The 58,087-nt window shown below is 39.6% G+C and overlaps 4 protein-coding genes across 8 annotated transcripts in view; 1 reads left to right on the top strand and 3 right to left on the bottom strand.

Moving 5' to 3' along the window:
- LOC109988090 (LON peptidase N-terminal domain and RING finger protein 3) overlaps window positions 1-2,975 on the top strand; it is a gene marked incomplete in the record, with an annotated part of 7,933 nt that extends 4,958 nt beyond the window's left edge. The window contains 4 exon segments of the mRNA XM_065958813.1: window positions 1-18; window positions 111-273; window positions 384-533; window positions 814-2,975. Of these exon segments, the coding sequence (XP_065814885.1) occupies window positions 1-18; window positions 111-273; window positions 384-533; window positions 814-972 (490 nt within the window).
- A 3,369-nt stretch (window positions 2,976-6,344) lies between these two features.
- On the bottom strand, window positions 6,345-20,012 carry syvn1 (synovial apoptosis inhibitor 1, synoviolin). Its single transcript, XM_020639472.3, has 16 exons — window positions 19,838-20,012; window positions 16,769-16,920; window positions 16,544-16,636; window positions 15,591-15,743; window positions 14,328-14,376; window positions 13,782-13,885; window positions 12,418-12,544; window positions 12,202-12,301; window positions 11,886-11,951; window positions 11,457-11,573; window positions 10,565-10,722; window positions 10,141-10,287; window positions 8,795-8,932; window positions 7,482-7,665; window positions 7,269-7,384; window positions 6,345-7,169 (listed from the first exon to the last, which is right to left on the bottom strand). The coding sequence occupies exons 2-16, from the start codon at window positions 16,898-16,900 to the stop codon at window positions 6,970-6,972; spliced, it is 1,884 nt and encodes a 627-aa protein (XP_020495128.1). The 5' UTR covers window positions 16,901-16,920; window positions 19,838-20,012; the 3' UTR covers window positions 6,345-6,969.
- A 3,857-nt stretch (window positions 20,013-23,869) lies between these two features.
- On the bottom strand, window positions 23,870-40,668 carry smad5 (SMAD family member 5). 3 transcript variants are annotated; one of them, XM_020639438.3, is made up of 8 exons: window positions 40,406-40,668; window positions 30,363-30,654; window positions 29,759-30,209; window positions 28,918-29,199; window positions 28,044-28,151; window positions 25,368-25,589; window positions 25,015-25,271; window positions 23,870-24,898 (listed from the first exon to the last, which is right to left on the bottom strand). In XM_020639438.3, exons 3-8 carry the CDS (start codon window positions 30,159-30,161, stop codon window positions 24,755-24,757), a joined length of 1,416 nt encoding a protein of 471 aa, XP_020495094.1. In that variant the 5' UTR covers window positions 30,162-30,209; window positions 30,363-30,654; window positions 40,406-40,668; the 3' UTR covers window positions 23,870-24,754. The 3 variants fall into 3 exon arrangements, with proteins under 3 accessions (XP_020495094.1, XP_020495093.1, XP_020495096.1); XM_020639437.3 differs by having other exon boundaries at window positions 29,759-30,654; window positions 40,406-40,667; XM_020639440.3 differs by having other exon boundaries at window positions 29,759-30,654; window positions 40,425-40,667.
- Window positions 40,669-44,771: 4,103 nt separating this feature from the next.
- Window positions 44,772-57,013, bottom strand: ap1ar (adaptor related protein complex 1 associated regulatory protein). Of its 3 annotated transcripts, none has more exons than XM_020639442.3 (10): window positions 56,811-57,013; window positions 52,755-52,803; window positions 52,619-52,645; window positions 52,252-52,277; window positions 52,064-52,160; window positions 51,797-51,895; window positions 50,362-50,426; window positions 48,499-48,584; window positions 48,230-48,352; window positions 44,772-46,883 (listed from the first exon to the last, which is right to left on the bottom strand). In XM_020639442.3, the coding sequence occupies exons 1-10, from the start codon at window positions 56,879-56,881 to the stop codon at window positions 46,612-46,614; spliced, it is 915 nt and encodes a 304-aa protein (XP_020495098.2). In that variant the 5' UTR covers window positions 56,882-57,013; the 3' UTR covers window positions 44,772-46,611. The 3 variants fall into 3 exon arrangements, with proteins under 3 accessions (XP_020495098.2, XP_020495099.2, XP_020495100.2); XM_020639443.3 differs by having other exon boundaries at window positions 50,362-50,423; XM_020639444.3 differs by lacking the exon at window positions 51,797-51,895.
- Between the last annotated feature and the right edge of the window lie 1,074 nt (window positions 57,014-58,087).

Below are 58,087 nucleotides of genomic sequence, written 5' to 3'. Positions count from 1 at the left end.
GGAAGACAACCTCAAAGGGTTAGTGTTGGGAAGTCGTTGGTTATGTGTTCAAGAATATACGTGCATCTGTGTGTATCGAGGAAGTTTAACATTTCCCCTCTTGCTTCTAGATTCGCAGACTTCGGCTGCCTGTTGGAGATTCGCGATGTGAAATTCTTCTCCGATGGCCGTTCAGTTGTGGACACCATTGGCAGACGGAGGTTTAAAGTTATTCAGCACAGCGAGAGGGATGGATACAATACCGCTGATATAGAGTACCTCGAGGATGTTAAGGTAATAAGGGGGACGTAGACTAAGACACAGAACCTTTGTGGAGATAGTTCATTTGATGACTTGATGGAGGGTTAAAGGAAGATGTTATAGCTGTGATTCTCTGTGTGTAGGTGGAGGGTGTGGCAGAGATTGAGCTGCAGTCACTTCACGATACAGTGTACGACCAGGCCCTGGTGTGGGTCAACTCCCTGAAGACGGAGCAGAAGGAACGCATTGAAGGACACTTTGGACCCATACCTGGGAAAGACTTGGTGCTTCAGGTATGCAAGCATATACAAATTTAATTTTCTGCAAATATGTTTTGTTTTCTTAAAAAAAAAAAACTTTTCATGCGAATGAAATATGGGCCAATTTCAGAACACGGCTATGGTTATATGTGGGAAAAAAATAGGAAAGGGAAGCGCTATACAAACTGTAGTCAATTTACCATTTCCATTTTCCCGACCTATCTAATGAAGGGGAAAATGGCCCAAATATTATGTTTAAAAATGCTTCAATTTGTTGTGTTATTCAGACCATCTCCCTCTTTTCCTCCTTTAGGCCAGTCCGAATGGTCCTTCATGGTGTTGGTGGTTATTAGCTGTTCTTCCGTTAGAAGGGCGAGCCCAGCTGCCTTTCCTGGCCCTTACCTCTCTGAAAGATCGCCTAAGCGGCATACGAAAGGTGCTGCTCTTCATGGCACACAGCAGGCATCGATGACGTGCTTTTCAACAAGCACGTATCCACCTGGAATGGGCCGTAAACCACCTCATCCAAAGCTGCAGTTGAACCATTGTTCTTCCTTGGTGCACAAAGAACTGATTGTTATGTTGCACCTTATCTGTTGTAGCACCTTCCTATTCAGGTAGCAGTTCTGAGCTCTATACTGTGTGTATATATATATATATATATATATATATATATATATATATATACATGTGTATATATATATACTGTATACTTCATAAGAAAACTTACATTTATAAAAGACATAAAAATTGTAATAGAGACCTGAAATAACTGACACTATATCATCCATGCTTATTTTCTCTACTCATCATACAGAGAATGCATGCAGACCTGCACACATAAGCTAGACAGGAAGAAACTGTGACTGCTTCAAGGGAGTGTGAATAGGATTTGATGGTACCTCCTCCACAATTTAATATAATGTAGCTTCCTTTTTGTAAGTGTGATTCTGATGCATAGAACAGTTTTCTCAAACCCTTCCAACGTTTCATATAGCTGGGGGCCACACATCTAATGCCCAAAGCGTTTATGATGCCCCGGAAAGGACCTGAACGCGGCACATTAAGCAGAGTGCAGGGTCTCTCTGCATTTACAGAAAACCACCACACCTCAAAGCAAGTCATACCTGATGATGGAGATCATTTTTGTAGTCCATCCATGTTGTGTAAAGAAACACACCGTCTGCCTTTAAGTTAACTGACCATTTACAAAAATATTAGATTTGGGTTAAAACCAAATGATTATCTAGCGGTGAACTTTGAATGTCACAGTAACAGTGCTATTGTGCACATGCCCACTGTAATATTCTGTCTCAATTCTTCATGTATACAGCAAGATTCTATCGGGCCAATACGTTTGATTTGTCCAGGTTAGAATGTTGCCTTTCTTGCTGTCTTCCATTTTTGTAGTTCCATGGTCTTCCTTTTGCTTACATGGAAAAAGACACAAAAAAGAACACAATCTCAGTTTGATGGGAGTGTTATCTTTAAAGCTCATCATAACTGGCTGTCCAAAGATAATTGCTAATTTCTTATCCCAATACTTTTATATATAAATCTACTGCACAGGGCAACTTTTATTAATTCCCCGTATGTCCCTGTAGTCATTCTGCAGTACACCAAATGTTCAATTGAATGCACTCACAAAAGTAAGTGTTATAGTGTAGACATAACATGTTTTTTTATACTTCCTAACTGAAACAATATTTTTTGACAGCCATTCTGTCCTCTTTACATCATTTAAGTGATGTCCCCGTCTTCCTCTGCGTCACATAATTCAATAACAAACTCAACCTGTCCTTTTCTGAGGGTGCTTAAAGACTATTGCTCTTGTGTTTAGTTGATCCTTTTTTTGTGGTGTTTTTTTTTTTTATTCCATTATTTATTTTGTCATTATTTATGCACGCATTGATATATGTTTCACAGAAAGAGATGTTTACTTTCTTAATGCTGCTCTTAACAAAACCCCCAACCCCCAAATCCATCAGCAATAGTAATCATGTTATTATAAAGTATTATTTCTTTTTTTTTTTTTTTTTTATAAATGAAAAGTAAAAGTTGTCGAAAACAGAAGCATGTAGGGAAATTGTGCAACCATGAAGTGAAGATGGCAGCTTTTAAAACCTGTGCACCACAAACTCGAATTGAAAATGTGAATTGATTTGCTCCCTGACCACCTATGTTATAATCTCATCCAACCATAGACTGTATGGCTGCATATGTGTGTTACATGCCTCCACAATGTCTTAGAGGCTTTGATCAATGAAATCAAACTGGGCAGGCAAGGAACAAAAAGCCATTAGCCACAACACCTCCAATGTGGATACATATCAAAAAGATATTACAGACGAAGAGAAAAATGTATTCCTGGATAAATATCAAAGAGACAGAAGGAAAGGAAAAACTTGCCTGAAATTGAATCAAATATGCTTATGTTGTTTTTGCAGAACAGTGAAATAAATGTTTCAACATTGACAGTATATCCCATTTTCTTTTTGACTGCTACACTTGAATGTGTGAATGAGTTTAAGAGTCCCCAATTGAAAAAGTAAATACATAAATAAATGCATTTTAAAGGAAGAATGTGCGACTTTTTGATCCAGTAGTTGTTGCCTTTGAGCACCGGCATGAAACCAAAACAAACTGCTGGTTTGGTGACACCTCCACCACACTCAATCCTCTGCTCTCCTATAGCGACACACTCACACCTCCAATCCCTCTCCCCTCACGTTTGCACAAAGGAGTTATCAAATTGGAACACACCAAAATGAAATACAAAGTGCCAAGAGGCAGACAATATTGTCCTTGTCTCAACCTGCATTTGTTGTGTTAGCAGGCTAATGGTAGCGCTTTTAGTTTGCTTGTAGCTTCTCGTAGCATGAAAATTTACACGGAATGACAATGATCTAAAAACCTTGTTGTCAGGCAAAGCAGGCAACTGCAATGACAGTAGGAAACCTCCCTAATCTCACTCATTGTAGACAGTCATGACTCTTGAGAAATATGTTCAGAGGATATACCTGGTTTCTGCTGTATTCATGTGTAAGATGTTGCACATTCTTCCTTTAATAAGTTAAAGCATGACTTCAAAGTGTATTTATGTTTAAAGCTGATATCTGGGAAGTACTGTTCAGTGACGGTATGGTGCCTCAAGTGTGACTTCTTTCTTTTCACATTTGCATGTAAACAGCAATGGCATCTGTTTTTGGATTTTTGGGTTACTTAAATAACATCTGAACATATGTTGTGTTTTGAACAGTATTTGAAGTTTCAGATACAGCTCATTCAACTATTTTGTCTCAGAAGAATAGTATGAATTGGTGAGAGATAGCTTATTCGCTTTCCTGTTAAGAGGTAGACGAGAACATTAACACAGATCCCCAGGCCACTCTGTTTTCTGAACACAAACACAACAGTCTCGTTCCTTTAAGACATTGTTGGAATGAATTTTCTTTTTTCCCCATAATGATTCCCCGTAATGTGACCAGCTAACAATTCCAGCACAGAGCTTTCCATGACATACTTACCTCTTACATCCTCGTTGAGAACACATAGAGAGGGAAAACGCTTTTTGATTCTGATATTTTCTTCTTGTTGTTTAAGCTTGAAAGTTTACCATGACAGTCTGATCAGTGTTACAAAATCTGCCCTTACAAAGTTTCACAATCTTCATTAATGCTTCACACTTATGATGGATAATGGTGCTGCAAAGCCTTTCAAAGTTACAAAGATCTGGAGTTTTTTGTGTAAAGTATTTGATACTGATCCAATTATTTACATTTTTTTGATTTATCTTACCTGGCACATTGTAAAGCTTTGTGGAAGCGAGTTGACAGAAACACTTCCAAACTTTGCTTTTTGGCATCTCATAAAATGTTTCTAACTTCTCATACTTTCATATACTCTCACTGACTTTAGTTTATACATTAAATTCTTTTTTTTAAAAACTTCCTCGTCTCTATGTTCTATAAATGATGTTTTATTTACATGTCTGTTTTTATTATGGAGCGTTCATCGGGATTCTTAAAGTACAGCCTGAAGCTACAACTTTTGAGTCAATCAAAATGTTTGTGTTCTTAATCATGCCCGGGAGTCTGTTTTGTCCTTTGGTTGCACTCTTCAGAGCTGGTTAAGTTTCTAGTTGATGTAACTGTGTTTGCATTCAACTATTACAAAGATATATCAAACCCTAAGGCAACATTTTCAGCAACATTTTGTTAACGCCATTGTTATCAATGTTCGAATCATTCTGTGATTTATTTGATACATTGAATTGATTTTTAAAGAGTAGTCTCTGAGTATAGTGTCTAATAGTGTATAACTTTTCAAAGAGCCATACAAATATAAACCATATCTTTCTCTTCGTGTCCTCTTGCTTAACAATAAATATTAAGGTTAATTAAATACTGAGTTTCACATGTAGTGGGAAGCAGTGTGACCCAGGATGTGTACTACCACTAATTTATACATAATGAGCTAACGAAGTGTGTTTCCCTTGGATTTTTCAATCTTTTTTTTGTGAGACTTTACTCTTTTTGTGCCTTTAATGATCCGTTTAGTAACACTAAGGCGTACATTTTGAAAGTACATGGTTTACCCTTTGCTGCATTTATGGTTCCAATTCTTTGTTAAGGGGAAAATGGAACTGAAATCTTCCAAGTAATTGGAACAAAAACAGAGAGAACATGCTTAGAAATAACAAAACATGTCATGTCAGAAAAAAACACATTACCATACAAGAATGACATCTATGAAAGTAGAATTAGAGGACGGTTTCCAGCACAACTTCACCAACTACCAAGGTCCATGGAGAGTAAAATGTTTAAAGAGGTCCAAAGCTCCAGCAACACGTGTAGTATGAAGATCAATATTAATACATTTATTAGGCCGACACGTTTAAGCTTTTGAGCTTCAGTCATCGGCTCATGACCCTGATGAAGGTCACAAGCCGAAACATGTCAGACTACAAGTGTTGCTGGAGCTTTTTGACTTCATAAAAGTATTAATACCAAGGACAATCTTTTCTATTTTGTTTTTTTGCCAAATGATTTTGATTATGATTATGTTTCCTGTTTAAGTAGAGCAAACCTAAAACTAGTGTTGTAGTCATGACCACTCTAACCGAGATCAAAACATACCCAAGACCAGAGTGCTCCTAGACCGAGACGAGACCAAGACATTAAGGGATCAGGACCAAGTCCAGACCAAGGCAGGGTGAGACCGAGACGACACCAAGACCATAAATATCAGTGAAAAATCATCAACTGGTGTGCAGCGGGCATGTCACTCACTTAGACCGTAACACTGGGAAGGTTGCTGCCGTAACCTGGGGATAAAAATCTAACTACAATTGAATTGAAATATTGTTGTTGTAGAAAGCTGTATTTTCCTTCTTATCACAGTGATGACGTGGAAAAATAGCCTGTCAGTGGTGGTTTAATTTAAAAGCCAGAGTCCGCCCAGCCTGAGACAGAGACAAGAGGAGAGATTCCTAGACGAGACAGAGACCTTTAAAAAGTGTTCTTGAGACTAAGACCGATTTCAAGTACTACAAAACAACCTAAAACTACCTGACTGAAGTGTTAAAATGGCTTCTCTTCTTTTCCAAATGGGTTCCAAAAGCCAGGACATTAAAAAAACAAAAAACAATTAAGCAAAATAAATTCAAATTAAGTTAGAAAATGCAAAGTGCAAAGACTAAATGAAAAGTCGTAAAAGTTAGCGTAAGTGTAGCCCTGATGTAAATGTGCATTTATTCATTGAGTGAATTCATGATCCTTGGCAAGACTCAGCACTATAGTACCTGTTTGTGAACATGCAAACCAACACACCTGTTGTGCCAGCACCATTTAAGTCTTTCAGTTTATTCAGCATCATGTAGAGATCACCTTTTAAAACTCTTTATACAGTATATACACATCCAGATGGATCAATATGTTACAACATCTGTAGTGGCAACAGGGTAGGGATGGATGAAGAGGAAAGCTGTGGCTGTTGCAGTTGATTCACTTCCCTAGATTTGATTTCTCCAATGCTCTATTACATACTAATGTAAGGATTTGGGCCAATTTTATACTAAAGAACGCTGAAATAAACAAAATTCAAAAGTACAAGCAAGACCTTATCAACAGTAAAACTACCAAACACAAATCCAAATAATGTGTCTCTCAAATTGACCAGATCTTAAATTAAAATGAGAACTTTTTCGATTAAAATTTACAAACACCTGCAGGACTCTCATTGTAGTAATGATCCTACCGAAGAAAAAAGGTGGCCTATTGCTTTCTGAAACAAGCAGTACAGATCATTGCATCCCTCAGTAGCCGCCAAGAGTCCAACTCTACACAATAGAAATCTGTGGAAGGCAAGCGCCTACAGAAATAGAGACGATGAGAAACAAAAGCAACAATAAAGTCAGCTCAGAGTTCCCGTTGGTCCAGGGCATTATGTTTAAGGCAGAGCACATGGATCAGTTGTCAGGGGGGGGTGAGGATGATGGCGAAGACGTCTCTAATTTGCGAAGACGGCGACGCCTGAGCTCAGCGGTGTTGGGTTCTCCATCCTCTACTGCCACTCCTTCCTGAATCTCTTCAGTTCCTTCTATGTCCAAATCAACAGGAGTGGAGTCTGTTGGCTCAAAGGAAACAGTGTCTCTGTCCTCCCCTTCAGCTTAAAAAAGGAATATTCAATTAAAGCCCACATTCTGTGATGTAATCCTCTTGGTTGTCTTCAAAGTATTTTGTACATGTGATTTGTAACAATACTTACATCTTTGGGAGTCTTTTTCCTGTCTAGGGCTGTCCTTGCTACTGTCAGCCGCAGGAGATGAAGCAGCATGATTTGTCCTGCTGGATTCTCCAGTGATACCTTCAGGCTGAGGAGGACTGTGGAGAACACAGGGGCACAAGCAAAATAAAAAAAACTACTATATTTTCAAAATTCAGAAAATATGTGGCTGACACTAAAAGAAGGCTCCATTACGTGAGCGTTGCAACAGTGCTTAGGTAGTGGTGGATGTTGAGCATGGCAGCATCCAGTAGGGTGTGAATATTCTGGAGACACTGGAGCCTGGCCTCAAGGCCCCGTCGGCCTTCTGCCTCCAGCTCCCTCAATTCCTCCTCCGAGAGTCGGGACAGAGACGGGGGAGGCGGCGGCATTGAAGACACTGGTGAGGGAGGAAAGGCAAAACGGAAGCTGGTCAAGTTGAATAAAGGGCAGACGTAGGAGCAGAACATCAAGATAATATGTGGTGTGTGTTTAAAGGATCTCACAGGGTGATTGACGGTTCTCTATATAAAAAGGTAGGAACCTTTGTTACCGGTCAAGGGTTCCACACAGAAGGGAAAACTGTTTTTTGACCGCTAAGCAGTTGCATTACAAGCAGGCATATTTTTGTATGGAAATATGGACATGTGGAGCCAGTGAACATCAAATAAATGAATGGCATGATCAACAAGGCAATTTGATTTGAACTTTCATTGATCCGACAAGGTAACGTTAGCGCGTCAGTGGCTTAAAGCGTTAGCTTAGCCTCTACAGGCAGGTCTAACACAATCTGTAGTAATGAAAGCCCTCATCTCTCTCCTACAAAACAATCATGTGTTTGTCCCTACAGTCTTAATCAGAGTCTGAGATGTAGCTTTTAACTTCCTCTGGGACCTATCCTGAGGGGTTAATATTTCATCAATGTAATTGTATTGTTAACTGTAAAAATAAAAGGATGCACTTTGACATTAAAAAGAGTATTTCTCATGTTGTGGTAAATGTTAGTGACTCTCACAGTGTGGGGTTGTGGTTACGTCCAACACTCAACAAAAATGTTGATATGTAAGTAAATATTTTGTCATACATAATTCACCCACATACATTTCAGTCCGCTTTCACACATGTACTGCATTCCTGAAAAATGGGCTGGGCTGCACGTAGCATTGAAAACGTCAGAATCCACACTTTCCACAGACTCGTTCCTTACAGCCCGCTGGTACAAAGTTTGTGTGATGATCGCACTGATAAATGCATCAAGTTATTGTCCTGGCTGTTCATGGTTAGCGAGTAGGTGCGATTGCGACATTGTTCACATTAAGAAGAGTTTCTCTGCTTTATACTCTTCACCTCCGTCCTCTTATTTTTTGGTATAAAACAGTGAGCAGCCATGGCAGAATCAAGTCACTCCACTTTCAGTCTTTGTTACAATCTGACATTCCTGTCTCTCTTATTTTTCCAGTTTAATCAAAAGACTGCTAAGTCAATGTATTAATTTAAGAGTGAACGACAGAACGAAGTGCAGCACATACCAAAGGGGGGAGGTGGTGGCATGGGTAACCATGGCGCAGTGGGAAATGGAGGAGGCGGGAAGGAAAAGGGGAAGCCCGGCATCGCAGATCCTGGAGCAGCAGTGGTGTCTGCAGACGATGAGGGCGGCTGGCTGGAGCCTAAAAGAAATCAAACAATTACCATTGGTTGTAGACATCAAGGTGTTCTAAAGAAGTCTTTTTCAAACACCCAGTGGGACATTAAAAAGTAACTATAAAAACTACTTGTCACTATAACATTTAAAAGTAGAATTTTCACTGCACATCGAAATCTGTTTTCTTTTACTTTACAAATTCTTTCCATTTTCAAAAATGACACACATCACTCTTTAGCCAATCAAAATCAAGCAGCCTCTATGAGCGAGACTGATCAGAAAGTTGATCTACCTCTGAAAAGTAGCTACTATCTACTCTTAAAATGGACACATATTAAAAGTCAAAGACCACCAGGCAACCAGACTGAACATGACTCAGCTATTTAAAGAGCCACCAAATACCACCTGCACATCTAAATCTCATAGGTATAAACTAGCATACATCAGCGATGTGTGCTCTGCCTCAAGATCCTCGCCAATGAGTCTTTAAAACAATCAAAACTTGAACAACACCTGAAACAAAAGCACCCAGCAGAAGCTGACAAATCCATATGCTATTTTAAACGGAAAGAAGAGCAGCAGCCGAGCAGTCGGCAACATTCAAGCCTGAGGGCCTCATTTCTGGCCTGTTACCACATTGACTGTGCAAAGAAACCACACACAGTAGGTTCATAGGAAGAGAAAATAAAAGTATGTTCACTGTTAACAGGAACAGTAACAAAGACTGTTTATTCCTACAGAGATACATGTTGAGTGTCACTGAAGAGATAAAGATACTAACAAGTGTACTGTTACTATAACTGTTAATATTGTTAAGAACATTACACTGTGATTAAAACAGAAGAGGGACACATTGAATGTAATGAATAAATAACAAGAGAGAAAAATGCTAAACACATTTTGTTCACCATTATTGTTGTATATTAGTAAGACAGCATTTACTGTAATACTGTTTACAACAATACATTAAATGAAGTCAATTAATTACCATATCATTAATTGTTCGTAAAAAAATCTGTATAAGGGATATGTGCTAAAGAGGGCAAAGTTTGGGAACCTCTTTTCTAGAGAAAAAATAATATACAATGTCATGCCAGTTTAGGTGTCCTAATACAGTTTTCAGTGGCATTGGGATAGAAATACACCAACAAAGGAGAACATTTAAATAAATAAAAAAAAGTTAGTGAAAACTCAAAAGTGTGGGGCCTCTTTTTTCACAGAAGGTCTCCTTACCAGCTGCCTGTGTAGCCTCTGTACTGTCTTGTGAAGCATCACCAGTCCCAGGAGCTGCAGCTTCTGCAGCAGGAGGAGGGACTGCAGGGAAGGGACCCCAGAAGGGGAACATGCCAGGTGGAAATCCAGGTAACATGCCTGGGGCGACTGAAAGTGACAAATCAAACAGTTTTGATGGCAGAGTTCATAAAGTGGTGTGATGTCTGTCAAACAGGTAAATGTACCCAGCAATACTACAGCTGTATCTGTAAGTAGGAGTGTTGCTTCAAAGGCATTGTACTGCTTTGGGTAACTACAACACAGAGGGGGTTCTACATTTAAGGGCAATCACATGTCACACATCATACGCTGCTAGTCATTTGGGCATCGGCATGCTTAATTAGTTACAAAGGTATTGATTATGTGTAATGGTTTTTACTCTCACCATTTGCAGGTGGGGCTGCAGGAGCATTAGCAGGTGCTGCAGGAGCAGGGGGCGGGGCCTGGGCCTGGGCTGGAGTTTGGTTGTTATTAGATGCACGGAGGACGTCCATGCGACAGGTGGGGCAGGTCTGTTGCCTCTGGAACCAAGAGCGCAAGCAGCTGCGGGGAGGAAGAAAGGGCAACAGAACATTACTTAAAGGGAGAATGTATGACTTTTTTATCCAGTAGATGTCGCCCATGAGCACCAGCATGAAAACAAAACAGAAAAACAGCTGTTTGGCAACACCTCCCCAATTCTGAAGACTCCGCTCTTTCAGCGACACACCTCCAACACCCCTCCAGTTATCAAATGGAACGCACCATAGTTAAGCACCATAATTAAGCACCATTAAGCGGACGACAAAATGGTCCTTTACTCTAGCTGGAGTAGCCTGTGGCCTTCATTTATGTGTGAGCAGGCTCATGTTAGCACGCTTTAGTTAGCACGTAGCTTCATATTGCACATAAAGTGACACGGAATGACAGCGATCTAAACACACTCACATGACATCCAAATAGGCAGTGAGTAATGTCAAATGAATTGCTGGTTCTTCTTTTCTCTAGTCCTTGACTAAAACCGCTTTATACACAAGGCTGTCACGTCCATGAAAACATGATGTCGACAAAATACGGCTTGTGGAACTCAATCATTGTAGACTCATGACTCTCTGATTTCTGCTACATTTATGTGTAAAATGTTGCACATTCTGCCTTTAAAGCTTGTCCTTGATATAAGAGTAATAAAAAAGCAACATTTAGAAAGAATTCAACACTAACACTAAACTATCTCAACTGTTTAGCTTTGCGGTCTGCAAAGTTTCCTGCTGATTCAGAACGATCACTGCAGGACTTACCTGGAGTGAAAAATGTGATTACAAGGTAGTTTCTTGGCTCCAGTGACCATTTCCTCTCGACAGATGATACAGACGTTGTCAGAGGCCTGCAGGTCTTCAGGAGTAGCATCAGGGTATCTGAATATGGGAGAAGAAAAAAAATTATAAGTATAAAATAATTCAACACTTCTATAATACTGTGCTGAAAGAGGAGCTTTTAGACAAGCAACACTAACTCACCAGTTAAAATGAATGGCTTAACATAAATTACAGAAAAAGTACTGGTACGTCAGACAAATTAAAATAGTTAACTACAACCAAGTCACATCTTATTAAAGCTACTTAGATCAGCTGGTAGGACATAAACATTTGAATGAAAATAAAAACTGAGTTATGTTTATGTCTTACATTTATCTCTAGGAAATAGTGACTAGGCTTGACATTACTTACAATGTATTCATGTTGCGGATGGCTCTTCGAGACATTATAGCATCTGTTACAGCTTTCTTGAACTGCCTGAGAGAGAGTAGAAATAATACCAGAATCAAAACATGCCTTCATACAGAATTCTTGAATTATCCAGTGACTAACAAGAAAAAGTTACTTAAAGAGAGAAGTCATATCACTAATATTGGGAATAGCTGACCTACTACTCCACATTTAAAACATGTTTTTAGTCCTGTGTAAGATAGCTGATTGTTAAAAAGGAGATAAAACAAAACCAACTTTCTGATTTCCACAGAAACAGAGGAATACAAATGCTCACCTCATAGCCAGATACATAGGGCGGATTGCAAACAGGGGGAAGGTGTGGACCTTTATCATGATGGTCATAAAGGCGATGTACAGGAGCACTTTGATGAAACCTAAATAAAAACAATATGAGTATGCTTGCCAACATTTCATCTGCCACTGCACAAAACAGGTAACGAATAAAACAACATGTCAGTATGACATTCAGAGCTCAAGCTGAATAGAGCACCTGTGAAGAGCTCAGTGTACAGCATGTAGACGGCCTTATTGTCCCAAGGGTTTTCACTCTGCAGGTCAACTGTGTGCAGCACGTACTTGATGAAGGTTGTCAACACCATGGTCAGCAGGATGGCATACTGAGGATAGAGACATGTGGCTCAGGGTTAATACTTTCACATTTCAAAAAGGAATCAGTCATACAATATGTACATCGTAAAGTCCGGGGGAGGATGCCATGTTGGTATATCCAGGACTTGTCCACTTTGCTGATCCGAGTCTCCAGCTCCTGATGGAGGTATGAATAGCTGTTGAATCACTGAGGCTGTGGTCAAAAAGATTCTCCAAACTTTTGACCGGCTTTTCTTTGATGAATGGAATCTTGGTACCACTCAGGGAACTTGTCAGAGACTCTGCCTTTCCTCAGCACAAGTGATCTGGATTTGGCAGGATTCAAGTCCATGCATTCACACTCTATGAGCCTCTCCAGTCCTTGGAGTATCTATCTATTCATTAAAAAAAATCCCAGTCGGGCTGGAGCGAGGAGAGTGCAGGCCAGCAGGGGACTGGGGAGGAGAGAGAATCGTGCTTTGGCACAGTTCAGGGCAAAGGGGGTAAGGTGAATGGAAGCAGCTAAGACTGTGGACGCCAATTTGCAATAGCTACCGAATTTGACAGTCGACCCACACCCATGAACTTTAAAGAAACCAGCCATTATCGTTTATTTTTTTTTTTTATTGTCAACCAAACTAAACCTGAACTCACAGAAGACGCCTGGGCTCGTCGCTCACTAAGTGCCTTCCAGTGAGAACAATGCCGGTGGCTTGGCAGACCAGAATGCTAACCCAGTCTTGTGTTTTCCAGTCATGAGAACTAGTCCTTTCTTTTCAATTTGTGAAAATAATGTGCCAATAAAACATATAAAGAATGTGCACAAGCAACACATCTCGGAGTGTCTTTGAGGGACCAGTCCAAGTAAAGTCCTGATCTCTCGTGTCAAATAAGACATAGGACACCTTTCAACTGTTAATAGCTGAAAACCTACATTAAGCAAGAATAGTGGAATATTCCACCTTAAAAATGACATAAATTGGTCTGTCCAGTTCCCAAAATGCTTACAACATAACTCAACTTATAAAATGGCTTATCAATTTCCAAAACCAATGACATTTCTCATGTTCAATGTGGTCTTTGTGCTCATTTCAAAAACTCAATGTTTTTCAAATCCTCACATTCTATTTCATTTTTTTTTTTTTTTTTTTTACATTTTACACAACGTACAAACTTTGTAGTCAATTAGGAGGTATTAAAGATGGATCAAACATGCCTTCAGTTAAAATAGAGCTTAAACTCAGCTTTAATTAAAGTATGACAAACCTCAAATCCAAAAACCAGCTGGACTGAGGCTCCCCGAGTGATGATGCTCTGACATGCATGGGTGACAAACAGGAAATCCATGATCGCCAGCAATCCCATGAGAGCTGTGAGAAATAGAGAAGTTACACATATATATATATAAAAAACACTGCATCATTCATTGAGGAGGAGAGGAAACTTCATTGAACATAGACAAACATGTCTTTATTACAAACAAAAGTAAACATGAACATTAAACTATAACTATATTATTAAAATGACTCTGTAGTCACAGGAGAGCTGGAGGCTGTCCTGGGTTTAAATACAGCAGTCTGTATGAAATAAACAGTCACTTAGATAGCTCCTGAGTTCATCTGCTATGGTGTTTTACTTTGTAAGTGTCAACTTCTCTCATTTCTGTCATGAGGATCCACTGAACTGTGATGCACCTGGCCTCATGTGCAAACAGAAACATTTGCAAAGAGTTTCGAGACGAGAAAAACGAAGCAAGTGGACAGAGAAGGAAATAAAGAATCATTTCTGATGTGGCTGATAACTTGTACTTACATAAAACTCTCATGTGAAAAATCCAGGATATGTTTGGACTCCTTTCCATCTGGTAGAAGAGGAATTAAAAACACATTCAATTATTGACTCCTAAACTGTGGGTAACTGGTCATTGTATACAAGATTACCATATCAGAAGTACAGAAACCTGTGATGGGTTCATCTTGATACCGATGTCTGCTATCTTTAATAGCAGATCAGCAGAAGCCTTTGTCATCTTCCTTTTCTTTCCGTTACAAAACTTTTTATTGTATTTTCCGTTGAGCCATTTTTAAAAAAACTCTGATCTAGATCGTTTCCCGTCGGTAGAATCGCATGTATATAGGAACAATGGTACATTATATTAAAAACACAAACTTCTTTTGATTTGTACTGGTGGCTTTTGATCACAACTGATCTTGGTTTGCCTGGAGCTGTGTGTGTGGGCACAGGTGGGCTCTCTCAACATGCAGTTCTATACTCAAGTACATCTCAGAGGAGTATTACCTCAAAACTTATCATTGAACTATCTTCTTTGTTTTCTGGTACATTATAAACTCATATTCTCTCTCAATGACCTTCCCTTCTGGTCAGCGAGTTTGCATTTTTAAGATGTTTCTCATCATCTGCTGCCCCGTCTACGGTCTCGTCTCCACCTTGTCAATGAAATCCTCTGCTTCTCTGATTCTCTGGTGTATTTTGATAACTTTGTCTTTAATGTCATCCAGCTGTTGACCTTTCTTAAGTCTTTGATTTCTACTAGAACCCTCTCCAAATCTACTTTCCACTTTTTGTTGCATTTCTGCCTTCCGCCATTTTTCCTGTTGTTAGCATACCACCTCATGGTTCTTTGTCCTCCTGGTGAAATCTGGCTTAAAATTCTTACGTCCTTCCCTGGTTTCCATCTTAAACTCAATATTTACGAGGGTTTATTTAGTAATATGCAGGATGATATTTGAAGTACTGTCAGCGGACACAACGTATTAAGTTGCCGTCTGGGGTGGGGGCAGAACCTGATGCCCCATTACTAAACTTGTTAATCAACTGTTTTTTTTTAAAATTAAAACTTACAAGAAGGGCGAAACTAAAATGAAGTCCATAAATGATCACTTTTAAAATATCAATACATTTTCTTTAAACTATTGCAAGAGCCCTCATATACTTTAGTATATCCAGAAGCTTTTCACAAATCTCGGTTCTGCCTTCGTATTCTGTAGACACATCAGGTGGATTCAGTTTACTGTGTTATGTATTAGATTTGGAAGTTTAGCTCTCATCACTCACAAAGTCCACCCGGTCCTCAGCCAGCCAATGAAAGCACTTGAGGAAGAGCAGGAGGGTGAAGAGGGCAACAAAGCGAGGGGAGAAGTCGTCCCTGAATACAGTGAATGCAAGGCACGTCTCGGTCACTGCGTACCAGGAGCGCTCAATGAGATGCTGGATGTAGAGAGGAAGACATGTAAACAAACATAATACAGATCATGCTTTTAAAATATGCAAAATACAAATTTAAATTGTTCTCATTTAAAGAGGTCATATTATGCCCTTTTTGGGGTTTGTATATTTAATCTATGTACCAACTAAAGTATGTTCACAATAGCTAAAGTTATAAAAAAAGTGTCTGTTTTCATGAACTGCCGCTCCATGCACCGGCTCTCTTCTGACTCTCTCTCTAAGGCTCTGAAGTGCCCACGTTCAGAGTCCTCACGTGTGCCAAGTCTGATCTGATTGGTCGGCCTGTTGGCTCTGCCGTAATTGGTCAGTCGTTCAGCGTGGTTCTCGGATATGCCACGCCCCTTTTACCATATTGGGAATGCAGCCACTTTGGCTCCATCTGAGGGGAGCATAAACATTAGCACCTTAGTGGGCGTGCTACAGAAGTTAACGGGCGTGCAACATGAGCTGCTGGGCTTGTCACAACGAGCCAATGGACTTAGATCAGTGATCTCACACTGACAAGACGTCACACTGGCAAATTATTTTCGAGGGGGGCTAGAACCGAGCGTTACATGCAGCTAATGCTACAGCTAACAGGAGGATTGGGAGAAGCCGCGTTTCCGCAGACTTTGAATTTTTGCAAATAGATGTGCCTAAACATGCACAGGACACTTGGAAAACACACTTAAGAGCATATAAAACCAGAAAAAGCATAATATGACCCCTTTAACACCAAGAAACTAATGTGAATGTTATCACAAATGTGTGAAATGATCAAAAGAACATAAACAGAACTCTACCTCCATTTCTGCAGCTCTTAGCTGTCCAAAGAATACTTTCCTCATGAACTTTCCCAACAGAAACACCAGAACAAAGGCCTGAATGTACAACACCTGTTTTCATAAACACAACAAACAACAGAACTGTTTGTTTTCTCCGCCACAATTTCAATTTGATCCTTATAGACACAAATATGGGTTGAAATCCTTGAATAAGCTAAACCTTCCTGCTGGAACTGCTCTTACCGCCATGCTGGGGCTGCTTTTGGTTAGGTAGACCACAGTGGGGTAGAACTGGTGTTTGAGGAGGTAAGCATGTGCCACCACAGCCCCAGTCAAAGCCAGACTGGTGGCTGTCACCAAGGCTGCTCGTACCATTTTGGAGTCAGCTACAGACACTGCAGTGAGGAAACAGAGGAAGAGAAAGAAGAAGAGGCAGAGGGTTGTTGAATGTGAAAGCAGATTGATGGAACAGAGAAACATGCAAATAAATAGGAGAGAATGTTTGCCTGAAAGAAATCTGTTTCTGCTATGTTCATTTTACTGACACAGAACTGAGCAACAGTACAGGATTAAAACATCATCAAACCAAAAACCAAACTTTTCACTCCAAATGTTAAACATATTGATACCCACTGCATATACAACTAATGTTACAATTAGTTCCTTCTAGCTCCTTCCTATTATAATTATTTGTATGGTTATTATTATAAACCTTTTTGTCAGAGACAACATTGTCACTCTTAAGGTAGTTTTGATTTAATGAACAATATATGTTATCCATAGTTAGTTGCGTAGCTGACATTATTGACAGGCTGTTGCGATGTAACTGTTCGTCAAGAGGCTTAAACCTCAGCTCCAGCTCTCAGTCTAACTTTCAGTCAACCTAACGACTGGCTGAGACAGGATGTCCAGCATGGTGGCTGCTGCCGATGAGCCTCCGGAGCCCCCTGCAGCGACAGATGGATGACGTCAGTCAGGCTTCATCCGTTAATGTTTACATTCTATGGTCCTATCGCTGTTCTAACCAGACACACAGAGCTCTGCTCATATCATACAACATGTCATATTTCTTTGTAGCAGACCTTTTCACTTGTCTCTAAGAAAAGTAATAAAAACATGAACATATTATTCACACTGCCTATTTATTTTTTTCAGTTCCACAAAGTAAAACATTTTTTGGGGATTAAATGATCATTTTGTATCCAATAGAACTAAATAGTAGAAACACTAAATTGGGCTGAATCATCCTATGTTTTAATGAATGGTTAAATCTGATTTATTCATCTTGTAAAGGACAGATGCATGCACCACAATTTAGGAATAACTGATGAGACACTGATGGCAGGGTTTTAGCAAAACTTCATATAATTTTGCACACACCAATATGATTTGTCTTTTTAAAATGAATATGGTCAGACCTAAAACACATAGCGCATGTATGTGCACAGGGAAGCACTTGATTCATGCTTTTATCACCTGTAGAATTGATTACTGTAATGCTCTTCTCTCTGGTCTTCTGAAAAAGAATATTTCTCAGTTGCAGCTTCTACAAAATTCAGCCTGAAGAGTGCTGACGAAGACCAGAAAGAGAGCACACATTACACCGATTTTAAAGTCTCTGCATTGGCTACCCGTTTGTTTTATAATTGATTTTAAGATTATCTTATTGGTTTTCAAAGCTGTTAATGGTATTGCTTATTTATCTCATTTGCTTTTAACTTATGAGCCCACCAGAGCCCTCAGATCTTTTGGTTGTTCCAAACGTCCAGACTAAAACCTACGGTGAGGCATCTTTTTATTACAATGGCCCCCCGTCTGTGGAACAATTTACCTGGAGACCTGAGGTCAGAACACAATGTAAACATTTTTAAAAGCAAACTCAAGACCTACCTTTTTAAATCTAGCTTTTAACTGAATCTCATTTTATCTAGTTTTACTACATTTTCAACCTCCTGTGTTTCCTCATTAAGAATTAATGATAGCGTTGGGGCGCTGGTGGCACAGTGGTTAGTGCGTGTGCCCCATGTATGGAGGCTGTAGTCTTCCAAGCGGGCGGCCCAGGTTCGAATCTGGCCTGTGGCTCCTTTCCTGCATGTCATTCCCCACTCTCTCTCTCCCTGATTTCTGACTCTATCCACTGTCCTATCTCTCCATTAAAAGGCACAAAAGCCCAAAAATAAATCTTGAAAAAAAAGAAGAATTAATGAAAGCGTTTCCTCAGTCCTACCTGTTTTTATCTAGTGAGTTTACCTTAGTTTTTGGATCGTGGGGTAGGGAATCATGTTGTTGCTGTTTGATTTATGTTGATGTAAAGCACTTTGTGATACATCGTTGTATGAAAAGTGCTATACAAATAAAGTTTGATTGATTGATACAACACTTGGGGGTATTTTCTCTGAATATGTGGCAATCTCTCTAATACTAAGTATCTTAAAATTGAAATGTAATTGACCTGCTCCAGAGGAGACAATGATATTAAAAACAATGGGATGCGTTTTTCATGTGTTGGTGGGGGGCTTTTTATGAGGAACTAATTATGAACTGTTTTTTTTTTAATCTAGACAGGATTTTCTTTAAAAGGTTTTTACATTTTCCACAGTTATTATTTGCGCTTAATATTACACACCATTAAAACATCTATGCAAAGAAATAAAAGTGTTTAATTTGAGACAGATCAAAAGGACTTACAACAAATACTAAGTCATGTTTATGAGTTCAATAAAGACTAAACACACCTCACATCAACACTGCAGCTGAAATGATTGATGTCGTAAAGACACATTAAATTTAATATTCTAAAATCCCCATGTGGTATCTCAGGAAAACCTGTCAACAACAGAGTTTTATAATTTTAATCAGGTTTTTATATTTATTATTATATTTACTGAGATGGAAAGAGAAACTGAATAGCATGGTGTACACTCCCACTTTCATGCCTGCTGCATCTTTCCCTCCGATGCCTACTTCCACATATTAACAGCATCAACGTCATCTTGGCTTTTAAACGAAACACTTTTAATAAAATAAAAAGCAACATTAATCTACCCAAAGAAGAAGAAGGAGCTACTTAAGCTAACTTAGCTCGCTAACATTGTAGCCAATTTAGTAAAACATCCAAGTCTTTAAGGAAGCTGAGCAAAGTCGGAAAACAATTGTAGACTAATTGTAGACTTGACAACACGTTGGTTATGTGTTTGTTTGTTGAAGTACAGCGACTTTGCTTCAGAGATTAACTGTTAAAGACACTTAGTTATGTTAGATGGAGCTAGCTAACATTAGCTGAGTAGGTGCAGCTGTCAGAGCTCTACTCACCAACTCGATATCTACCAAAGTCTCGCTTCTTGTGTAATTTGACGGATCCCTCCTGCTTGAATGTCGAGCTAGTCCATTTTATCGCTTCACATTTGTCGCTTACAGCAGGTATTCTCCTCGACTGTCGGGCTACGTGTTTATCAAAGGCTCGCTGATAGAAAGCCACCTCACATCCGGCCGACCATGTGACGCAACAACACTTCATCTCTGACACGTTACCTGTTTTCTGTCACTTCAAGCAGGTCCAAAGATACTTTTCACGACTTTTAAAATAAACTAAATATTTGCGTTGAATCGAATATGCTGTGTGTTTGTTTTTTTGCGAGCAAAAAGACACATTTTATTTCCAATTTAAAAAGTGATGCAGCTTTAGGAAGTTTACGGTAAATATAAACGTGGACCAATGGGAAGTTGTTCTGACAGCAGGCCTGTTTTACCTATCGTTTTAACCTATGGGTTTTACTCATTTTGCTTACACAGTCTATATGATGCAACATTTGATAGATTTATTATAAGACAATGACCAACGCAGCCTTTAAATGTATATTTTTTCTGCATACTTGACACTCCAGGTACAGACCTTATTTGTTTTTCCAACTTTGGGCAAAAATACGATCACTAAAAATGTTACTCTATTTTCTTTTAATGTTTAGGATAAACGAGTAACACATTTATAGCTGTTGTTTCTCTTTCTTACCAACGAAACAACATAACCAATATTGTCTTTCATTGGTGGGCGGGGCTTCAACTCCTCTTGTCTTCTGATTGGCTAGCTCCATCAACGATGTTGCCCTTTCAGAATAAAGGTTCTACTCGGTGCAGTCAACACTAATTATGTTGTGAAATATAGATGAACAGGAAGACAGCCGTGCGAAGCTCAGTTACGATCACAGACAGTGTTTTTTTTGGCGGCTATGATACAATTTAAAACAAATTAAAATTGCAAATTAAACAATTTTAATAAGATTTTAAATTTTAACTCTGCACTGTAACTTTTAACTCTTTATATATTTTTAATTTATTTATTTCAATTAATTTCATTTGAGTTATTTTTATTTGAACATATGTTCAGTTTTTTTTTAATGTTCTATTTTAATGTTTCTTTTCTTTCCTCTGTCATGATGCGTTTGATGTCTTGTGTAAAGCATTTTGACTTGCCTTGTTGTTGAAATGTACTATATAAATAAACTTGCCTTGCCTTAATTGATTATCATAATTTAATAATTTACTGTTGAGATCAGAAAAACCACCTGTCTTTTTTAATGCAAGGAAAAGCCAGTCCAATAATAGGTCATTAAGTGGCTTCCCCTCTTGATCTCAATGGCAGATCTGTATAGACATGGTGCACATGTGCATACAGTATAACCATGTTCTACAAGAATCATTGTTTCCAAAGACACTAATGTTTTCCATGTAGCTGAGTATAACTTGTTAGCATCCAAAAAATGGTCATTCATAATTAACGCTTATAAAAGTAATTTGCAAATCATTGCCTTTTAAAAATGGTTGGAATCCCCCTGCTTTAAGCCATTTGAAAATGACGTTTATAAAAACGTTTTTATGAACGTATGACTTTACTCTTATAGGCTTTTTACGTAAATGTATAACTTTAAATGTCATAATGTTACGACTTTAATCTTTTTTTTTAGAAGATTTTTTTCTTCTATGTGGCACAAATATTCTGTCATACATCTGAGTGACCATCACATCATCAACCCCACTGTGGATGTAACCTACTGTGGACAGTAAAGTGCTCTCAAAAGACTCATTGGAACCAAACCATTAGTGACTCTCATTGTGTTTGTACCTACTGTCTCTCTGTCAATGAACTTTATGAAGCTTTGGATGTGGAGTAGCCTAAAACTGTTTGTGATCAACTGAAGATCAACTGTACAAATATTTGATGATTGCTAAAAACATTACACAAAACATAATCATATTTAATGCAACAAAAACATCCACTTGCTGCAATTGTTTATTCACCTGCTGCAAAAATAATTTACCTGATACATTTTTTTCACCTGCTGCAAACATTTTTAACGAGACTCTATTTCTTCCCCTGTTGCAAAATACATGTTCCTGATGCACTGTCTTTATTTTGCTGGAGTTTGAGCTCCTTACTGAACAGCAAACAAGAAGTAGCAACAGTGGAAAAGTGAGCCAACTAGCTAAGTTAAGATAATGTTTTGAATCTACAAGCATTTCATGTTATGTTGTTCCCCTTAGGCTGCCCAAATGCTTTAAATGACCTTCAGTCAGCAGATTGGGCTCCTACCTTGAGCCTTAATGAGAAATGTAAGTCCATATCAGAGGACAATATTCCAGAGAGCAGATACAAAGAAGCACAAGAGGAGCAGGTGCTTTACTGGATGTCCACCAGTTAGCTTAGAGCCCTATGCCATCACTGACATGAACCTGACATCAACACAGTATTAATAAATTGTTTTGGCAGTGTAGCCATATTTGAATAACACAATAGTGATTCTGACAAAAAAAAAAGGGGCAACCTTTGATTTGGGCTTACACAATGTGATGAACTCACCTGGTTCAGTAAATACATCAATAATTCACAAAAATAATAAGATCCTTCTCCCATATGTTCTTTGCTGTTGCAGGATGCCAGGCACGTGTTACATTGGGTGACATTGAAAGGATGGAAGATGTTTTGTGGCACACCACAACAGAGCTGGCGAATTTTGAACTAAAGCTTTGGACACCCATTTTAACCTACAGTCATTCGAGCAGATTGATTCTGCCTGTGTCAAATATACTGAAAAAAAAATGAATGGTTAAAGGCTGCCTTGATCATTGTCATGATAAATATATCAAATGATATAGGCTACTGTAAACAAAAGAGTAAAAACATACCATCAAAACCAGCCTGACAACTTCCTATTGGTCCACGTTTGTATTTCCTGTAAACTTCCTAAAGCTGTATCACCTTTACCAGCTCGTATTCTGAGGATTTGATTCAATGCAAATATTTATTTTTTTGCTAAATTCTGCTGAGACTGAGACTACATCTTCTCTGATGCATTTCTCTGGTTCAAGGTCTGTAGCTCCACGGTTTCTTCGGCACAGGTTCAATCATGTATTTCATAAGGATCTCTGGCTCTCTATCTCAAATTTAAATTCAAATTCAGATTCAGAAGGGCTTTATAAGCATGGACAACATCTCTCAGGCTGTAACAGGATTGGCCTTATTTTGCTGCCTCTCTGAGCTGAGGGCAGCCAGCTGTGTCTGTCTCTATGTTCAGGTTGTGATCACTGAGTCTGCACATGGTTAATGTCTTTCACCACGCTCAGATAATCTACTACGCTCCACCGTCTGTTTAGAGCCAAATAACACTTCAGTTTGCTTTGACTTTTTGGTGTGCATGTCCAATAATTCATATACCTGTCTGTTTCTCTCTCTCTCTCTAATTTGATTGGTCCAGATGTTGTGAGGGCTGTCCTGAGGCCTGCTGCTGTTAGACGGTGTGAGCCTCCTGATCAGCTGGCTGAGGAGACTCACTGTTCTCCTCTTGGTAATGCACAACTTTGTGACGGTAGGAGATGGGGTCACTGCTTTTTAGTGTTCATAAACTTTGATTTCTCTTTTTTGGATTCTAATTAAAAGAGGGAATTGTCACAGCCATTGCTGGGGGTGTTTCTGAGGACTAGGATGCTTGTACAAATCTCTGTTTGCAGAGTCTACTGGGTGTTTGTCCCATTTATCAAAATCTTGTGGCATTGTGGTGAAGAGGCATGTAATCCTAAAGGCAAAGCTTTCGATATACCAGTTGATCTTCATCCAACCCTAACCTATAGTCCTGAGCTTTAGCTAAAAAATAAAACAGGATTGTGGATATAAATCCGTTTCCTAAGGAGGCTGGCTGGGCTCAGCCTTGAAGACAGGGTGAGGAGTTCATATTATGGAGAAAGCTTGTAGTCTGCTCTGTGGTTTGAGTGGTTAGTAGTACCACCAGGTATTCCCTGGGTGTTTGTATCTTGCTTAGTATTACTAGAACAAATTACAAAATAAAACCATAATTGTTACTGAATAACTGTTTTATTTCTTTTAGCTAGTGTCAATATTCTATGAACATATTGCCTTGTACATACACTGAAATTTAAAAATGCCTCAGAAAAAACACAGAGTGCACTGCTTGTAGTTAATAGAATTAGTATCTCTTACTTGCTCAAGAGTACAAATAAGAATCCATAATGCTGTCCATTGTCTGATCATATTCAACCAACTAGTGCTTTTCCAAAAGTTATACAGTTGAAAACGTTGTTAGCTTATGGTATATTAAACTATTACAGTGATTGATCTCCCATGTTAAAAACAGTTCGACATACACAACCATCTCTTAAAGGCAGTAGCTCAGTGTTCTTTTTTATCGTGTAGAAAAAGAAAGAATGTGTTATAACTTAGCCCAATGCGTCACAAATGTTTGTTCCTTTACAATGTGAATGTCTGACACTGAGATGATGTCAGAAATGTTTTCAGAGATTTGTCATTGGTACACAAGGCAGAGTACTGAAATATTGGCTTCGTTATCAACTAAACATACAAACAAAAATATTTGACAAAAGAATAAAAACTTGATGCAAAAAATAATTTTGGACTTGTATTAAAGTGTGACAAATGTGCCCTCAATAGTTCCTGTTGTACTTCGTCAAGCTGTACTGTGTTAATGCTGTTACTAATACTTTTCCCTCTCCTTTTTTTAGGTATATGCTTGTGATGTTACAACAGCTGAACAAATGGTTCAGACTGTTACATTTCCAGCCACAGTTCAATATCCTTTCCCAAAGTTAGGTGTAAACAGTTCAAAAAGTAAGAACAACTTAAATTACAAATCACAGAAGGGAAGAACAGAAAAATTAACAAAAATGTGGAAAGGATTTCCCCAAACTCCAACAAGGCCATCATTAGGACACAGAGGAGATTGGGTTGAGAGGTGAGCCCATTTGAGTTAGCACCTTGTCCAGCCACTGAAGGGGCCCGTGCAGGTGCACCTCAATCCAGCAGGGGGTGCTGGTGACATCCTGTCTGTGATACTCTGCACCCCAGCCCTGTGAGAAAACAGAAATTATGATAGGATGATGTTTGCCAAAAAATTATGAGACTTGTATTGCTGTGTCTAAGTTGTATCATTACCCTCTTAGAAGTTATTTCCTGGAAGCCTTACCTTGACAAAGCTCATCCTTATGGTACACATCTTGGTAAGCTCATAGACGGCCTCAAAGCCATGGTTGACTGATTGGGCCAACAGCTGAGCAAATTCTTGGTTGTTGAAAATCTTAAGGCTGCATCCACTGGGGATTTTGCAGACGGTTGTGGGATGAAAGCCATGGTGGTAATTACAGTTTCGGCTCTGGACAAAAATGCTGGTGTCACTGAGGCATTCTGCGTACACCTCCCCTCCCACATAGTACAGGTGCACTCCTAGTTAAAAGACATACAAATGATGGTCTGAGCATTAAAAGCGGCCTCTGTGAATGCCTACCAATGTACCTGTTGTGTTGTAACTGTTAGTCATACCTTTGCCAATGTGTCTGCGAGTATTCTCAATTGTAGAGTTACGGTTGACGTTTGACAGGAGTCCAAGGCAAAAGCGGTTCTTGTTGTTTGAAGGGTCAGTGAAGCCATCCACCAGTACGCTGGTTGATGATGCATGGTAAGCCTCACCTACACGATTGTTGAGTTCATAGTAGACAATCGAGCACCAGTGGCTTGGCTCCTCATACTCAACTGGTTGTACATCTGGGGGAAAGAAAACATGTGAACAAACATTTAAAATGGGTACTGCAGTCCGTCTCCTCCCTAAAGTTGATGCTCACACAGGTTGCAGTGTCGTCAAAACTGAAGCTTCAGTGTTTAGCCAGCTCTGCATCGTTCTTGAAAACTTTCTGGGTTCTAACCTCTCCACATTTTTCAAAAGCATTTCCAACATTTCTCCCAGTTTGACCTTGTTTCTGCTCGTGGAGCTTTTTATAAAAATGCAGAGGCGTTTGAGGTCAGGTAATATCCGTTAAATCTGAACAAGTTCCCTTGCCTGCTTCAAATACTTCAACACCTGATGGTTTGCAGTTTGACCTGCAAACCGAGGCTTGTCCTAAACAGCTTTGTGAGAGTGCCTTAAAACCAACTACCTTCTCTGGTAAAAAACCAAACCAAGACCATTCAGGACCAGAGTCTGAAGTTAGAAGGAGGAAACACTGGCTGCTGCATTGTTCTCAGAGAAGCCAGAACTTCAACACAGCATGTTTTCTTAATGTCTGGTGATATAGTGAAGTTCTTTTATGATTTCATTCAGTAGATATCTGACATATTGCTCCTTTATTATGAGGGAGAGAAAACTGAGAGTTTGTATGCTTTGTATAGAGGCTATCCGGTACAATGGTAGCAATACAATTTAACCTGGTGAGATGCCATGGCAAAACCTGTGCTGGGAATTCTAGCATTACCAAGCAGCAGACCTGCATATTTAACACTTTATTAAAGCAACAACTTAGCTATGTCTATTGTTACCAGGGCATCTGTAGCCTGTTGTATTTCTTAAATACCATACTGTGTAGATGTGTGATGGCTTTCATGACATGGTGAATATATTTGAGTGAGCTACAAGATGTGCCATGTGTGTGTTAAAAAACCAATTGAAAACAAGAACTGCCAAAGGGGCGAGGGAGAACAATGAATTAGTCATTTCATCATTAGAAATCCTGCAGCATTTCAATAATCGCTCACTCAATGTTTCATTTGTCTACCCTTAAACAGTTTTGAATGAAACTCAGTGTGTATGTTCAGGAAATAAACAAAGACGTCTCCAGTCAGTTTCAACAGGATTGATCAAAGGCATCTTGAATATGAATGAACGACTGATTAAAACAAGATAATAAAAACAAACAAAACCAAAGTAAGAGTGTCCGAATAGAAGCAGGTAGAATTAAAACGTATACATCCCTGACCCTTTCTAACTCTTTTATTAGTTCATATATTATTCCAACAAATGCTTAAATGGATTTACAACTTATATTCAAAAAGTGTCCCGTTTATTTTCCAACTTAAATAAATAACAATCCCAGTGTATTAACAGTCCTAATATCCACCCAGAGTGACAAATTAAATAGGAACACCCCTAAAACAACCTTTCCTCCGTAATGAACAGATATGTGATAGGCCACGCCCACTTCCATCAATCTTCTTGAGACACATATCTACACATGTCATTCTATTAACTTATGCTGATCTTAAAAGAGAACAAATTGAGCGTTAAAATGACATTATGTGTGGGGGTCTGCAGCCTTGCCAAGTGCACTTCAAAGAGCTTTTAAAAAAATGGCTGCCTTTCCAATTATTCCCAAAATAAAAGTATAAATCTGAAAATGAACAAAATATATAATATATGTCAAATATATTTGACATGAATATTTAACATTTTTACAAGTTAAACATGTAAAATGCAATGCGATACAAGGCAAGATGTTCATTTTCATCTACAGTATTTCTAACCACTGTTTCTAAAATGCGTAACCTTTAGACACACAGAAGTCATCAAAAAGCACTCTTGCTATCTAGCAACTGATCTGCTAAATCATTTTCTTTATTCAACTACCTATATTCAGCTAAGCAGTTAGCTTCTCCTGCTATGGCTTCTTTTTCTGCCTCTCCTGCTCTGTGTGTTAGATGTTTAGTTACTCCTCATCCTCCTTGACCGTTAATGGTACATGTATTTAATCTATTTTATCCCAGCTTTGGAGGCGAAGGATTCAGATTTAGAGTTGAGGTTCTGAACAACTGATCCACAGTCATCGTTTGCAATACGAGTTAGCCAGCCCCCTGTAGCCTTTGAGGGCAGACCTTGCCTAGCTTAAATATACCCCACTCAGAGACACACCAGCTGAGAGTGAGACTCCAGTCAGAAATGTGAAGTTAGCAAAGTCAGCTGTCATAGTGAGGTGTATCTGAGGGGCAGAGTGGGAGATGTTGACTTAAAGTTGCTGACTAAAACGAATCGTTGATAAATTGTATTTCATGTCAGCACTAATGACTCCCGACTACGCCAGTTGGAAGTCACTAAGGTTAATGTGGAGTCCGTGTGTACTCTTGCTAAGACGATATTAGACTTTGTAGTGTTCTCCCTCCCTCAGCGGACCAGTGATGACATTTGTTTTAGTTTTTAAACATTGAGCTGATGTCAATCTAAATGTTACTAACCTCCTCTTGTGATGGTCTGCGGAGCCAGCGTGCTACTTGTTTCCATGGACTGGCTCTCCTGGCCAAGTTGCTCATCGGGGGGCATGTAGGCAGGGGGTGGGGTGTCAGCTGTCATATAAAGGGTGCAGTTAGAAAGGATGAAACCAGGTGTTGCTGCTAGCACACAAACACACACCACAGAACATGTCCCGGACATATGACTCACTTGTTAAGCCAAACAATGATCTATTCCTGACAGAGATGCAAAATGAGCTCATTATTGAGGCAAACAGGAAACCCCCACTTCAAGGCACTGAGGACATTTTAATGTTAATCATGCTTACTATGTTTTTCTATTTTGACAATTAAGCTTTTCTAGACAAACAATTATATATACAGTATATTCTGAAATCCTTAAATGTCATTAAAATATTTTCTGCCAACTTCCTGCAGCCACTAAGCCAACAGATATCGTCTGTAGAAAACTAAAACAGGATAGAGAAGAAATCCCCAGACACACATTATTTCAATAGATACCTACAAAGGGGTCCAAACCACTGGACAGTGGAAAACAGTTATTGCATAACTTATTATTATAATTTCACTTAATTATTCAATGTATTGCATCCAAAACTTTAAATTAAGTTTTAAGTTTTTTTAAGTTTTAATCCTGTCTTCTCTCGTAACCGAAAACTAAACTAATGTTTTGTCTGAGTTTTTATGATCACAGATCTACTTTTAGTTTGCCAATGCCTCGGCTTCTTCATGGAAAAACGGTCGTTGAATAAAATTACCTCTCATATTTTTAGTTAATCATTAAATTATTATCATCATTGTAATAAATCAAAGTAAAGTTTATTGTATGACAACCAAATTTGCAGTTTATTGGGCATACCTGGTAGCTGGAATGGACTGGAGGGCCCCGAGCTGGCAGGAGAGTTTGGATAAGTACCGCTGCTGGCTGGCGATGGAGGGTATGGGGAGTTAGGAGAGATGGGAAAAGAACCTCCTCCACTGTTGCTGCTGCCGCCCCCACTGTGCGGCTGCGGGAAGGATTCTGGAAAGGTGGCGTTGAGTGGCATGTGTGGCTCATTGTGGGTGAGATTGCGGAATTGCACCAGCAAGCTGTGCTGAGGGTTGAACTCGCTGTGTCGTGGTACCAGGACAGGAGGGAGCACTGGGAGGGAGAAACAAAGGGGTAGAAAAAAAGTTGGTTAAATTCATACAAAACATAGTGAGGGGGAGGAATGTTATTTTCTTTCTTCTGAAACAACTGAATATCATATGTCAGGTACTGATGTCTAACAAACACATCCTTGCCCTGAAAGCCTAGCTGACTTAACCCTTGTAAATAATGTATCATCTTCAGTTTTGATGAGGAAATGTAAGCTTCTAGACAGGCTTGGAAAAGTAGAAATGGAGGGGACAAGACTTGTAACACCACGACCATAAAGTTCTTGACTAACATTGTTATAAAATGTCTTATTATATTTTACCAAAGGTACAAAAACAAAGATATCGAATTTAAAATTAAATAATAGAAAATGAATAAAACCCTTAAATTGGAGAAAATAAAATAGACAGATTTTGCTTCTGATCTTTTAGTTACAGCTTTATCAGATCCTCATGTTTGTTTATGGGGGAACAGTCAGATTGACACTGAGCTAAACATCATTACAAATATGGAAATTACAGAAATCTGTTACAACTGAGAACTTTATTCCCGGAGTACATACCTGGACTCTCCACTCGTTTGTAGTGATATGGGTTGATGCAGACCTCCTTCTGTTTGGAACCAAACGGGTACTCACACACCTCCAGAGGCTTAAGCTCATGGTGAGACTGGAGGTCAGGCCAGCGCCACACTCTGCAGTAAATAACGTGAGGCAGACCTTTTCTATGAGAAACCTGTAGTCGGCCATCCAATGATCTTGGAATAGTAACACACTTGCTGGGCTGCCCAGGGCAGCTAAGAGCCTTCTCCAAGTCCTCCATGGCTCCTTTCTTCTTCTTCAGCTTTTTCACCAGGGCATCCACAGCTTTTTCTGCCCATTTCTCCTCTTCGTCTCCTTGCTTCCAGCCAAGAAGCCGCTTCACTGCTGGGCTTGTGAAGGAGAAGAGACTGGACATGGAGGTCATGTTGCAGTCTGTATATGCTGAAGGGACCAAGGAGGCTCCACAGGTTTCCTACAAATAAGTTCAAACTAGTGTTTGAAATCAAAAACTTGTGAAAGAGAGGACCAGGGAAACTACTTGGGGTGGGGGGTGGGGAGTAGGAGTCTGACAGGCTAAAAGAGATAAGGGTGGGGTAGTGGACAGAGGGCCTAATACTTGTCTGACCCAGGACAGGAAGCAGGGGAAGGATGGGACTCTGCAAGCCGGATGCAGCTTCTGCTGCTCAGGAAGGGCCCTGCAGCAAGCTGGCCCTGAGCTGGGTCACCCCCACTTATGAAGAGAGAAGGAGCAGGCCGCAGGAGCTGGATCAGGACCTCCGTCCTCTGTCAAATTGTCTTGAGCCGGTTGACAGGTTTAGAAACAATGAAGTGCTCACTTCTTAATATCAAGCCCAAGCCACTTGCTAGATTGATTTCTCCATCAATAAAGAGTCCATGTTCTACCCCACTGCGGTGTCCTGCAAAACAAAGAGAAAAAAAGAGCAGATACATTACAAGTGGGGTACCAGAACTCCCAGGGGTCTGCGAACCATAGCTTAGGGGTCCGCAAAATACTTTACAAACAATTGTCAAAGTGTGCTATATCGTTGAAAAAGCATATCTACAGGGACCTCTTGCACCAATATAATCAGCTATTTTGTCTAATACTCCCGCCCACTTTAGTTTTGTGCCATTAGATCAATTCTGATATGATCGTGACATGTCTGTCACTTCAAAAAAACACCTCTGAGCCAACATTTTCTCAAAGTTTATAAAATGAATTACTTGGAAAGTGTAAATGTAGCCTAATTCTATTGTTGCAAAGTATAGTACATTATACATAGTATTAATACATGCTTATCAACGATACGATAATGAGGGGGTCCTTGGAATAATGTCTCGCCTGAAAGGGGTCCATGGTCTAAAAAAGTTTGAGAACCCCTGCTCTAATGTTCCCAATATTTGTAAAAACATCACAATTACAATACAATATAAACATTTAGAAAAACGTTCAATTAATTATTAAGGCGTCTCGCACTTCTGCACACAATATTGGGCTGGTGTAACCAGCAATAAGGATTAAACCACTTCCAGCCAAGAATAACAAGAAGAAAATCATTTCTAGTCTTGTGACTATCCAAAGCGCTTTTACACCGCTTGTCCCACCTACATGTTCACACACTGATGGCAGAGGTTGCTATGTAGAGAGATCATCAGAAGTAACTAATCCAAATCACATACATGCATATGCTGCCGCCAAAGCAGCGGGAGCAACTTGGGGTTAAATGTCTTGCTCAAGGACACATTGAACCTGCAACCTTCCGGTTGAAAGACGGCTGAATCTACCAACTGAGCCACAGCCGGCCCATATGGAACTGTTTGAAATTTGTCCTAACTGACAGGGTGCAAGAAATGTTTATTTACAGAGTTTGCATAGTTACTGTCTATACTTTTGATGGCGACCCAACGAAGCCTTTGAATGAGCCAATGAGACTGAACAGTCTGCTCAGAGTCAAACAGAGCCGTGCTCAAACAGTCAGCGATAGGAGATATAATCATGTCGTTTAAACTGTTGCCACCTGAGTTTTTCTGCGCTCACCTGTTGTGACAACAGAATCAAAAATGAAACAGAAGGAGGCGATATCAGCAAGTGCGTACCTCGGATGTTGACTCAAAAGAGGAAACAGTACTGAATAATAACTAAGTGGTGCAGAAAAAGCTCAAATGGTGCTGAACATGTATTAATATGCAGAGAAAGACATTTGGGTGGCTAAAAAATAGCGATGCATTAGAGATTTTTACCTAGTCTGACCTGCCGAGACAGATTTTGGCTGATACCGGTTATCTGTCTTTAAAGCTCTATTATTGACAGCAAAAGCAAACCAATTTTTGGAAGATGTCTTTAATTTAAATTATTTTTTTGTTAACACTGACTGTTAACGGTTACAAAAAACCCTAAAAACAAGTAACATGACCATCTCTAATTCTCACTCATATTGAATGTATCACAATAATGAATCAAAAGATAGAAACAGAAGTTTACTGCTTTACTCTGTTCAGCTGAATTCTCCCTGACTCCTGAAGAAATTATCACTTTATCATTTAAAAAAAAAAAAAAGAAAGGGGGGGGGGGGGGGCTGGAGGGTCTAATCAGTCACTCCCTTCAAAGTACTAAACCTAGCTTTAACTCAGTAGAATGCCAAATAGAGCAACAACACATTCAGCCAGTCTCAAAGATGACTGGAGTAGATCCTGAAGTAATAATTCATAAATAGTCATTGAGATCATGGATCTATGAATCCAAAATCGTTTTCAATCAAAAATCATTCTGAATCGAATCATAACCCCCAAGAATTGAAAACGAATCGTGAGACAACCAAAGATTCCCCGCCCTATTAATCTATAATATTTCAAAGTGATAGGCTGCTTCTCAAATCAGGACAAACTTTTTTAATAACTCGCTCATACACTGAGGCTTTATCATTCAAGTGTCCTTCCGTGACCAAATAATATTACAGGAATATTAATTAAATATGTTAACGTGCTCCGCTTGCCAGTCAGTCACAGGGCTGACATACAGAGATTGACAAGCAGCCACAATCACACCTACATAGGGGGGCACAATTCTTGCTAAAATGTGAATCACAATTTTTCATGAGAATTGAGATCAGGATTCTCTCACAGGATTTGTATTTTTTCAACTCTACGTGAAACCTTGGCCAACTCCAACACGTTAAGTGCCTGCCTCCTTCCTGCTGGTCTACATGTTATAATTAATAATTGTGATCGCAATATTGATAAAAAGGGTTAGCCCCAGAAGCAGGGATGTTCAGTTTTGTTTCCTGACATCGGATTTCCCGCCAGCACCCACACCCCCACACAATACTAGGCATGTTGTGGTTAACCGGTTAATTGTAAAGGCTCTGTTACACAGAGTGTTTCTGTGATCAGGCTCAAAAAAGGGGGTAGAAAATGATTTTGGGCACAACCCGAAGAGAAGCAAAAAGAAAGTGACACATGGCCGCGAGTAGCTTTACTATGGTAGAGGGACACTGCAGCGATGCTTTGTGTCCCCCAAAAATGAGTGAAGTCCCCAGTGTGGGAGTATTTCAGGTACACCAAGAATGACCAGGAAGTTATTCAAGACGATGGGCTGTCTTCTGCAAAACCTGCTAGGTAAAAAGTTGCAGCTGTGTCAAACACATTTAATTTGATGCTGCATTTGCGACATTAGACCACCACATAGCACTATACTCCTAAGTAAAGGTAATACATAATAACAGTGATATCATGTTAGTTGCAATTAGTTACTTGATGAAACACTGAGTTCATCAGGAATTTAGTGTAATCATGTCACTTATAATCAACAGCGTAGAAGCAACAGTTTTGGCATCAGTGTAGAGTAAACAAACAGTAACGCTGCATGTTGTCTATGTAGGACAATAGTCCTCATCCATGTACTGTAAACACTAACTTGTAAGTTAATATATCAGGTGTTAAACACAAACATTGAGCTTTTAGACTTCAGGCACTCTACCACAGATTACATTCATAACAATGATCAATTATCAATAACACTGCATGAGAGATGTTCTCAATTTTATTTCATTTCTATTGTTTCTACTAAAACATGAAACAAACAAAAACAATCATTTATAGGATCTTCTCATGGCACATTTGAGGTCAAGGCTGATTGAATGACAGACACACTTGAACCTGCCTGCACGATGATACAGTATGCTGCACGGTAATAATTGCCAAAATCCAGTAGAACTGTGCTCAAAAATCGATATGTCAATATATTGTCATGTGCTCCTTGCAAATACATGTATTGATGCAGATTCAGGGAAAATAAGTTTTAATTGCAACCCTGTTATCACTACTGGTGAGCTGTGTGTGTGGAGGCTTGTAATCAAAACCAAGAGAGAACAGAATCACATCTGCAGCAAGCAGCTGCACATAACGTGGCAATAAAAACCACACAAGTTTGGTGTTATAACTTCAAAATACTAAATTGTAGAGCTTTCGCACACAGAAATCTCCAGAAAAAGTCAAGCTATTTCCCGGAGGAGCTCTATATGTGAACACAAACAGCTGAATTTTTCGCTCAGACTTCAGAGTTTCTCCTGCCAGATCCCTAGTATTTTTCCGAAGCAAGTCTGAGTGGGCTGATGTGAGAACGCAGCAGGATATTTTTTCGGAGAATTCACCTTGGGGGAGTGACGTTTCTATAAAGTTACTGCTGCAAGGTGCATAGAGTGTCTGCACGCAAACACTACGATCTCCGTGCACGTAATTAAACGGTTGCATTACGTTTTCTGTTCGCCACTAAGTTGTTCTCCGCTCTTTTTTTTTTTTATGTTGTCATTCCGTTGAACTACACATAACAATGAAATAAAGGCAATCATTGTCATTCTAGCATCATGTAGCGGACTCCGTTGCTTCGTCCGTTACTTCAGCGTTGTTATTTAACGTCACGTCTTATCTCAGGAGAACCCCGCCCGTCTGACAGGGATAGTCTCCAGCTGTGAGGTGTACAGTATATGTGAGAACACCCAGGTTGGGAGAATCTCTGGAGCAGTCCTCCTGAAATTATCTAAATATTTTCCGGAGCGCATATGTGAAAACGGCTATAGACGTCTCTCTTTTTCTTTCACAATCTGGTCCCCTGCAGAGTATATAGAGGGGTACAAAATGAGGGAGATCGATCAGTAGGGATGGGTATAGTAATGATTTTATTGAAAGCAGTAGCGGTATTGGTAATACTTATCGATACATCAGGGTGTGGTGTATTAATTTAATAATAGGATATCAAGACACATTGCTCTCTCACGGGCCAAGAAAGAGCGAGAGGCGTGTATAGGCGCATGTTGACAGTGAAGCAGACGCGACATAAAAACAGTAAGTTAATCTTGTGCCTGATTTAAAGTTGTAGTTTTAATCTTAAATTTTTTTTTGCAAAATACTTACCAGTTTAACCACTTATATTCCTGTATAATGTTTTTAAATGCACAAAAGTTGTGCTGATAAGTTTCTTAAATGTTTTTAAATGTCTTTGTTGGGGGTCTGGATATCTCCCTCTGAACAATTTTAAAGCACGAGAAATGTTTTCTCTACATTCTGATAAATTTTTATGCACAGTGAGCGTTTTCTGCACCACTTTAAAATGATTTAGTAATGTGTCCTTTTTTGTATCTTTAAATCTATTTTAGTGTTCATCAGGCACCTTTTTATACAGTGATGCATTCATTTAAAAACATGTAGACTTGAGAGCTGCTGACTGACATCACTTCAAGCAGCAATAATGGAAATCAATGAATAGAAATAAATTATTGTAGGCCTACTTGTTCAAACATTTTTTTTAACTAATGAGGTCCGGACCTCGCTAATATGAGGGTGCTCTGGGGGTGCATAGATAGATCCCCATGTGACCGGAACCTGCAGGTTTTCAGCCTGCTTGGCCGTGATCAGTGACCGGCCGGTCCACATAAGTAAAGTCAATTCAGTGGCGATCAGACTCACATAAGCCATTTCATGCCCCGTGCAGCGACACAAAAACTATTGGATGGCCACACACACAACAACATGTAGGCAGTGAAGACGTAAGGTGCACATCAGCAGAGAAGAAAATGGTTCGACAAACAGGAGGAGAAACTCTCTGCCCATGGCAGATCCGCTCGTGTGTGCTGCCCGTGTGTGTGTGCTCCCGCTGTGTGTATATATCTCCCTTGCAGACGTATGTAATTAATATTCCTGTTATATTATTTGACAATGGAGGGACACTTGAATGATGAAACCCCAGAGTATCAGCACGTAATTAAAAAGTCTGACCTGATGTGAGAAGTATCACTTAAACGCTGCAAATTGAAAATCAAGTGCAAACTCCTAAAACAAATGCAACGGCTGAAACACGCTGCAAAAGAAACAAGCCCGCTGCAAAAAAAGTAAAAATAAAATAAATGCATTAACATCTACTGCGCTGTGGATACAGAAACAAATCAAGTCAAAAACATAAATATTCAGAAAATAACTGCAAATACAGAAACACTGGAAGTTCAGCCTTCACAAAGGAAGTGCTCCAGGCCTGTAGGGGCGCTCTGTGGAACTGTTTATGTTTAGATAGGGAAGTTGTGTCGTTGCAAGACACAGAATAACATCAATATTAAAAACCAGAGATCAAAGCGAGACTGGCTTGGATTTTGAAATTGGGGTCGAGACAGACGAGAGGGAGTTCTGTTACTCGGGATGCCTGGAGCTAGTGCTAACTCTGGGGCAAATGAGCTCCAACTCCAACTCATCCCTTTGCAGCCGCTTTCACAGCCTGACACATCGTGCTTTCGACATACCAAGAGTAAGACTCCTGGTTAAACTCAATGCTCATCTCTTTGCTACAGTTTAACATAACTTCCCTGTCATCAAACAAGGACACTTCCGTGTTTCCCCTAGGTTGCAGTTGTAGCAGTGGTAGTGAAGTGGAATAATGTTTTAGTAACTATTTACATTTATTGGACAACATAATTAACCAACAACCACCCTATTGTCATAACCCAGGAAGTGAGTAATGGCAAAAAGACGAAAAGAGTCATTTCCCAAAGAAAATGAATCATTTATTTCACAACTCATTTTTATTTTTTTTTAAATCAGCAGCTGTGCACCACCACTGCTAGATGCATATAGAGGAAACACTGCACTTTACCCAAGGAGAAACCCCATTCCCTGGGCCTGTTAACTTCAAAATCCTGGTGGTCTGAAGTCCCGTACTCATGCCGGGCAACAGTACTGGTAGCCGGGCAGCTAACTTAACAGAGCTACTTGTCAACAAGACCTAATTTTTCGAAGTCGGACAGAATGGCAGACGCAAAACAAAAACTGGACATTTAATCGTGAAATCTTGTGCTGCTCTGTGTTACTCTCAGGTCATCAGAGATGTTTATGAAAGACTGGAGTCTCTTAACAGAGACAAACAGTGCCAGTTGTCTCATGTGAATGAGTCCTTCGCAGGCTGAATGTGCATTTGTAAATCAATGTCTTATATTTTAATTTATTTTTTAGGTAGAGGCAACCCATGCCTGCCTACTCTCTACTCTGCAGATTTTGTTTTTACTTTTGACGATGATACAGTGCCGCCACACACCAGCATAATGCAGTAATTGCAGCTGTACATAACAAATTCACCAAACGTTGTCCTCAGAAAAACATGTTCTCAGTGACAGTATGGGTCATATTGGCCAAAGCTCTGGCGGTACAAAATCTGATAGAAACAAAATCCTTTTTCAACAAGAGGTTTTTCTATTCACAATACACTGTTCTGTATTGGAATGATGAGGTGCGTCCCTCAGATGCATGGAAACTGAGCTGATGGTGTCCTTTTAGTTTTGGGCTGGGCAATATCGATATTTTAGAAGGAAATATACGGTAAGACAATATTTTTTTGTTTTGTTTGTTTTTTCAGACAATATTGTTTAAATTGTAGAGTAGAGTTCAAATTATGTTGAACGTTTCTTGAATACAGCCGCCTGCTTGGACTTCTCTCTTCACCCTGCTCCACCTCTCTCTCCCTCTCAGCAAAAAAAGAAAACTGTGTGTATCTTGTTATGCAGGAAAGGAACATTAATTATATTTAAGGAGCATCTTATTTTTTTTAATTTCACCAAGGGTGTTTTTGTTGTCATATTTCATGTACATGTTAACAATTGACAACAGGAAGGCTGTTAATAAAAGTGCCACTTTGACATTTAAAATGTGGCCCATTTGGAGTTGACTCTTTACAGAAAAAATAGAGATATATTGTTTATCAATATTCAGCTAGAAATATTGAGATATGGTTTTAGGTCTATATAACCTAGCCCTAATTTTAATGCATCAGAAACTCAGGATGCAAACCAGACGACCCACATCCCCCCAATCAACCGTAACAGTACTGCAATTACATAGTTCTAGATGCAAACTAAAGCAGAGGTTAACCTCTTAAAGTAGAACATGTGCATATTAAAGGGGTCATATTATGCTTTTTCTGGTTTTATATGCTCTTTAGTGTGTTTTCCAAGTGTCCTGTGCATGTTTAGGCACATCTATGTGCAAAAATTAAAAGTCCACGGAATATCGTACATTCTCCTGTTAGCTGTAGCATTAGCTGCATGTAACGCTCGGTTCTAGCCCCCCTCGAAAAAAATTTGCCAGTGTGACGTCTTGTCAGTGTGAGATCACTGCTCTAAGCCCATTGGCTCGTTGTGACAAGCCCAGCAGCTCATGTTGCACGACCGTTAACTTCTGTAGCACAGTCGTGCTAAGGTGCTAATGTTTTTGCTCCACTCAGAGCCAAAGTGGCTGCATTCCCAATATGGTAAAAGGGGCGTGACATTTCCGAGAACCGTGCTGAGTGACTGACCAATTACGGCAGAGCCAACAGGCCGACCAATCAGATCAGACTTGGCACACGTGAGGACTCTGAACGTGGGCACTTCAGAGCCTTAGAGAGAGAATCAGAAGCGAGCCGGTGCATGAAGCGGCAGTTCATGAAAACAGACACTTTTTTTTATAACTTTAGCTATTGTGAACATACTTTAGTAGGTACATAGATTAAATATACGAACCCCAAAAAGGGCATAATATGACCTCTTTAAGGACACACTCACACTAGGCAAAGTTGTCCCGTACCCACATCGGAGAACAACAAAGAACATGACAGCTACTTTATTGACACGATAAAGGCTGTCCACGTTGTGAATCATGCTTGTACATGAGGCATACCATGCTGAAGCACACCTCTTCCAAGCGTGCCAGGGCCAAGGCAGTGTACCGTGCTTGGGCATGGATCGGAGCAATCTCACACTATAGTCAGACTAACTGGACTTTAGGGATGAAGCGTGCTTAGGGTTGCCTAGTGTGAGCGCACTGTGCAAAGTAAGAAAACTTCCACCCTTAAACAGTTCCTTTTTCTGACATTCACCAGACAATCCTCAAGCAGCTTTTAATTCATCCCCAGATATGTCAATGCCGTTGTTGCTCTACATCAGCAGTCATTTATGAGTTTATGGTAGAGGGGCAAGTACAGCAAAGAATAAATGTAATATTCAAAGACAGGGATGGAGAGGAGACATACCGTTTCATGAACTTAATATTTGATACATTACACTTTCCAGGATTAACCACGGCAACAGTCAATGTAAAGTCATTTTACAATTTAAACGAGTGTTTGGCCCTCATGACACAAGGTAATCATTTTCTCAAACTGATAACCATCACACTTGTGCCTCATTTTGCTTTCACCATCAGCTGCTAACAAATAAATCAACACTTTCTGAACATACATTTTAAATATCTCTCTTTTATGTTCAGTAAATGTTGATTTATGTTGAATTGAAGCCTCTGTTACTGAATATTACTGTCCACATGAGCTCTTACATCCTGAGCAGTGTCGTTGAATAATATTACCACACACTATTTTAAAAGATCAGGAGATTAAATGTAGGCCCCAATGAACACTGATCTCTTCACACTCATCAGAAGGCCATTCCTAAAAACATGAAAAATAACCCGAATGTGTGAACTACAAATATCCATAAAGATGTCATTATTCCTGGAGTTAAAGAAGACGAATATCACATATATTGACACAGGACGACCCACACATCATAGATATCTCTGTTGTGTGAAACAAGTATAAAGTATAAAGTACAGGAGACAGACGAAGCCCCCCCCCCACCCACCCACAAGACAGAAAAGACTCATCCAATGGTTTACAAATACCAAAACAGTTGTATGTAAAAGTAACTAACTCGTCAATATGAAGTGGGTCACACAAACACGTACAATAAACAATAAACCTCATTGCGGAGGCTTTCGCTTATCCTGGTATGTAGCTAATGTAAGCAACCTGGAGAATTTGCTAACTAGCTAAGCTAACATCAGAACTCAACTCGGTTCGTTTGAACTTACAGGGAGATACATAAGAAACACAAACACTGCATTTGTGAAGGTGTAAAGTTACGGGTGCCTTCTTCTAGTTGTAGTTTTACATGCTTTACACTTTCAGCACACGTCGCTTTATTCTTACTCCTCTTCCTCCTTTCCAGAAACTTTTTTTAACTTCTCACATCTAAGGCTAAGCTAATGCTAGCTGTTAGCCCAGTCCTCCGAGGGAAAGTTATCCTGTGTCCTGCGCACCCTGCCATCGTAGCTAACTAGACTACTTTTCAGTGTTGTAAGTGTACGGCGTTTGTCACATACCCTTTATCAATGCACGCACCTCTTTGACTTGATTTCTTTCGATGTTCAATGATAGGTTCTGCTTTCTCAAAGATTTTCTATCGTTCTCCAGCAGAGCTTCCCTCCGTCTCCCCCTGCCATATCCTCCAGCTCCTGGACACAAGTAGTTCGGTGGGGCGTAATGTAGATCACTCCGCCATCCTGACAAACTAGTACTTACTTTTACGGTGAAGTTAGGAAGAATTTCAAGACGTATTACTTGAAACGTGCTATTGTAACATAAGTCACAACAACTTTCTTACATTACTGCTTTTGTAAACATGAACTCAGTGGCTCACTTTTCAAATTATTAATTGGCTCCGCCTGCGACTAGATAATGTGTGTAATGTCCTAAATGCACACACGCTTTCCTCCTTGTAGTCCGTGGGTCAGAGCCGTAATATTTACAGTCTATGGTCAGAGCCCAAAATTCATTTGTACTACTGAAGGTGGCAAAACTTAGTAATAATTTATAAAAATGTCATCGTCTGAAGATTATATTTTGGTATTAGAAATATTCCTGAGTGGCAGCTGTGTCGCAGTATAACCAGCTTTCAAAGTCAACCACCCCTAAATTAAAATGCATTTTAGACGCTGGTGTATATCCTGGTTTAGCCTACGCTCACGGTCAGCACATTTTTCAAACTTGTATAATTTCGTGTTATCATTTTAAACAGAGACCTTTCATTCAAGACCAATTGTGAATCTTTCTGCAAAATATTGAGGTAACTGGATCGTCAAATAGTCAATTAGGGTGGATTAGGATAATGTAGGACATTTTTTGAAATTTCAATTTGTGTCACATATTTTCATATTAAGAGAACACATAATATCAGTAACAATGTCTATATAGAAATCTCCAAGATGTCTCCTCATACAATTAGAAGAAAAATTACCGAGATTGTGCTCATAGGTAAAATGGCACACATATTAATGTTTTCTGTGCCAAATGTTTTCAGAATTTGTTGGATTGTCTAATCTGGGACAGTGGTGTCTGAAATCTGGGACAGCAGTTTTAAGGCTTAAAAATACTTTGATTCATACAAAGCAGGCTTATTTGGAAAAACACTCATGGTAAAATGTGCACACACATGAATTAGACCAACAATGTTTGTCAGATAAGATACACAAACCAGGGGCATCAAACTACATGTAAACCATGTACAGTGTACAAAGGAAATATATTTTACGATATTTTAAAATATTTAATTTATTCATTTTTTCAATAAAGATAAATAATTACAAAGCATTTCATTAAAAAGGCAACATCAAAGACTGCAATATGTTTTTTTTTTAAAGAGACATGCATAAATACAAGGCCTTAACATGTAACTTCTTAAACAAACATCTAGAATCTGGATTAAGAAAACATGTAACAATAAAGACATGTCAATAATAAAACTAGAACAATAACTATTTTAATAGACTACCTATGCCTGTAAGTGGATGTAGACCTTGACCATCACCAGATTAGGCCTACCCAAAGACAAATTTTCTAGTGAGCATTTTTCTACACCATGCCTTGTAACAACAAAACTCGATACACAACAAAGTCACAAATGCAGAGTACTGTCATGTTTTGACCAGTAAGAAAAGTTTCACTACAATTGACAATTGACTAAAACTCATGTACAAAAATCAGCCTTTAACAACTGATAACATTGATTGTGATAACAGGTCTTCCTTATTGGCCAGCCCTATATTAAAAATAAGCAGTCCTCAGGGACTCATCATCATCGGAACCACTGACTGCAGATCGAGCAGGAGAGCCACTCCTCTGTGCACTTGGGGTCATCCTTGTCGCCATATGCATATCTGTATCTGCAGATGTTGCATGGATCCATGTTTTGTGTAGTTGATTTTTTTGTTTTTTCTGTACTTTCCCCATGTCTTTTCCATTTTTCCCCTGAAACAAACTGGAAATGTTCCTTGCTGGTTAAATCCCAAGTTGAAGGCTTTGACCTCTTCCGGCTGGTGGTGGGTCGCTCTCTCACTGGCAATGTAAGACTTCTGAATGACACCGTTTCTGGCTGAATCTCCACCTCAATCTCTTGTGCCAGAGGTGATGGGGTGACGATGCAGGAGGACAGAGTGTGTGTGTGTGTGTGTGTGTGTGTGTGTGTGTGTACGTGTGTGTGTGTGTACGTGTGTGTGTGTGTGTGTGTGTGTGGGGGGGGGGGGGGGGGGGGGGGGGGGTTGATTGATGAGGAGGTGGTGGTATTACTTGCTGCCCGGCATCATGCAATGGATGGGGGGAGGTTTGCACCACGATTGGCCTTGAGATGCTGATAGGTTGGATGTGCACAGAGCAGTACATCTTCCTCTGGGAGCTCTGTGGTTTGCTTGAAGGGTTGCTCAGTAGTTTCAAATGGAGCAAACAATCTTGCCTTGATCTGAGCTAGGTTAAAAGGAAAGATGCCAGAGCCTCAGAAGCCAGGCTGGGTATTTGATGGTGTTGCTGAATTGGCCTAGGCTTTGGAGAACAGTGGCCTGAACAATGCCCTGTCCAGTCTTCTTCCACCACTTTCCCTTGTGACGATCCTCCCCTCTTGCCTCCAGGGATGTTTAAGGCTCCTGTCAGCTGGCTGCAGGTAATGAGTGGGATGGGATGGCGGGCTCAAAACAGCGAAATCGTTGTCTTTCATCAGCTTAAGAAAGTTCACGTGAGAGCTGTGTACATCCAGCAGCAGTAAATGGGGTTGTGGGTCATCTCTTGGGAGATGCATCAGAAACCTTTTTCCCCACTCCAGGAAAAGGTTACTGTTGATCCACCCATTATCAGACATACATATCACTGGTGTGTTTGGTTTTTGCTCTCATTGAATGACATATAAATAGAAAATAAACAGTTATGAACATGGTCGACAATGAATAAATATTGACTATGTAAGTGCTAACTTTACCCTCAATATATTTTATTATTGTACATGTTACAAAACTTAAATTAATTGCCCAAGCTTTGATTTGTTTGAAGTAAACCGTCCTGTTTTTTGCGCTCATCTTACTGGAACATAGCGACACATGAAAAAGAGATAGAGAGAGGGGGAGAAGTTGGCTGCACCACTAGCCTGTAGACATCAGTATAGTCTTAACAACAATAAGGTACTGAGTGCCTGACATACTGATTTGCATTAACAACGTGCATAGCATAGCATGCACGCTGGTCGTCTAATCCGACCAGCGTGTCATTTGTCAAAAGGTGCCATCACACCTGCATCTATTTGGGACTTGGGTTTTGATTTGAGTTTTATAGATGTTTAATTGAATGAACATAATTGAGGGTGATTTTGAGCTTCATCAATGTTAGTTTTACTTTAACTCGGTGATTCTGTGTTCCTCTGAATGTGGAACATAAGCGCTGAGAGAATAATTAAGGTTTTGCATCAAATTAATGTTGATTTCTGACTGTTTATTGCGAATGAAAACTGGAGGAATATGGCCTCCAGTGAACAAGCAAGTAACAGCCAACGGTCATAGCAACAAGGGATGGAGTGCGTCATCCACTAACTCTTGATCGTCGGTGTGGTCGGTCAGCTGCTTTGGAACACCCTGACTCAAGCTAGTAGCCAGGGGGTGTTCAGTGGATACGAAAGAACACCCCCCCCCCCCCCCCCACACACTTTTTGTTTTAAACAAATAAATAAATGTGTCCCCCTTTTAAATAATTCTAAACCAAGTCATGGAAACCAAACAGAAGCCCTTATCTTGTAAATGCACCATTTTTGTGATTCTCCTTCCACTAATGATTCTGTTGAGAATGTTAAGAACTCATGTGTGTCCCCTTCAATAGGCTGGCTGCAGGCCTGGGACTGCAAGTGCTACAACTATTAATATCAACATAACATCTTTTAACATCTTTATAAATGTTAATGTGTTCTAACGGCTTCTCTATGGAAGCGACTGGTGATCAGAATTCAAATTAAAAATCAAATTTTAAATTAAAACGCAATTCAAAATTAAAGATTCTAAATTTGAATCATCTGGAAGCGAGCGGCATAGTAACTTTATTTTGATGTAAAACACAGCTGTCAAAAAGAGCTTCAGCCAGAGTATCACAAATGCAACGCAACTATCTAAATTTCTGCCTCCAGTTCAGACCTGCCCCACAGAACACGACATCTCTGTGTACAAACACAAACATGGTCTAAATAAGACTAGAGTACTCATTTGTTTGAACAGTCTCATCTTTAAACAAGTAAAAACCTTTAGTTAATGTGTGGTCTGATGACATATCTTTGATTCAAACACTTATAAGAAATAAGAAAGAATAAGAAAAACAGCAGTTGTCTTCTGCTCCACTGTCAGGGATCAAAACATCATGACATACAACAGATCATATGGAATCATATACAGTAATATTGAATTTATTATAGAAACATGACAAAGTTATGGCAACAGTCATCTCTGCCTGTTTAATGTTCTCCTTTCACCCAAACTGAAACAGACAATCACCCCAAGCTAATGTTATTACAACCAGAGAATAAGTGAATCACATTTTAATTTCAAAAGTTCTGTCTTAATAGTCACTTGTTTCATGTCAGAGAAAATCAAATGTATTAAAATTCTTTAAATTCCTCTCTATGACATCAAATGCCAGCAAAGATTAAGTCTCTTTTTTGAGGTATGAACATTTAGGGATTTGAGGCTTGTCCCCTACTACTACAATTCAATAATGTCGAACTGAAATATCTGCAGTTAGTCCCTCGTATTTCAGAGAAATTAAACACTCTAGAAGTAGTGACTAACACTTAAAGATATGGTGTTCTGAAGCTGACAATCTTTGAACATGCCATCCATGGCCTGCTCATTCTCACGGCATAATTCAATTTATTTAGTCTTTGCATTCATCCATTGTCTATACAACTTATCCCATTCTGGGTCACGGGGGGCTGGAGCCAATCCTAGTTGTCACTGGGCGAGAGACCCTGAACAAGTCACCAGTCAATCACAGCGCGGACACATGGACACAAATGTCCATTTACAGACATTAGTTAGCCAGCAATTAGCTAACGAGCAAATCTTTGGACTATGGGAGGAAGCTGGAGTAGCTGGAGGGAACCCACACATGCGAAGGGAGAACATGCTAACGCCACACAGAAAGGCCCCGTCAGGCCTGGGATTCAAACGAAGAGCCTTATTGCTGTTAGGCAACAGTGCTAACCACTGCATCACAGTTCAGCCCATATAAAGACATGCTGTCCTTAATATTTTAAAATGTTTGTGATGTGGATGTCATAATTAACAATGGAGTTTGTACTGTTTTTTTTAATGCAAAATGTATTATTTTTAAACATTATCTCAAATGAATTGTGTAAGCACATGGCATCGTTCAGTTTTGCATTTAATATGTTCCATATTGGCCATATTACCCTGCATTACATGGGACCTTACAGTTAAACAAATCCCACTTTTAACTAGAGCCGGGTTAGTGCAATGACCACAGATTTCTTTTAGAGTGTATGCTCTGACAGAATAGCACATCACCTTCTCCTATTTTTAAGGTTGCTGCTTCCCAGTAATGACACGGAGGCTTACCTGGTGTAGATCAATGTCGATCAGTCAGTGACAGAAATGATACAAGTGATATGTATGATATAAGTTCTGGGCACCAGGATTACATGTCTGGCCCATTTTACTTTTTAAATCTGCAACCTTTAATGTAATTTAGTTATTTTTCTGCCATCATGCAAAAACTGAATATAACTAAAGGGCAGGGGAAAGCAGCTGAAGAGTTCTTGTTGCTTGGGTGTGTCCCCCCCCCTCCCCCCTTTTTTCATACACCAAAAGACGTTCACACACTCTTCTCTATGCTCAAGGCACTTGCCTCAAAAATGTGGTTGAGCACTGAACAGTGGCTATTCATTGGGGCTTAAGGATAAGATAGGTCAAATAGAGAGGAAATTATCTTGATTAGAAATGAAAAAGAACAACTTGTTATAAAGCTAATATAACTTACCAAATGATTTGCTTCATCAAAGGATAATAACTGATTGGGTTAAGTTACAATGCATATGATGGTCCCCAAGTGAAAAAAAGGCACTCAAATTTGTATTTGATAAAAAATTGCCACACATCTTGAGTCTCTTATCACAGAAATGAAAAGCAAATTAGTAATATTCCATGTCATAAAAAGCTGGTGATCTCTAAGATGAAGACGACACCACAGACATCTCCTTTGGTGCTAAACACTATCTGTCCTGGTTCTCCACCCTGAGGCCGCAGTCCAAGGCATCCTCAGACAGAGTGTCCAGTACAGGATTGATAAACCCTTCAAATTCAGTGTCTGCATGGTCCTCTGGATTGGTGCCGACAAAATCATTTTCCCACTCCAGTGCATTTGAATCCTCAGAGGCTGATGTTGGGCCGCTGTTAATCGGCTTGCTGCTGGGCCTCAGGGCTGCACGCAAGATGTCCTCCTCAGTCCGAGACCTCTCCCAGGCTGGAAGTGCACGATTGATTCCTGCAGCAAACAAGGACACAAACGTTCAGCCTGACAACAGAGGCCACTAGAGTCTAAAACCTATTGGCCCTCACTTGTAAAACGTACGTACGACAGAAAACTGGGTGTACGGTCATTTCCACGTAAACTTTTGTATCAGACTGAACGTGAGTGGAGGATACACTCAGATCCCACGCCAGGTCCGGCTCATTGGACGCACGTTTTCAAGTCAGTGTGGACTTCCGGTGCAGCAAATCTGACTGTATCTGAGAATTATAAGACAATACTACTGTTTGGCCAAACCCTTTATTCATTTGATGTAGGACGTTTCAGATTTTCATTCATCTCTTTTAAAGTGTCTTTTAAGGAAATGACAGAGCCAGTTTGTGCAGGTAATGATGTAATGAATCATCTGGAACATAAATAAACTGATGTGAGTAAACTCTGTAACTGTGTAATTATTTATTAGTTTGACATGGACAGAACTAAAAAAAATACTCAAGGCTTTTAAATATTTACCATTATCAGTCTCAGACACAGGTGCAGGTTCGTCTGTGTCCCCACGTTACTTTTATTGATAATGATGCTGTACAGATCACGGCAGACACTCGCCCCTCCATCTGACACAATTTCAGGCTGGGGTCCAGCTGGCCTCCCTCAGTTTTGGTGCTGCTTATTTTAAGAGCCACAACACACTTTTTTTTGCGATTTAAAGGTCTGACCACTCTTTTAACCTGATTGTAGAGAATTGGGATTATATTATAGCCTAGACTATACAAGTCACATATCACGGATGTGTATATTAAATATTAAAACCTCCACTGGAGTTCGATTGTCCATGACGTGAACCCTGTCAGAAGACAAGTGAGGGCCATTGTGAGCAGTAATTTGATATCTTAAGAAGGAACCAAGTCACCCGTTACAACCCAAAACAAACTGAAAGCTTACCTTTAATCATATATTTATTTCTTCAATGGAAGGGAACTTATATGCTATGTTTGCATGTAGCCAAAACCCGTAATAGTTTCTGATGAATGTCAACTAAGAATAACCAAAAGAAGACTTTTTCCAACCTGTTATTTAAACATTTTGTTGAGACCTTTGAAGGAAGTTGAAACGTGTGATAAACTACACTGTGCACAAATGGCCTTCCCTTTTAGCCAATAACAGGAGTTTGTCGATAGACAAAGCTGATAGCCCTTTATTGGGACCTGACGCATGTCAACATTACGATATTGAAGGAAGTTTCGACTAATCAGTGATTTGCGTCATGCCAAACAACACTTTATCTTTGCAGCTGAAGATGTTCAGACTCAACTGCTCAACCAGAGAAAGCTTTGCAATTTTCGCAAATATTCTACCCTCACCTTCCTCATCTTCCCACTCTAGGTCCAGTGAGGTCCCGTCATCATTAGTGGAGCGGGTCTTGTTGGTGAAGTCCCAGCTGCACTCCGTGTTGGGAGTTATCAGGTTTGTGTCAGAGGGCAATCCTGAAAAACAAAGAGTAAGTCAATACAATGGAGCTCTTGTGATTCTTAAACGGTTTGTGGCGGTGCTGTTCATTCTGAACTGATATTCAACTTTGTGTAAACCATTAAGTAGAGCTAATTTAATGAAGAGAAGGTGGGTCACTTACTGTTGCTTCTGAAAACCTCAGACTGGGTTTTTACAGTTTGGAGGTACACATCAAAATCCTCCCCAGAGGTTTGTCCAGAACAGGCCCTGATGACAAAACAAAATATAGAGAGAGCATATACTCATAGCTTTGACTCAAAACTCTCTGGGTTACATTTTACTCAGAGAGATTTATTAAAACTCATTGAGTAATAACATGATTCACCGATCCATGTTTTTTCAGTTCCGATCGATTCCGATACATACATACTGATTCTGATATTTTTATTATCATAACTAATAGTGTTATTGTTGATGTGTTATATGTAAGGCTACACAAACCTGGCATTGCATTGTGCTGGCTTCACATACAAACAGGAAGCAGCAAGAACTGTGAGCTTTTCAAATTAAATCTTTTAAAGTGAAGTGTAAGAATTGTTACTTTTGATCATATAGAAGGAGCTGTTCCATCCCGTCGTCATGGAGACAATTTTTGGACACTTCTTACAGTTCAGTCTGAATGTTTTCAAAATGAGACTCTGCGAGCTGAGAATGTTTATAGTGCCCAACCATCTTTCTTGATCACTGATGTGGACTGAGGTCGTCAGTCCGATATCCGATACCTAAATTATGTCAACATCGGACCCGATACCGATATAAGATCGGATATGTCCCATCTCCAAAATGTACTGAAGCACTGATATTTTATACCTTGTAGTTCTTTAATATGTAAATGATGTAGCCTTCATACTTTTAAATTGCAGTGTGACTTAATAAGTAAATTATAGTTTCTAAGGGTTTAACTTTAGTATGCCCACAGTGAAACTCCTGGGCTCATACTTTGCTGTATCCACATTGTTTTTATGTCTATCTGCTTCTTTATAGACTGGAAATGGAATTCCTATGGTAGGAATTGTGTAACCCTGCCATAGCATCAGCAAACAAAGTGATCAGCTATCATTAGTTATGTTTGTTTAGGTATGTGTGTATACATTTGGATACACTATGTATTTCATGAAATAATGTCTTTCTTTACAATGAATTTATGTACCTCGTAATTCCACTGTACATACCGTGTAAATTTACAGGAAGTCTGTACAGACTTAGGCCACTAGGCCAGGATGAAGATTAAGCATACTGTAGTATATCTAGAAGCATCTCAGTGTCCAGAGTGAAGATAAGTGAGAGACAGTTTTTTTTTGTAGATGAGGAAGAAATTCCAACCGGTGAAAGTCAGTGAAAATATTGGGTAGGGGGTATAATGCGGAGCTGAGTGGCAGGGAACAGATAGAAGCTGTTGCTATCAGGGAGCAAATACAAGGTAGTTAGTAACGTGGTCCCAATTTAAACTAAAGATTGTAGCCATTCAGTTTGTCCGAGAGGGAGAGAAATGTAAAGTAGGTCGAGCAACAGCCCACTGTGGTGGGGATGAGTGCTATGAGATCAGGACACGTCACCCTGGCTCTGCTTCCCCTGCCCTTTTCTCTGAGATCTAGCTACAGATTTTTCTCAGTGTTTCTCCATTTTGTCTCGTTTTCTCCTTGCTGTTCTTTACATGTGTAATGTTGGACCCACAGTTTGGTTGTGGGGGCTAATAGATGCCATGTGGTAGGGTAGGTACTATTAGTAGAGTCACTACCTGGTGGCTCGCATAGACGGAGCCTGGTTCTGTTGAAGGGGGGCGAGACTGGTTTGGTTGTGGTGACAACTAAGGGCCATAGGGTAGGAAAAGTAACTTGCCAGTATAGGGGCGAAATTGGGATGAGGGGTTCTTCCCTGGGCTTTAATTATTGCACAAGTATCTTGTGTTTATTTCAAATACTAGTGACAGCATCTTGTCCTCATCTACACAAATCTCTTATTAGCTAATGATTTGTTGACTTACTCTTTTTGCTGAGGATCGTAACTCGAGCCATCTGCTTTCCCCCGTCTCCTCTGCGCCGACACCTGCTAACAATCAAACAAAGATGAAATCATGATATGGATACGGAATCAATCAATTAAACATCAATCTCTCTCTTAGAATATTTATATAAAAGTTTTATGTATAAACCATTTGGAAACTAATCCAACTTTCTGTTCCGGCACACCTCATTTCACTCATTTGGTCAAGCAGAAAACAGTCATAGCTGAATTTTTGGCCCCGTGTTCATCTCGCATTATTTTCTGAGTGCCAGTGTCTTTTTTCAATTGTTTTCATGTTTTCAATGATTAGAGAGTGTTTTCAGCAGCAGGCGTCCGCCTGGAGAAAAGACGCAGCGCCCAGCGTCTTTTCTTCCGAGTGCTCCGCCTTTATTGTGCGGCCGCTCTGAGCTCAAGTTGAAAATCTTTGAACTTTTCAGAAAGGTGCTGTTGATGTCACAGGCACTCTTTTCAAAGATATTCCCCGTATTTTTGTCTCCTACAGAGCGTGTCTTGGACTCACATCCTCTTCTATCTATCTAAAAAAAGATCTTCACTATAAAACAAACAGTACAGTTGTCAACAGACTGTGCAGCGCTTTTCTTCTCAACGCTTCATGCAAGCACTCCTGAGCGCACAGCCAGCGCTTTTTTTGCCCGGAAAAAAATGCTAGGTGGACACGGGGCCTGAGAGTAGCATTACGTCACCCAACATTAACGTGAAGGACTGGTGGAAAGCATGCCAAGGTGCATGGAAGCTAAAAATCTAGGTACGTCAATACGTAAATATTGAGTTCTGAACTCCCCCTAAGTTTAAAAACAAAAAAAATACTAACTTGAATTTTTCACTGTATCCAAAGTACTTAATCTTTTTGTTATCTAAACCTATAATTGTTATTTTCCGCAAATAAAATACCTTTCTTAAGAATTTCGGAGAAATGCTGTAAACATAAAAAAAAATCTTAATTTCACTCAAATAAACATCTATAGAAAGTTGAACAAGTGAAAAACATAGTTTTACATTGGTGTCTTAAATCTTTCTGGAGATGTGTGTTTGTGTTTGTGTGAATAGAATAGACAGATATTACATTCAACAAACAAACCAAAAACAAAGAAGCAGTGCAAGATCACATGGGCTAAAAAAAAAAGCCATTTTACAGTTACAGGGGATTCACCTATCAGAGAAAACAACATTTGGTGCTTATCTGAAAGGTACATGATTTCCCCGACTGGATAACAAAGAGAACTTAATGAGGAGAAAAGGCAACAGAGAAAAGGTCACAGTGTCTCTTTAAAACACAGAAGGCTGAGGGCCTGATATGTTGTTGAGTCTGTGTACAACTCCAGCATGTTAAGAGAAGTCGCGTTATTCAAGAAGTAAGTCAAACTTGCAGAAGGGAGAGCTCGGTGCTGCCTCACCTCCTTTAATTTGAGCTCACGTGCCAACCTGGCGGCCTCACGCTGTGCGGCATTTCTAGCCTCCTCTTCTAGCCTTAACTTCTCCTCTTGTGCCTCTAACTGAATGGGAAAAATTAAAATGAAACACACACAAAACAAGTAATTATAGAACAGAAAAGCAATGCAGCAAATCAAAAAAAAGGGACAAATAGGTTTTAAATCATAAAATGAAATATCAAGGCCTACAGATCTGAGGAATGAAAAAGATCTTTTTCATTTGTGTCTTACTTCCAAATGGAGCCTTTGGTCGATCAGCTTCTGCTTGGCTGAGATTGCAGCATAGCGGTGCTCGTTCAGGTCCTTCATCTCATCTTCATTGATTGGCCTTAAAAAAAATACACAACAAAACATATTTAATTATAAATTGTTCTTTCAAAATATATTTTGGAATTTTGTTTTTTGATCATATGTATTACCTCGGGCATGGCTGTGGGCTCTCAGCCTGCAAATCAACAAACAACATTTGTAAAATGAAATGCATCTTCCCGACTGACAGTTTCATTTCAGTGTTACTAGTTTTGACCCTGCAGACCATCATCTACTGATGGTGTTAGTCTGGGCATTGTTTATTTTCATCAGTTATTATCAGAGTCTGAGTCTCTTGCTAGGGGAGTCCCTGAGAGTCTCAGCATTATTTTATCTAAAATAAACTTGTGCTAATGTTACGAAGCTATAGAGCAAACATGGGTTAAAAGAAAAGTCAATCAATATCATTCTTAATGATATTTCAGGACTGAAGGCTTCACTTCATGATAACATGATCAGCAGGATGATCAGACTTACCTCATCACTCTCTACAAGATTTTCAAACTGCAAAATTAGAAATCACAATTAGACATTTAATATTGAGCTGATATCAAATAGTTATAATGAAAAGAAAATACAAGGAAAACACTGCTAGACAGTGTAGGGCTCATACCTCTATTGTATAATGCTCCCCTGTGGTACTGCTTCGGAAGTATTTTGACCTGTAGAAATTAGAAAAACAGATCACTGATTTATAATATGACGAAGAAAGCGTTGTAGGATGATTACAATGTATACCACTGCCATCTATATAAACATTGAGCAGCCACTGTTGAAGGAATACACCTATTGCTAGATACATGAGTATTATTGTCAGTTATTGAGGTTTAAACTAGAGGACAGTTTGGTGGCAGACAAATGGAAAGGCTTACACTAAGAAAGACCTGCAGACCTCTCAGAGATTATTTGAATTCAAAAGCACATGCAAACCACTGACACACACTGCGTATGAAACAATGTGCTGCAATGGAATTAAATGAATTAAAGGCTTTCTATGCGATTTTTTGATCCAGCAGATGTCGCCCTTGAGCTCCAGCATGAAACCAAAACAACTCGCGGTGCATTGTTGTGTTAGCATGCTAATGCTAGCGATCTTTATTATGCTCGTATATTCACACTGCATGTAAATTTACCTGAAATGAGCGTGATCTAGAAACGCAGTTAAGCAGTGAGTACAGTATGTTATTCTTCTTTTCTCTAGTCCCTCAATTAAACAACTTTTATTCGTGAGGGGAGGAGTCAGCAGCTGTCCTGGCGATATAAACAAATTGAAGATAGGACTAGGAAAACTCTGAAAAGCATCACAGACAGTGGGACTTGGGTGTTACACCCATTGTAGACAGTCATTACTCACAGAGTTATTTTCAGAGGATATACTTGATTTCTATTACATTTAAGTGTGAAAAATCACATAAAGCCTTTAAAGTCAAATATGCTGCAAATACATCAAAAACACAGTTTCAGAAAACAGCTGCAAAAAAGACAAACATGGCAGTTGTAGTCTTGAATGGAAGGTCCATGTGTATAAGGATGTAAGAAGCACGGCTTATCTACACCTTTGCTTGTTACAGTAAAGTAAAACTCAAATCTGGCTGCACTCTTGTCCTAGTTATGTCATTCGCAGGCAGTCTACTCAGTAGACTGATTCATTGAGACCTGAGACTGAAGAGTAGGGTCTTTTTGGGTACCAGAGTTTGCACAGTCGAGATCTGTTCATGGAGTGGTATAAACGCTTCTTCACAATCAAAATACATTTATTCTTTCCCATTTGAAAGTCAAAGATCCATCAAGTTGGCTGAGTCTACAACACAGCAGCTTTGTGTTGGTCTGAAGCCCCCCCCCTCTCAGTTACGTCAAAGTTGAATCAATGTATGGTATTAAGTAGGCTAACATCATCTTTATCATTCATCTTGTGCTATTTTAATCCAATCAAGAATGCTGAAGGAGCCAATGCCAAAAGAGCTGTCAATGGTGAGGATCACCTCCCTTTCCAAGCATCAAATAACTCATCAAAACTAAACTTCTCAGAAAGATGAACACTTGGACAATCGGATGAGATTCACAAAGTAGCTCACGATACGATACACGATAAATGGCCCACAAGTATGGAAGGCGGCCTGGACCATAATGTCTAGTTTGCATTACAACGTCAATTTGCACATCCTAACATGACAAAATAAAATGTCCATGTTGAAACCGCGCTAAGGCGACAGAAAATGCTCTGTTAAGAGGATTAAAATTGGGGGCTGCCACTTCATCAGTTTTGAGGGGATACCCTGTAGACCTTCTATGCTTCTAGAAAGAAGCCACACTGTCCTTTACTCTATCGAATCGAGATGTGCTACTTAGTAAGGCTGCAACTTAACAATATTTTGATAATCGATTCAGCGGCCATTTCTTTTTTCGATTAACTGATGAACCGCATACATTTTTTAAAAAAACCAATAGGAAAAAAAACTTCTTTTTTTTAACTGCTTGACGAGCTTTATGTTCGCAGGCTTTGCTACATCAAATAGCTTTAACAGACATTAGACTAACACAGAATATAAATATATATATCCTCACTCCTACATACATACTTTAAAATCATACTGATGACATTACTGATCAAATAATGAAGGACTATTTTTATAGTGGGTGACTGAATTCTTCAGTTTATCTTCCGTTGTACTTTGTAAGCCACGGCTAGGTGTCATGAAATATTGATGCAGGACTAATTGGCAAGGAAATCTGTTTGTAGCGCAATATTAGTTTTTTTTTATTTTTTAAATATCAATATTTAGGGCCAGCGTATCCATAGTTGGATTAAACAGCTGAGAATGACAATATATTGCTGTATCAATAGTTTGTTCCGACCTGACTTGGACATAAATCCGCAGGACAAAAACGTTTTTAAATTTGATTGGGGCAGTTCAGGGGCAGAGCCTGTCGACTGTCAGTGTGACTGCTGGCAGCTCAAACCAAACTTCTGCACGTCACAGCTCATCATAGTGTCCTTGGACGAGACGCTGAAGCCTGAAATGGCCATCAGAGTGTGAATGTGTATGAATTGTATTAGTAAATACAGATGGGCACTACATAATCTTCCTTCAGTATACCAGTGTGTGTTCGGGGTGAATGCAGCATGTAGTGTAAAAGAGCTTGGAGTTGTCAGAAGACTAGAGAAGCACTATATAAGAACAGTCCAATTATAACCCCCCCCCCCCCGTCCCCTCCTCCTAAGAGTCGATGCTCGCGCAGGTTGCTATGTCGTAGACGCTGAAGCTTCAGTGTTTAGCCAGCTCTGCATCGGTCAGTAAACCTTTCATCATTTCTAACTTCTCTCCATTTTTTTCAAAAGCATCTCCAATATTAATCTAGTTTTACCACATTTCCGGTCAGGGAGCTCATTAGAATTACGCCAAGGCTTTTGAGGTCAGGTAGAATCAGTTATGTCTTCCATCGCTGCAACACTGTTGGTTTGTAACCAAGAAGCATCTAAACAGCGGTGTGGGGGCGCCAGAATCGAAACTAAGACGGACGACATACCGGCTGCTGCTGCATTGTTATCAGAGAAGCTTCAACATAGCATGTGTCTTAATGTCTGATCATATAATAAGGTGGTGGAATGAACTTCCAAACTCCATTCGATCTGCAGAGTCCCTCTGCACCTTTAAGAAAAAGCTAAAGACCCAGCTCTTTCATGAATACCTACTAACTTAATGATGATGGTCTCCATATTATTGATGATGATGATGATTGTGACGATTGTTTTTGTTTGATAACGACGACTTATAAGATGGTTTCTATACTGATTAGAGCTCTCAAGAACTGCCGTCCATGTTGTGCTTTCCCTCTGTGCAATGCACAACATTGTCAGCACCTGTGTGTCCAATCAGACTCAAAGCTGATCGTTTGATCTTACTGACATTGTTCCCTTTTTTTTTCTAGATCCTTGCTTGTGTTGTTCTTACTCTCTGATGTACGTCGCTTTGGATAAAAGCGTCTGCTAAGTGAATTATAGAATTGTAGAAAGATAAACAAATTAAACTTGACACTATCTGTCAAGTTTACTTGACTGAATGTCGCAAAAAATAACTAAGCAGCCTATATAGATTTCTCACGCCAGTAAAGATAACTTTCATTTGAAAACAGTAAAACATGACTTAGGGTTCTGTAAAAAGTGGATGTTAACTTCAGCGGTATGACACCAGAAGGAGTCACATGTGGGAGTGAGTGTAGAAAGGCAATCTGCTGGATAACATCAAATGTAAACCTTAAATATAGTTACATAAAAGCCTGCTAATCACGAAGGAAACAGAGAATTTAGACCCAGCTGTCTCAAGAAGGATGTTAAAGACATGTTCACTTCTTAAATAGCCCTTACACACTCTGTGGTTGATCACAGTGTCCTACATGTCCTGTTGACATTAAGGGCGGGGTCTTGATCATTGTTGACAGTGGCTTCAAGTGGGTCAGACTTAATAAAAAAACTACACGTAACATAACCTAACCAGTGGAGGACTGACCAGCCCTGCAAATCATTTCGACAACACACAAAGCGTAATAAACAAAGTCTCACAAGACTCAGGGGTATGACTGGAGTAATGGGATAATGAGCTTTGGGCTAACTAAGGAGAAACCGGATACGCTGGTCTGGATGCTGCTTAGTGCCCTTTTTCCTACTTACCCGCCTCCTCTCTGGATCCTGTTGGCGTGTCCCCTAAAGAGCCCAACACAGTAACCCCAGCAATTACCCATCGCATTGTCAAATAGCTCTTTTATCAAGCTGCCACGCTAACAATCTCCTAACAGCTGTCTGTGCATCAGTGTTGTTAGCTACATCTCCCAGTACAACTCTTGTCTCAGTCACTTCCTCATCCTGCTTCTTCTTCTTCTTCTTCTCCGGATCATGATGGAGCACAAATGATCAACATCGACACCTACCGGGTCATGTCGGTATCCTACATCTTGACATTTTTGTTTAGGTCTTAATTCAGTATTTTGGAGGTTATTGCTTCAGGCATTGCTTCGATGGAGAAAATTGTAATCACTTCATGAATATTTTTTTTTTCTGGGATTGCATCTTTAGATTCCATAGACAAGAACATTTCAGTATGCTTGGCTGTATCCGAGAGGAATATGTGGAAGTACACTTCCCCCTTTGAGGAAATTTGTCTTGGACTCCAACTGCTACATACACGTAGGCCTATAGGCTAGTATTGATAAAAATAAATTAAATCAGGATCAGAAATACTTTATCAATCTCAGGGGAAATTGGGTAAAGCAAAAAAAAAAAAAAAAGCATGCATAGGCCTTTGTCTTAAAGGTGTTTAAGCGTCAGATGAATAATACTATTGGTGGCATCATCTGTACCACGCCCTCGTCTAGCTCAGAACTTATCTCCGCTTTCAATGCAGACACCATGTATTTTTCAAAGTATTTCTTAACCACAGAAATTAAAGCCACCACTCCATAACTTCGTTTTTTGTTGGACAGAGTTCATTTATAATGGGAATATTTGTAGATTTTTTTTTTCCTGAGGGCGTTGCCCATGTGTTTATCCACAGACTGTTGGGAAACAGGGCACCAAGCTGTAGTGAGCTCTTGTGCAGAAGACTTTAAGAAAAGAGAGTCCATCTGGGCCTGTGGATTTCCATTTGGAGACATGACTGAAAAGTGACTTTGAACTTTACGAGGGTCAATTACCAACCTGGAGCAGGAACTAGTAGTCGAAATTGTCTGCAGCACAATATTACATTCTAAAAAAGTCCAGTGTAACCTGAGAAAAAAGTCAATTGAGTTGGTGATTTTTTTTTTCCGTTAAGCATTCGTCATATTTGCGGTCATAAGTAACAGCTTTCATAGAGTCCCGTAGCGCTTTAGAGTCCATTGAAATAAAATTATGTTCTATTATAGCCCTGTATTCCAACCTTGCATCACTCAGCATTTTATTGAGTTCCTATT

This window comes from Labrus bergylta, chromosome 9, assembly GCF_963930695.1.
Source record: "Labrus bergylta chromosome 9, fLabBer1.1, whole genome shotgun sequence".
Classification (NCBI taxonomy): Eukaryota; Metazoa; Chordata; class Actinopteri; order Labriformes; family Labridae; genus Labrus; species Labrus bergylta.
The sequence above is the reverse complement of the archived record's forward strand: the minus strand, read 5'-3'. Positions and strand labels throughout refer to the sequence as shown.

Excerpts from the sequence above, each read along its gene's own strand:
- syvn1 (XM_020639472.3), bottom strand. The coding sequence starts at position 16,900 with ATGGTACGAGCAGCCTTGGTGACAGCCACCAGTCTGGCTTTGACTGGG. Across the intron at positions 11,574-11,885 it reads ATCCGCAACATGAATACATT|ATACCCTGATGCTACTCCTG; the intron begins GTAAGTAATGTC and ends TCCCATATTCAG. Across the intron at positions 7,666-8,794 it reads GCCACCACCTCCCCCCTTTG|TGTCTTCAATGCCGCCGCCT; the intron begins GTATGTGCTGCA and ends CTCCCTCACCAG.
- smad5 (XM_020639438.3), bottom strand. The coding sequence starts at position 30,161 with ATGACCTCCATGTCCAGTCTCTTCTCCTTCACAAGCCCAGCAGTGAAG. Across the intron at positions 29,200-29,758 it reads CAAACGAGTGGAGAGTCCAG|TGCTCCCTCCTGTCCTGGTA; the intron begins GTATGTACTCCG and ends TCTCCCTCCCAG. Across the intron at positions 25,590-28,043 it reads GCAGACCATCACAAGAGGAG|ATGTACAACCAGTTGAGTAT; the intron begins GTTAGTAACATT and ends TCTTTCCCCCAG.
- ap1ar (XM_020639442.3), bottom strand. The coding sequence starts at position 56,881 with ATGGGTAATTGCTGGGGTTACTGTGTTGGGCTCTTTAGGGGACACGCC. Across the intron at positions 52,161-52,251 it reads AGCCCACAGCCATGCCCGAG|GCCAATCAATGAAGATGAGA; the intron begins GTAATACATATG and ends ATTTTTTTTAAG. Across the intron at positions 51,896-52,063 it reads ACCAAAGGCTCCATTTGGAA|TTAGAGGCACAAGAGGAGAA; the intron begins GTAAGACACAAA and ends TTTCCCATTCAG.